Genomic DNA, 71,674 nt, shown 5'->3' with positions numbered 1-71,674 from the left:
GGCAGGGGGTCCTGCCTGTGGCTGGCTACAACGGGGAGGCCCAACTGGGGGTGAAAGGCGACCCGAGCCCTTCTCCCTGAAATGAAGTCAGGCGGGGCCTCTCATGGCCTTAGAGGAAAATCTTTTGGACAAATCGATGGCGGGATCCAGGAGCCACAAGAGCCAGAGAGTGGAGGCACTGGCTGATCAGGAGGAGGCCACTATCACCTCTCACATCCCTCCACACCAAGGCAGCCCTGAGACATTCTTGGGATTCGGACCCTCTTGGGAAAAACCCAAGCCAGCCAAACTGAAGCCAGCCTGCTTCAGAGGCCAAGGCTGAGGGAGCCAGCTATGAAATTAGAGCCGATCGTGGCCTCAACCATGGAACAAGTGGATCCGAGAAGCAATCAAAAGATGGTCTGCTAAGGGGAGAGCCTAGCTCCAACCACACCATGGGCTGCTGCCACCCTGATGGCGCCTAGAAACCTGAGGAGCGCTTAGCCAAGCCCAGGAACCGTAAGTGGGCTCCCAAGCAGCAGAGGGCAGGAGGGTAGAAGGGACGGAGGGAAGGAGGAAGGGGGAGCCAAAATTGAGGGTCGCTGAACAGAGACCAAGAGCCCCGGCCTCTGGTCCTGCAGCTCCGGGCAGGCAAGCCGGCTGCTTCTTCCATGCCACATGTGCCTTGTGCCGAGCTGGAAGGGCTGCTGGCCTGAGTCCCCAGCCCCTTCTCCTGACCCTGGGCTTTATTGAGGAGGCCAACCTCAGTCACCTACCCCCAGCACCCAATTCAAAGAAGCCCAGCCCTGATCTGGCCCCAACCATTGGGAATTCTGGGCCTAGAGGACCACACTGCACCACAAAGCACAAGTCTTAGGCAAGGTTTTGTTCCAGCTTGGGTGCAGTCATTTCCCCTCTCTACATCTCCATTTTCTTACCCACACTGTCTAAGGAGGGAAGGGCTGGACCTGCTGCACTTTAAGTCCAAGTCAGTGTTCACTTTGGGTGGAAGAGTGGTGGACAGGCAGGAGCAGGGAAGGGAGCGTTAGTGTGGAGGAAAACCGTGGAGGGAGCCACAAAGAGGCCACTAGGCTTGCCACTGATTACTCCATGCGGATCTAGGGTGGGGCGCAGTTATTAGGTCCTTGAGGGAGCCCAGCCCTGAGACCTGGCCTTGTGAGGCAACCCTCATGGGCTGACTCAGTTGGGATGGTCAGCACCAGGGTGTAAACTCCGCAGTAGCCCATTAAATGGCACCAAACTGGTGCAGGAGATCACCTCATCTACCCTCACCCTATAATTCCCTGAGGAGTCTTCCAGCCTCCCCTCCCCACTACATACACACACTTGGAAGTGGAGTAACAAGGGGTGCCATCCTCAAATGGGGACCCCCAACCAGCATCTTTGGGGTTTTTAGCATCTTCCAGGGTCCTGGGAGACCCGGATGGGATCCTGGATGGGACTCAGGAATGGGGGACTATATCAGAAAACCTACTTGCAAATTCAAGAAAGCAATTTGAGTTGCTTACAACTCCCCACTCCCCCATCTCCACCTTGTTTTTTCTCTCAGGGAATGTGGATGTAGGTGACAATTATCAAGATAAATGCTAGATACTCTCAAGGCTGCTTGTCTACAGACCCTGCTAGAGACAAAAACTGGGTTTTCATTCCTGAAATCAAGAGAAATGTCAGCGCCAAGGCCCTGGCCCCTCAGTCCCAAACCTACCTATTTGGCCTGAAGCGGTGCTGTAGGTTTGAGGCTTAGGGGAGAGTACAGTTTGAGAAATTTGATTTCTTACACCAATTCCCCCAATTTCCCTTGCTAAGAGGCTTGAGACCCTTCCAATGGCCCAGAACTGGACCATCTTGTGGCCCATCTCCCTCTTCTCTGTCTCTCCCCCACCCCCATAGCAAAAGCTTTTTCCCTCTCTTCCCACTAAGTTATCTGTTCCAAGAAACAAAGTCAGGAGAGGAGAAAGGCAGGCATTTCACGCACACACACAGACACACACACACGATGGAACAAAGGAAAATGGCCCATAATCCATGCCTACTAAGGCCTGTCCTGGCCATGGTGCTCATGGGTTCCTGTCTTTGAAGGAGCATATCCAAGACAGGAGGGAAAGGTGCCATACCTCCTTAGGACTCAATAAAGGCTTAAAAATAACCCTCCTGCCTACGAGAGTGTCTGGCTGTGCACACATACACACCTTCTACCTTTCTGAATCTCAGCCCCAGCCTGAGATGAAAATTGGGTAGTTCCTGGTTACTGCCTGTGGACTCTGACATGGAGTAAAGTCCATTTTAGCCAGGCCCCCAAGCTTCTAGGCCAGCCATTTACCCCAGAACCCGATACCTTATGAGGTTGGAGGAGTCTGGCTGATGGTCTGCGGCCTGTCTACACTGACCCTAAATGTTCAGAGCTGATAATGGGCTATACACATGGATCCCTTCATCAAAGTGAGATTTGGGCTTGAAGCAGAGCTCTGGGCTTATAATTTGTCTTGGCCTCTGGCCAGAGGTTTTCTAAGAGTTCTGAGAGGGCAGATGAAATGCCCTTCACTTTAAATAGGAAAATCACCCACCAAAAAAAAAAAAAAACTTTAATATTTGGTCTTGGTAGGGTCTATAGCTTTGTCCATAATTGGAGGGGATTGTAGCTGCTATTGGCCCTGGATGCCAGAAATCTTTCCCCAGAGACAGGAAGATCTTTGCTTTCCCCTTACTTTGCTATATGGCCAGGGTAGGGCTTGGGAGGAGATTCCCCTCTTGGTGGTTCTGTGTAGAAACTAACACCAGGGCTAAGGATCTAGAAGCTTAGAAAGATAGAAAAGCTTTCTCCTATGAAATCACTAATTAGGGCTGTCTCTGATTGGGGGAATATGTGGGGCTCTCCCTTTCTCCTTTCTGCTTTTGGAGGATAGGAGGCCCCAACTTCCCTAGTTACCCAAACTAGTCAATTGGTGTTTGGGGTTGGAAGGATCCTTAGAGATCACTCAGTTCCAGCCAGCTCTGTGCTCAAGTAGCTGGATGGCAGGTGCCTAAGGAAAGAAGCTGTCTTGCTCAAATCAGAGTGAATTGACCTCAGGAAATCACTGGCCAGTTCTGTGGTTCGGGGAAGCTCTGAGATGCCATAGTGGAAGCAGGAGGAGGGATGAAGAACAGAAGGTAAACAGCTATGGCAGCTAGATGCAATGTTGGAACTTCCAGTGGTGCCCTGACTGTGCCTCTCTGTGCCTGCCCCAGGGGGGTCCGCAAGGTCAGGCAGACTGAGATGTGAGTGTGTGGAAGCTCCAGGAGTTCAGCTCCATATTTACCAGGTCTTACGGGGACAAAGCTTGGTCACAAGGGCACGCCATCCCAGGCTGAGGGACTGCTGGTCTGGCTGTTCCAGCTCCACTAGGCTAGGCCAGGGCTCCCAGTTTCTTATTCCTAAAGTCAGCCTGGAAACTTTCCCTAGGAACGAGGCTCAGTCCCAGAGGCCCAGATGGAGGCCTGAGGAACAGCCATGTGAAGCAGACCGCATCTCTCCATCCATCCCCTCCAAGCCCCCTATAGCCCCTGGGATCTGGAACAGGCCCAGCTCAGATCTCCAGCCGCCTGTGTTTGTGTTGGGGATGACGCAGACGGAGATTGGGGGTTGCTCTCTGGCCTTGGATTGCAGGGTTCTGCCTCATTTGTCCTCTGCATGGTTTTTTTAAGCCTCGGGAATCACCTGTCCTGGGGGGCAGGCCAAGCCTTGGACTAGAGGAGGCACAGATGGACTGCTGACCAGCCCCTCACCCCAGGGCCTTTTGCGGCCCGAGATCCGTGCGTGTTAGGCGGACGAGGCGGCTGCCTCCAGGTAGGAGAATTCATAGGAACCAAAGGGAACCCAACAACTCTCCATCAGGACGAGGGGCGGCCTAAAGACTTCTCCCTTTTGCCCAAGAGCCTTACTTCCCTTCCGTCCGCGTGTGTAAACACCTGGTCAGGAAGATTTTTCAGTAATGCTTCGGAATACACCGCGCCTGGCGAAGCTGATCCGCCCGCTCTTGGATGGCAAAGCGGCCCCGCCGGCGGGTGAGGTCTCTAACCTCAGACTGCGCAGCTGGAGAGTGCGGGAACCTCCTCCCAGACCTTCCTTCCACCCACCCAGAGACTTCCTCTACGCCAGTAGGTGCACCCTGCCCTCCAGGGATCCCTCACCCTAAGGCGGAAGTTCCCGCTGGACCAAAACCCGCTTAGTGCGTCGGCGGGCGGCGCGCTGCAGCCTGCCCGACACGGTTTACCACGCGGCGCTTCTTGGACGCCACTTTGCCCAGCACCCGGAGCGCGCAGATCCCTACATCCCTTTCCTATTGCCCCTTTGGCTTTTTGGAGTGGCCCTTCAGAATCCTCATCATTGTAACCGATGTGCCCGGGACTGTAAGTACCATGTATGTGTGTGTGTGCCTTTCATTTAATCCTTACGACAATAGAACTGGGTAGAGGGCAATTGTTACCCCCGTTTTGTAGATAAGAAAACTGAGGTTTAGGAGATTAATTTGTCCAACTTCTAGAGGCTAATGAATGATGAAGCCTGGACTACCACACGGGTCTTTATGGCATCAAATCCAGGCTCTGGCCATCTCACTTTCTCTTCCCTATTCAAACACCAAGTCGTTTCCAATTTTTTAAATGGAAATAAATCTCACTAAAAAGTACAAACTGACACTAAAACTAGACCTAAGATATTTGGGAAGTTATTAAAGGGAAAAAGGAAATATAAAGAGATTTGGTAAAAATAAAATATTGACTCCAAAATAAAGGAACCCTTTAACACAGTAATTTTTGACTGGTGACCTCCATGACTTATGAAACTACAAAGGTGGGGACTAAACTCAGCTCCTTACCCCCGCCCCACCCCTGCCACCCTGTTTCACTTCAGAGCTGAGTCCATATGAGCAACAAGGGAGCTGTGCCTGGAAATTTTCACCTATAGCTGGGTCGATTCAGGCCGACACGTCTCAGTGCCTGACAGCCCTGCTGCCCACACTCACAGCACTGCAGAGAAGAAAAACATGGTGGGGTCAATCCGCTGCTGAAACAGTTTCCAATGCTGTCCTCTCTCTGTGGAAAAACAAGTGTTTGGTGAGCCTGAAGATTCTGAACTTGATTCCAGGAGGCTTCTCAAAGTCTCACTCCTTGATTTTGAGGGTGAAAGTTGGTGTGTGTGTGTGTGGTTTTATGGGATGTGGAGCCACAGCTTTATTGATTTGTTTTCTAGTGGCAAATTTCACATATCCAGAAAAGTAAACAGTAAAAAAAAAAGTAAATTTCACATATACAGAAGAGTATAATAGCCTCTTATATCCATCATTCAGCCTCAACAATTATCAACTCATAGGCAATCTTATTTCAGTTTTTTTTCCTGGAGTATTTTAATGCAAATCCCAGACATTATTTCATCCAAAAATTCTTCGGTTTCAGTCTTTAAGAAATAAGGAATTCTTTCTTTCTTTTTCTCTTCTTTCTTTCTTTTTACAGAATCTCCATGTGATTATCACACATAACAAAATTAGCAATAATCCCTTGACACTAGACGTATTTCAATTTCCTCAGTTGTTTCAAAATTGTCTTTTTACAATTACTTTGTTCAAATCATGATCTAAACAAGGTCCACACATTACATTTGGTTGCTATGTCTCTTAACTTTCTTATAACCTATAACAGTTTCTTCTTCTCCTTTTTTTCATGCCATTCATTTATTTAAAAACCTGGGTCAGCCCAATTCTCAAAGGTATTGGTCATCCTCACAAAAGATTACTGCCCTATGTTGGACCAAACAACTTATTCTTACAGGTTCCTGCCCCACTGTCCACTGCAGCCGGCTATGGACAGGAGAGCTGCACACTTCCCTCTGCTCCCTCCCAGAGAAAGTGGAACTAGGCCAGGCAGTGGTCGTCGTCGTCCCCTCCCCCGCCCCCCACAACTTCCTGACTCCCTTGGTTTCCCTGCTGCTCTTGTCTTGGAATGGGGGACATCCCTCCTTCTCCCAGGCAGCCAAGAATGGGATCCTTTGAGTAGTCTTTGGGCTATCCAGGTTTCAGAGAGTGTCAAAGACCGAATACATACCTGCAGCACTAGAGGCAAGATTGCTGCCATTGGGGCAGGACTGTCCAATTCCTTTCTTGGGGATGCCCCCAGAGGCCTGCCTCCATGCTTCCCAAGGGAGCCAAAGAGCGTGGTCTCTTTCTGAGGTGGAGTAGCCATCTCTTATTCCTTCCTGCCCCAAGGGCATCATTGACACGGGGAGCTTGAACTTTTGTCCTTGCTCTGGTACAGGTTGCCAGCTGCATATCCTTGGGCTGGCCATCTCCTCTCTCTGACCCTTGGTCTCCTCATCTGTAAAATGGAAGTGAGTATCTCTGCCCAACCTTCCACACAGGGCTGCTTGGAGACAGACAAAGAAGAGGGAAGTAAAGATTCTGTAAAGACTGTGACGCTATATAACTAATTGGTTGTTTCTCTCATAGTTGGTGGTGTCTGAGGAGGAGGTGAGGATTTCTGCTGGGGGAAGAGGAACTAGCCTACAAGCTTGTTCTGGCCTTGTGTCTTTGGAGAAGCCTCCCGTGCTTGGTGGTGCCCAGACAGAGAAGCTGTGATGTCCTAGCATAGAGAAGAGTACCAGGACGCCCACTCCTCTTTTCTAGGAACTGCCAAGGATCCTGGAGCCAGGGTCTTGTCTCATCCCTGAACCCCCTCCTCACTGCCGACCCCCCTTCCCTCTTTCCAGGGCTCCCAGCTTTGGTTCATCAACCATCCCAAAGCCCCACCTTGTCTCCAAGAAGAACTCTAGGAAACACTGGTTGGGCCCTGGGTACAGAAGCTGACGGAGGTCCAACCTGGCTGCAATAAATCGGCTCTGCCTTCCAAACCAAAGTTCCCCCCTCAACTTTGCTGTCTGCGACCTGGTGAAAGAGCGTCTCCGTGAGCCAGTGCAGAATGCAGCGCAGACCTCACTGAAGAGTCCTCACGTTTTTCATTTCCAAACTACACCTAGCTCATAAAAAGCCAGTGAATGTAATAAATTCTCCCCTGCAGAACATGGTTTTAATTAATTATTGGATTATTCAAGGTGACTCATATGTGAAACACAATTTGCCCTCGTAAACTGAATCTCAGTTAATCCATCCTGGGTAACAAGCTGCTTGTGACTCTCTCCAGAGACTGATACGAAACATATTTATCTTTCAAAGGTCTTAGGGTGAAATATAAGTGTGACTTTAGCTTAAAGAGAGCTCACTCAGCCAGCCAGGGGTCCTAAGAGACTGCATCTTGTTTTCTCAACTGCTGATTTGATAGGGTTTTTTTCTTAGAAAATCTGGTGTTTTATACACACACACACAGGAATTTACATATTTTAGTCACTTGTTTGGGATTTATAAATATATATTTACATATATATATTTAACATCTGCAAAGGACGTGTGGAACCATCTCACTGCAGAATAGACATTTAGAATTTCACTTCAGCTGACCTGGCAGCTGCGGCCCCTTCTGCTGGCGCCTCTGAAATTCGGTCTTTATCATCCACGATTCGTGTTTGCCTCACACTACGAGGTCTCTGCTGTGCAACGTGCAATTGCTCTTGTCTGGGATTTATACTCCTTTCTGTCTAACTTTAAAAGCCCTTTACTCCAGGCCCCACGTCTACAAAACAGGCTCCTTCCCAGAATGAGTGTAGGTTCCCTGTAGAGCCGTTAGCACTGCAGAGCTGGTCCACAGCATCAGGGAGGCTACATTCTGTAAAACTTTTTGAGATGGTGGGGTTGGGAGTTGAACACGTTCATTTAAAGAAAATCCGGAGGTACAGCCGAGGGCAGTCTGGGTACTCTGGGTGGTGATACCCATCTGCCAGGCTCCTTCCCCAGACCAAGGCAGTGCAGAGTGGGGGATGAGTTGGGACAGCGAGAGAGGAGCTGGGATCCAAGACCAATTTTGAGCCCCCCACCCAGAGATCCACCAGAGAAGGGGCGGGAGACTCTGGCACTTTGTCTGGGTTCCTGTCCCAGAGAAGAGTGTGGGTCTTTGGGGGAAAGAAAAGAAGGAGAAACTTAAGAAAGAACAGCCGCATGGCTTGTTTTCTCTTAGTCTTTGCCTGGCCCCTGAGTTGGGTAGGGAAGGCTCTGCCAGGGGCCCTGCATCGAGCCAGTTCTGAGCTAAGAAAGGCCTCCTCCAGCTTTTTTCTTCCTCGTTTTCTTTTCCATTGTGCCGTCTTTAATTTCCTTCCTTCATTTGGAGCCAGACTTATTATTATTATTATTATTATTATTATTATTATTTTAGTAAAAGGGAGGCTGGGTTCCAAACACTCCTCAGCTCCCTCTGGAGCCCAGAACTCTGTCCTACTGGTCCCTGAAGTCCCCCAGGTCCTTCCAAATGGTGCGTAAAGTCCGTGTCTCAGCTGGAGTCTCGTCCGGAATTTTTTTTTCACTCATGGGCAGGCCACAGAGACTCCAAACTGAAACAAAACAAAATCTTCTTCCCTTTCTGACCCACTCGAATTTTCAGTTTCAGAAGGAAACAAATTTGATGTCGTTTCAAAGTGTGTGGGAATGTAATAAACAGGCAGTGGCGGGTCACTCTCCCCATGAAGACAAACTTGTGTACTCCAAAAGCCATCCAAAACCGTGCCCACAAGCACTGCCAGCAAAAAGACGAACAGACAGAACCACAGATAGCGGCCGTGTCCTCATACACAGACGCTCTGACCCAGCACCTGAAAGTCAATTAACCAGTGACCGATTAATTCCTTGACCAGACCTGAGGGACAATCCAGAGAAACCCCCCCTAGAGAAACAGATGCAGTCTGTGAGAGACAGGGAGAGATGGGAGCATATGCAGAGAAAGAAGGAGGACTGAAGATCAAAGTTAAAGATAGGGGATTTCAGTGCACGCAGAGCAGAGGGGAAGTCCTAGCGAGCTGGGAGGAGGGCAGCAGGGGTTGGGATCATCCAAAATCCGTGTTGACACAGATACAGATCGCCCAGCTCAGCACCCGTGCTAGATTGGCTTTCTAAGATACCGAAATAATCAGCCAGCCCAGCCAATTCCGGGAAAAATCAGCCAGAGCGTTGTTTGACTTTTCTTCACCCAAACAATAGTTGATTGGCTAGAATTTTCACTTTCCCTGAGTCGTTAACTCCTGTGGAGTTGGTCAAGCCCCTTTTTCCCTTATTTAGGAGTAGGAACCCCCCCACCCACTAATCCACACCCCCCTCCCCGTGGGTGGGGAATCGCTGTCCTCTACTGACTGAATATTGGAAACAAAGTGTTTTGGTTTGTTGCTTATAAACAAAACACCCTAAAATGATCCTGAAATTTTATCAACTCTAATCTTATCTCCTTGACCACCTGATAGGCTAGAAGCAGGACCAGAGACCCACCCACAATTTTAAAATCCCCAAAAGCCAAAGAGTTTATATTTTTATTTTATTATCAGTCTTAGTCTTGGTCATCTCCTCTTGCTTGGTGTGACAGAGCCACAGCCACATTTTCATAATGAAACCTCGAGCATTTGAGAGAAAACTCAATTCCAAGCCCTCCTCCGCCCATTTCAGCCACAACAGTCAAATGGAGGAGGGGTGACAGAGGAACAGGATTCCAAGGGCCCTGCTGGGCTGACTCTGATCTTTCCTTCATTTAGCAATTTCTTTGGAGGGGACTGACCATGGGTAGCAGAATCCCCAGGAAGGGAGAGAAAGGAGGAAAGGCAGAAAATTGCTGGTTTGGGGGCAAATCCATTCCGTTTATAATTCCTGTGATGTTTGGATCATTTCAGCCTCAGAGAGGCTGCTCTTTGAGGAGACACCAGGAGCCTGGGAGGTTGGCTTGCTGGGTTCTCAAGTTAGAGTCCTTCTGTCCAGGGCTCCTAGAGGGATCCAGAAGGGTGGGATCTCCCTCTCCTCCAGCATCCTCTCCCCTAGCCCAGACGTTCCCCAACGCCAACTTGGGCCACCCTTGCCTGTCTGTTCCCTCTCACACAATTCATCCTCCAGGTTTGCCAAGGATCCTGCTGACCAAGAAACCATCCTTGAGGTCTCCTTCTTGACCCCATTCCAGCAAATCTCTTTCATCTTTCCGTGCCTCTGTTTCCCTATATTTTTAGGGAGAGAGACTCGGAAGATAGCTGAGGCACTGGTCTAGGCAGGAAAGGGCAGGCTTTGGGTAAAGCTGTGGGGAAGGGGTTTGAACCCAGACCCATGTTTCTCTTGCACGGGTTGGGTTGGAGTCGGTTGCTGGTCGGTCCAGGGACGGCGAGAGCGAATGCCGAGAGTCGCCCCAACCGAAACGAGTGGAAGGCCACCCTGCTCTCGCCCCGGCGTGAGAACCTCAGGCCCGCTGGCTTCCTCACCACCTCCTCGGGTAACTGGCACAGGGGGCGACTTACTTCTGAATAATGCATGGGAGCCAGTCCAACCCGGTGGGATTGCCGGAAGCCGGCCCCCGTGGTCGAGATGGGTCTGGGGAGCGAGGGGCTCCTTGGTCCCGGCCCTCATCTCTCACCTGGGGGTGGGTGGAGGCCGCAGAGGGGCGCAGAGGGAGGCATTTCCCTCCAGGAGCATTATTCCCATCAGGGGTACGTGCGTGCTTTCTCTGCCCGGCCTCCATGCCCAGATGCCCCTCGTGTCCTCCAGAGGCGCCCAGCCCCGGGCAGCCCAGACTGCGTCCGCCGACTGCCGGCCGGGTCGCCGCCGAAGCACCATCTCCCAGAGCGGGCTCTGCCGGTCTCGGGCGAAACGGTCCGGAGATCAGCAGAGCCAAGCGGACCTGGAAAAGTCGGGAAGCTCCGCGGCAGTACATACGTTTCAACTTGAAAATGAAAGGTTTGAGTTCGGCTTAATTTTTGGTCTGAATAGTGCAAACAATTTCCCCTCTTCGCGCTTCAGTCGAAGATCTCAGCTGTATAGACTTCATCTGGAAGCTAAAAGAGTTAGTTCCTATCCCCCTCTCCCTCAATAAATCTTTTTACTCGGACTACCAGCTAAGCATCGTTCTCGTCCAGTTCAACTTGCTCCCCACACTTGCTTCATAAAAAAAAAATACTTTGTTTTTATTTTTTAAAACGAATTGCAAGTCAACGGTCTGATTTTTATTAGTTCTAATTATCCAGGAAATGTCTACATTTTAGTTGTTATAAAGATTGTGTAGATCAGACCGGAATAAGCAGAAATGTAATTAGTTTTTAGTTTTTTTATGTTTTCAATTTTTTCATAAGCTTTTACTACCTAAATAATTAAAAATAAACACTTAAAATATAATTTCCAGATTTTAACCTATCTTTTAAAAAATAGGTAATGTGTATGCTAAAGGAAGAATTCAAAAGTTACAAAAGGACATACATTGAAAAGAAAAGTAGTTCTTCCTCCCGCCTCTTATCTCAGTTCTCCTTCAACGGGGTCCAGTCTTCCGTATCCTTACAAACAGAGCCTTCAACACAAATGGCAACTTCCCATACAAAGGTCTGTATTTTGCCTTTTATTTTTAAAAAAGCATGTTAATGATGGTTCTGTATCTTTACTAATACCTTTCTTTTTAATGGCTCCATTTTATTGCATGGATGTGCCATAATTTATTTAACCCGGCAACTATTGATATTTAGATTGTTTCCAATTTTCTCTTCCTTTTTTTCTGCAATTGCACACAATATACACTATTCTGTGTGTATATGCAAGTATATCTGTGTGATATATTGTTAGAAATAGGCCATCTCAACATCCTTGTGCATTTTTAATGTTGACAGAGGTTGAATCTATTTTCATAGTGCTAAGAGCAATTTGTATGTCCTTTTCCACAAAACTGTCTGTTCATGTCGTCTCATTTTTCTGTTGTTTTGTTGATCTAGTTTCTTACTAATTTGTTTTTATATTTTACTAAAACGTGAGATTGTGGTTTTGTTTTGTCAGTGGAGTTATACCTGTGACATAGGATTTTAAGTCTATCTATCTATACTTCATTGGAGTTTTCCGGACAATTTTTTCCTGGAGGTGGACAGTTCAGAAGGAATGGGGTGTAGCTTTCGGATTATTCTCACTTGGATTTTTCTCCTGCGGAATTCCATCTTTACTGGAAAATGGGGAGAGATTTGTTTTTTCTTAATCATTTCCTCATCTTCTCTGACTCCCCTTAAGATTAGAAGACACGAAAAAGTCTCACGTTGAACTGTGATGGGAATGGCTTGAGCAGGGCAGAACTGAGACCTCAGGCTGGTGCACCACGCCCCCCACAGCCCCCTTCCCTCCAAGTCTCAGCCCAGAGCAAACCCCTCCGAAGGTCACCAGACTCTCACCCAAGAGCATACAAAACACTAGAAAATTGGGGTGGGGTCTAAGATGTGGCCCCTCCAGGCACCTGGCAGATGGGCTTTTGGAGATTCCGTCCTTCCACCCGTGCAGAGGGTGAAGGTCTGTGTCTCGGCCTCCAGTTCCTGGTGAACCGAGAGAAAGCAGCCAGTGCCCTTAGCCATCCCGGGATCTAGTGATCGGCATGCACTTACTTCTGTCCTCAGAGAACGAGGGTACATAGGACTGGGACAACAAGGACTGGCTGGGGGCGGGAGGGTCAGCGGGGCTGGAGTTGGGGGTGAGTGAGAGTCAGAGTGATCCGAGGGGCCACAGAGGCCGGGTCCTGCTCTCCCCAGAGGCGCCCATCAGCCTCGGGATCCCTGTGCTCAGCCAACTGGCCCCCCATCCCGCCTCCCAAAACTGCAGGCAAGCTGTGCGGTCCCAGGCTTGGTTGCAAATGCAGCCCTTTTCAGCCACACCAGATTTTCCCCTCGCGTGCCAATGAGCCATCGCCAGCACTTTGCTGGGGGATTATTCTTCAGTTATGAATTTTTTCCACCACTTTCAGGAATTCTCTGGAAGACAGAATGGTTTGCATCCATTTCTTTTACCTGAAATACCAGTCAGGAAACTGGGCAAAAACTTAGGCAGATCTTAGATGAAAGGTCAAGAGAGAATTTTGGCCCTGCAGAGTTCCACCGTTAGGAGCCACATCTCCCCAAGCGAGGCGAGGACACTGCTAAGGTTTATTGAGTTCATACCTCGTGCCAGAGAATGTGCGGGGACTTCGATCTGGTCAAATGCCTCAGGGCAGTGTTTGAGGTTTGAAAACGAGATATGCTTTCCCTAAGGTTTGTAATTCAGTTTTATCCCTTCAGAATTGTTGGAAGTAAGGTATGGATTTGGTAAATCAAATTTTAAAGTTTTTTTTTAAGTTATTCAGATAATGACTTATCTATTTCTTTTTTGTCAAAAAACCTCTCCCATGAGAAGCTTAAGGGGCTTTCTTACCTAATTTCTGACCAAACAACATTTAACTTTTTGGTCCTATTATTGCATTATTTCAGGTGAGAAAGTGTTCCAATTTATCCAAATAATTGCTTGAATTAGTGTGAACGGAACACTTGGGCTTAAGAGCTCAGCTCCTGTCTAGAAAGGGAGGTGGCCCCTGGGGGAAGGAAAAGATCCCCGTCCCCACCCTGGGGACCCTTCTGCCCTCCCCTGTGGGTGCCACTTCCTCCTGCCACCATCCTACCTCCTTGGTCAGAGCCGTCTTCCAAGTGTCTTTTCGGGGAGTCTTCTCCTCTTGGGAGAAGGAGTGAGGAGAAGAGAGCTAGGGAAGGATTCGAAGGCAGGACCAGTGTCGCTGGTGGCAGTGGGTGCACATGTAGCAAGCAGCTGCAGCGAGAACGACTAGCTTTTTAACAATGACTCCTTCCACCCTGGACAGATGGTCTGCGAACCTGGGGCCATGACCCACACAGCCTTTGTCCACATTTCAGGATACCAGGGGAAAACCACCATCATCCTGATGTTTCCCAGCAACCAGTTGTTTTGGTGTAGAAACTGTCTCCTATCAATCTGTTCCCCATTTTATTTATTTTATTAATTTTTTTTGTGAGCAAAGTCTACGAAAGCAAAGGGAAATAGGAAACTGAGAACATTCTTCGGTTATGCAGTCCCAGCGGACCATCCAGCCCTTCTCCCTCCCCCCATATTCAGGGTTGAGCTGAGAGGGATTTTAAGATTGATTTTCTGAAATTGTTGACATTCCCTGACATCAACTTCCCCTTTCTCTCTCTTAATTTTCACTCTTTCCTGGAGCTCTTCTGAGGCAGAGTCTACACGGGCAAGGCGAGTTGTGGCGGGGTAGTGGGCGAGGGAACATTATTTTAGACCAACCCGGTTTCACACAAAGTTGGCTTCGGTCCAGAAGCATGAGGATGGGGGAGGGGATGTGTGGCAAAAGGCCTAATGTGTGGTGCTCCGGAGTCCAGCCCCTGGAGGAAGGACAGACACACACCCTGGCGACCCCTCAGCCTGGGGTCGGGGAAAGGACAGGCAGAGAAGTCTAGAAAAGCAAAGAAGTTAACGATGTTTGGCCGTCTGGGGGCTTATCAGCCCGTCGGGGTCAGGCGGGGGCCGAGGCGACGCGCTCAGGCAGACGCGCGGCCCGGGTTGGGACGGCGCAGGTGAGGAGGGGCCGCCTGGGGGCCAGCCCGCCCCCCTGACCCAACCTGGGACCACGTGGCGGCTGGGCTGGGGACGCGCCTTTCCGGAGCCACCAGGTGGAAGGAAGCGGGTAGCTGGTGAAATATTAACCCCTTCTGGGTTCTAAAGGGGGAGAATCGGTCCTTGGAGGACCAGGAGAAGAAGAGGGAGGAGTTCTTCCCCGCAAACTGGGATTCACTTCCAAACCCTTTGAACCCCCAACCCCTGGAGGGTGGGACGGTGCAAGTTCTCGGGTTTCCTCTGCCTCCTGGCTAAGAGCGGAGAGGAGGAGCTAGCCCGGTTTGGGGGTGGGGGAAGGTGATCAGAAATTTCCAGCCCTTTAGCAGGGGATGCCTTAGGCAGGGCACAAGTCTTAAAGTCAATTGGGGGTGAGGTGGAGCGGATTATGGGAACCCCCTCTTCACAGCCCTGAACCTCACTCCTGACAGCGGTTGGGGGTGGGGGGCGCGCAGAGCCCCCTCAGAGTTCTCCCACTGTTTAGCGCGCATCCGGGCCTGGCCCGCGCTTCGAGAGGAAGGGCCGGGTCTCGGCTCTGGGGAGGGATGACTGGCAGGCTGGGGAGTCGCGGAGGCATTTATTGGCCGGGGCGGGTGGGGTTTCCTAGCCTCGATCTCCGCACCCTCGGCCACGCTCGGAGCCACTGGGTGGGGGCCGGGCTAGGGTGTCTCCCTGCGGTGAATCAGGTTTCTGACCTCAGCGCCATCCCGGCCTTGCTCCGGAGGGTAAACATCCTCTGCACGTTGGAAACTGGTGGGACGGGAAAGGCGAGGGGGGTGGCGGGGGAGAGAGAGGGAGGGAGGGAAGGAGGGAGGCCGAGAGGAGGGGAGGTTCTGAAATCCTCTTGCTCTTTCCTGCTAGGAATCTAGTGGTGGCCTTCCTTGGGGCAGCCGCTCTGCTACTGGAGGCCAAGGAAGGCGCATCCCGTGGGGCCTTGTTTCTCTCCCACTAGATAAAGACTCCGTTCACTGGGGCCTCGGATTTGACTTTGGAAATGGTTCCAAGCTTGGGGGAGGAGGGGAGCAGATAAGGTCTTGGAGGTACCAGCCTGATTCCCATTCCCTCAGAATCACCTGAAGGACATCCCTCTGAAGGGAAACTGGGAATCTGTGAAGGGTTAAGCCTGCACGCAGGACAAGAGTGGAAATCCTCACTCCTTAGGAAGGGGCTTGGTCGCTCAACTTTATGAACATGATTACTATGGCTATATTTTTAACGTTGAAGATGGTGTGGAGGGAGCCTATTTTGACTCCCACTTGGAAGCCATTCTTGGGCCATAAGCCCTGTAGAGAGAAGCTGTGAGGTCAAACAGATCCAGCATAGACCCGGATCCCACTCCCCACCAGCTTCAGGCCCTGGGAAGTGTCTTCATCTCCCTGAGCATAATCTCCTCACCTGTAAAAGGGAGATAATACTAACAGCTACAGAGGTGATGCTGGAATCAAATCAACGCAGGGACACATAGTCCAGCACTCAATGACTGCAGTAACGTCCCCCCAGCCTCAGCTTCCTTTCCAACCCTGCCTAGGCTTCAATTGCACGTGTCCCAGAGAAACCTTCTGACCCTTGCCCTCTGCCCAGTCCCAGCCAAGTGACTAGAGCCACTGAGAAGTGAATCAAAGGAAGAGTAACACCCACCTCCACTCTTCTCCACAGCCCCCTAAGCAGAAGGAAGGGAGGGAGGAAGGGAGCTCAGTCTCTTTCCTCTAACGTGGAGGCCATAGCCCTCCACACCAAGAGATCTAATGACTCTGAGAAGAGGCAGGTGTAGTAAATCGTAGTAGCTATTGTGGGCAGAGACACTTAACAGCCTGTGTCTTCAGCACCCTATTTGCTTTGAAGATGAAAATAATTCACGAGAGCGGCCTGACTGACAGCTCTGCCTGGATTTAGGACATCAGAAGACCTTCCTTGGAGCTGGTCTCCAGACTGGCTATGACCTGGCCTCGCTCAGCTTGTTTCCTACTCTGTAAAACTGGGGTAACCGCCATTCCCACCCTGTCTTCCTCCAGAGTCCCTATGGGAGCAGCGACAGAAGGGAGGTGACCACACTGGAATGCTCTGTTCCCCTGCGTGGCATTAAACTGATCTCCATACTAGAAACTAATTCCGAGCGAGCAGTTCAAGTTCAAGCAACCGCAGTCCGGGAAGGGCTGCCCCAAGGTCCCTCGTGGCCTTGGAGTCACGGCCGTGTTCAGTCTTGTCTCAGACATACACTGGTTTACTCCACCTCTCGGGGCCCAGTTTTCTCATCTGTAAATGGGGATAGTAGCCCCTCATCAGGTGGTTCAGGGGATAGTAAAGGTCATAAAGTGCTTTGCCCCAGTTCTTGGCACCTAATAAGCGCTAAATAAACCGCAGTGACGCATATTCTTAAGCTGATACCAGCAGAAGCCGATTTCATCCCTCCTGGGGAGCCGACTTGACCCCTGCGGCTTTGGGAGCTGCTGGGGCGCAGCGGGGAAAAGAGCGAGAGGGAAGAGGGTGGTGGGCCGTCGTGACCGGCCCTGAGCATTTCCCCTGGGCGCTCAGGCGCAGCTCCCCCACCTCTGTCCTACTTCTTCCGGCCGGGCGGATCCTCCGCAGACCCCTCTGGGGCGAAGGCCCGGCTTCTCTTGCGGGGGGCCCCGCGCAGCCGGCGGCCACGGTGCCGAGTCCCCAGTCCTGGCGCCGGTGCCAGGAGGCGCTCGGGCGGGACTGCGCGCGTGAGGCGCAGCGTCGGGGAAGCACGCAGGGAGCAACGGCCGACCCGGGATTTTCCTCCGCCAAGGAGCGCGGGGCTCAGCGGCCGGAGTCAGCCTTACTCCTCGGATCGCTTGCATCAGCAACACGGGCCCGCGTCGTGTAGAGCGAGGTTTTCTTCTCCCCGCCTCCTAATCTCCAATTCCCAGCAAATTCGCCGGGCTGCGCATTTCCGGCGCGCATCTTCTCCAGCAGAACCTCCAAACCCGTCCCGCACAGGCCTCGCTCTCTCCTGGGGACCCCCAGCCCCACACTGTCCTCTCACTAGAGATGCTCCAGTCACGCCCTCCACCTCCACTCTCCCGGGCCCCGTCTGACGAATGGCATTTCCCTGCAAAGTCCCCAAAAACAGAGCAAATGAAAGTGTTAGGAGAAGATGGACTGGTTGTAGGATACGAGTCCAGTGAACGACTCCTCTTTCCTTCTCCTATCCTTCCCTCCCCTCAAACAGGCACGTTGGAAAATAACCAGGAAATTTCAAATAATCAGGAAATCTGTTGAGGACTGGGGACCCAGAGGGGACCAGCCAATCCAACAGCTGGCTTTTCTTCTCTCAGTAGGAGCCCAGTCCCTCTATCAGATATGAATATAGCTACTCTCCATCTCTCCATGAAATATAAATTTCCCCACCAGGAGGCAAGGGATATGAATTTGCACAGGTACATTGGGCCCTACAGACATCAAGAGACTGCAGGTCATAAGAGGGTCTAATAAGGCTATGTCCAAATACAACCAAATTATAAGATGAAAACCAGAGAGATTTATTCAGATCTTTCACGTTTAAATAGAGGAAAAATCCGTTGAAATATCCAAATAATTGAAACTATTTGTAAACATATTAATCTCCCTGGGCCTCCATTTGTGCTGGTGGGTGTGGCAGACAGAATCAGGGATGTTAACTGCTGTTTCTTGGTCTAAAAACAAAAGTAATCCCTCCTCCTTGGAGCCTCAGCTTCTCAGCTACCAAATGGAAAGCACTCAAGTCCCGTTTAGACTGTGGGAGCTCTGGCCAGGAAGGGACTGTGGAAACTGACATGGGAAAGTCTGGGGTGGAGAGGTGGAAGGGTGGAGGGAATGAAAAGTGCAGCAGACACTGAGTCTAAGGCCCAGAGACTAAGTCCTGGCTCTGTGTCTTTGATGTCCCCTGGCCTCAGTGTTCTCACCTGTAAGATGGGGATAATACTGATCTCACAGGACAGCTGAAGAATAAAGTAATACATGTGACAATGTTTTATCATTATCAGACTCTCCTCGGCCTGTGCCAAATTGAAAGACCATGGCAAGGAGAGTAGGGGTCCAGCTCGGGCCCCAGCCCAGGGATGGGTATAAGCACCCCCATGGCTACTTGATTCCCTGATACATGGGCTCAGCTGGCTCAGTCTCGCCCTCTGCCAGATCCAAGGGGAATTGAGAGTCCATTGCAGCGGGCCTGCTTCAGCCCCTGTTTGCTTTGGCCATGTGGTGATGGCCCTGCTAGCTTTGCCAACAGGATTTCAGTGTTTGCTCTCCCGCCTGGCATGACTGCTGAGGCAGCTGGCATTCTGCTCCCAATTATCATGCCAACCAATGTTGCTCCCCGCAAAAGGGATCTGTCTCAGCACTGCCTGCTCCAACTTCCTGCTGCTTCCCCCCCTTTCCCAGATGAATGGGGTCCCTTTTTTTTTTTTTTTGGTGAGGAAGATTAGCCCTGAGCTAACATCTGTTGCCAATCCTCCTCGGTTTTCTGAGGAATATTGGCCCTGGGCTAACATCCCTGTCCATGTTCTTCTACTTTATATGTGGGACGCCTGCCACAGCATGGCTTGATAGGCGGTGCGTAGGTCCACGCCTGGGTTCTGAACCTGCAAACCCCGGGCCACCAAAGCAGAGCTCGCAACTCAACCGCTATGCCAGGCCAGCCCCTGGGGTCCCTTTTTATTATCATTCCTGAGACTCATAGGCTTGAGAAAGCAGGGAGGTGGAGAGACACAACAGTCAGTCTTTTCCTTTAAAATGGCTGCCCAAGAAGTACATTCTCAAAGATTAAGAGGAACCAGGAAATAAGCCAGGAAAAGAATTGAGAGAGCCAGAGAAAGCAGGCACCAGTCCTGGATATTTAAAGGACTTGTTTTGCTTTTCCACATTTCTTTCCTCATGCCTTTTTGGAACAGTAGATGTTCCGGAGTAAAGAGGAAGGGGACACTTGCTGAAGGTCACCCCAGAGCAGTCAGAGCCCTTGGTTGCGGAGAGTTATGGCGGAAGCATGATTAGCAGGTGCCTGATGGGAAGAACACATGCTAGGAACAAAGACAACCCCTCCCACCCCAAGGCAGCTCCTGGAGCCCCCAGCCACCTCCCAGCGCACAGTGTGCACCAGGAGACATGTAATATCCTCCACATGACACACTGCCTGCTTGGCTGTCCGAGGCTGCTGGTTAATAACTTAGAGTCATGGCTGGAGAATGCAAAATAATTGAAAGCAATGCTTAGTAAATTGCCGTTCCAAGGTCTTCATTGCCTTCCTACCAATTTGCAAAACCCATTTTATTGCTTTTTTAGATTCCTCCAGTTGAAATGCCACTGTGTGCTGTAATTAAGCTAAGTGACATGCCAGCTGTAAAGACAAGGGTTGTGAATGATTATATTCGGTTCATGTAATCACCCAGTATGGGTGGGAGAGCACGCTTGGAACAGCTGCCAATCTGCCTGCCTTATACTCCCTGCCAGAGTGGAAGGAAAACTGGAATCTGAAATCACCCATTTAAGGCTGGGGAGAGTTCCCCGGCCTGTTTGAGGTGGGTTAGAGGCTATCCAGTGTGGGGTGAGCCGGAAGTGGCTCCCGAACAAAGCTATGCATCAGAACTCTCTGAGCGAGCTTTCTAAATACAGGTCAACACCCACCCCGCCCCCAGACTGCCTAATTTGGTCAGGGGACAGGGGCACATTTGAGCTGCCCAGATAGTTCTGAGCCTGGGGATCAAGAGAACCTGCCCAATCCAAGATGGCTATTTTTAACAACTTGGTCTTCAGGAAAATCATTTTTGTATTTGGAAACCTTTCCTTCAGTATTGCTCTTTTAAATCCATCTGGGGACAGGAACTCATATACCTGCTTATGAAACAGAACCCTGATCTCCAACCCCTGAAAGCTTCTCCTCCCAATGTTCCTATTTTCTCTCAGGGGATTCAGTTCCTTTGAAGCCATCTTTGTGGTTCACTTTTCCTTCTCCCCTCCATTCATTCAGCTGCTATGTCCCAGCTCTCTAGTGTTTTTCTCACCTGCCCGCCTCTTTTCTTCCCCACAGCCATCTTGATAGGGGCTGCAGGGGCTTGAAACCTGGGCCATCATACGAGCCCTAACCGCTCTCCCACCTTCAGTCTCTCCCCTTGCCAATCATCCACCCTACCATGTACTACCAGATTCATCTTTCTAACACTAAAATCTCTCTCCCATTCAAAAACCTTCAGTGGTTTCCCACTGCTCACTTGAATAAGGCAAACACTTCCCAGGATAACATTTTAGACCCTCCACCATATTAATTCATTCAGTAAATATTTGCTAAATTCCTATTATGTCCTAAGCAGTAAGCTAAAATCGGGGAATGTAAAAATGTAAAGACATGATACAGTCCAGGGGGAGACAGCCATGCAAACAAGTTCACGATCAATAGGAGTGCAGTAATGACAATTTAAACAAAGGGCCCCAGGGTCTCCAATATGGTCTCTTAAGCTATCTTTCCACCGTCATCTCCCAATTTTCCTTTCTGATCCAGGCAAATTGGACTAGACCTTACTTCCTGATCATGTTCAGGGTTGTTATTTTCTCCCAGGAGGACTTCATCCTCCCAGCTGGGTGTGCAAGGGCACTTCCTTCTCATCTACTGACACTTTTTTAGGGGCACTTAACTCAGGCTAGTTATCTGTGGACCTGTCTTACTCTGCTGCACGCTTCACAGGGGCAAGGACTGCCACAAGCATTTTTTGTCCCCCACAAGCATTCAGCAGACAGTTGCTCTGCAGAGCCCTGTGGGTGCACAGGCAGGAGGTGGGTGGGGCTAGGAAGGCAGCCTGCCATTTTGCCTTCTCATTGGATAATCCAGAGCTGTTCAAGTCTCTAGGCAGGACCGGCTACATCATTTGGCGGGCCCAGTGCAAAATGAAAACACAGGGCTCTTTGTTCAAAAATTATTCAGAATTTCAAGATGGTGACAACAGAGCATTAAACCAAGCGCAAGGCCCATCTAAGTGCAAAGCCCTGGTGACTACATAGATTGCATGCACATGAAGCTGACCCCGATCAAGGATCCTTTTGCTGGCACCAAATTGTCCCTTAGAAAGACAAATAATTCTGACTTGACCTTGTTAAGAGACTTCCTTTTTATCAGCTCAGGAACCCTGACTGGCTGGAGCTGGTGACTAGGGAGAAAAAAGGAGAGATGTAGAGCTTCCGGGAAGCCCCATTTCAACAAGTCTTACATCTCTTGCCTCGGCCAGGCTATGACATACGACAACCTGATAATGACAATGGGAGAACTTGCCTTGGATCAGTCTCTTTTTGAGCCTTCTAAATGGAATTGGGAAAGGGTTGGTGAGGGGGAGGGGTGAGGTGACAGTTAAGCTTTTACTAGTCTGCCCAGTGATAACCAGGGCGTCCTTCTTCTGCCATCCAGGTGGGCCTTGACTTAATTACTAAAAAGAACCCTACACCAGGAGTCCTTGAAAACCAGGCCTAGGTGGGGATGAAGGTGTTGTGTACATGTGTGTGTTTTACAGTTGGACACAAATGGCTTGAGTCTAACTTCTCCATTCAATATCTTAGATACTTCAGGTCTCTTGCCTGAGGGGTACTGTAGGCTTCAAGTATCCCAGAATCCCCTAACATCCTTGAGGCCAGAAATTCATTCCACCGGGAATCCAGAAGGCCAAGCTGAGTCACCATTGTGAAGCAGGTTCTTGACTTCAGACCTCAACCTTCTTCCAGCCCTGCCCCATACTCCTCCCCCAAAGCTCTCTCCAGGGATCTAATTCAGGAAGTGCAAGTGAGGCAAAAATCTTGGATTACATTCCTGGAGGGGGTAGAGATTGAACTGGAAGACAAAATGAGATGTTATACCTGGAGTCTAGCCAGGACCCCTGCTGGCAGAGACATGGCAGCCATAGGGCCCCCCAAAGGGCACCTCAGGGTCTGGGCTCCCAGCAAGAGGGCAGGGCTCACTGTAGACCATTCATCCAAAGAAATCCCTGACACATTTTCAGTGGATTTGGAGCTTTCTTAATGAGGGGAGCTCAAGAGAACTATCTCTTCACCTCCCCTTCCCATTCTCACTCTGGATCAGGCTTCTTGTCCTGGCATTGAGCATGGCAATTTATTTGATTAATACACTTGAGGGGAAAATGCATCATTTCTGCAGGTCAATGGAAGAATCACCTGCAGGCTAGGTATTCTCACCTCATCTCCATCTTCGCCAGCGAGATTGAGTTAGGCTGGTAAGGACGGGAGCGGGAAGATTGGGCACTGAGGTGGCTGGGCTGGGAGGAGGTCTGTTCTTTACCTGGTGAAGTTACAACTGCCCCAACTCCCTTACTCAGGGCTCAGAGTTCTCCATCATGCCTAGCCCTTTCTCCCTTTTCTCTCTGGAGTTGAAGACCAACTGACACAGGCCTATTGGTGGATGGAGGGCTTTGGACTCCTGAAAATTGTGAGTCCTTCTCTGAAACACTCCTCCCCTCACATTGCTCTATCTGGGGGAGAGTTCTGGATGATGGTGCCATGTGAGTAACCCAGAGGAATGCCACTGGTGGGGCAACTGGGGTGTGTCCTAGGGCAGCACCAATAACTCCCAGAAGTCATGGTCCTACAGCACTGTAAGCTAACTGGGAGGGCACAAAAGGCAAGGCTGTTGGCCTCAGTGGTGCTAATGGGAGGTCGTTATAAGACCAGGATATCTAGATGAGGAAATAAAACTTTCAGTTAATTCTATGGACATCATACTGCAGGAAAAGATAAATCATTTTCTGGCAGTAAGAAGTGGAAAGGGGAAAAATGGCAGCGATCCAGTCTGGTTCTAGGGAAAAAAAAAAAAAAAGATTTGTCTTAGATTTTCTTTTAAAATGGCCACTAGAATACTCATGTCCATTAACTCATCATTACCCTTCCTATCTAGTGGGTCAGGAGGCGCTCAGGTGATCCACATCCACGTCACCAGAAACCCATTTTACCTACTCAACATCATCTTCCTGGATCCTTACAGCCCCAAACATTTGATAGGGATCATTTAAGAGCAGCCAAGATGGCTGGCCAGAGATAGTAAGTGGTAGTGGTTAAGAGCACAGGCTTAGGAGCTCTCACTATCTGTGTGCCCTTGGGCAAGTTACTTAACCTCTCTAAACCTTGGTTTCCTCATTTGAAAAAAGAGAATAACAATGGTACTCACCACAAAGCGTTGCTTTGAGCATTGACATAATGTATGCAAAGCTTTTAGTACACCAAGAGCAAGTGTGTCTTGGTCCAATCCATGCTGGGCTCATCACCATCAGCACAGTATCATCATCATCATCACCATCATCATCACCACAGCTATCATTTATTCAGTAGGGTGCCAGGCACCCCACTTTAGCAAGCTTTTAATTATCCCTAAATTCCTACAAAATGGGCCATTTGTCCCTTAAAACCCAACTTTTCACAATCTGAAACCCTGGGCTCAGTGACCGACCCACTGTGAAAGTAGACCCAGAGGAAGGATGATGAGAATATAGTGATTTAAGCAGAAAGATGGAGGAATTTGTCAGAGCTCCATTCCTCACATGGGTCAGGACAGGCTCTAAGTTCATGGCAGAGTGGTACAGAGGAAGAAACACGGAGCTATTTGTCCAGAGCCCATTACTTGTGTGAGGTTGGACCAGTCATTTAATGTCCCCAAACCTTGATTCTCTTCACCTGCAAACTAAGGATAAGGTAATAATATCTGCCCTGCCAACCTCACGGCATTGACCTGAGGATTAGAAGAGATATGGTATGTAAACTTGATGTGTGGAAGGTATTATTATTACACATCCCAAGAAAGCCTCTGATCCATAATTTGGACCTCTGCTCTGCTCTCTCCTTGTTTCATTCAACCACTATGTATTATGCAGAAGCCCTATCCCCACACCATACCCCACTCCATTTGTAAATCAGTGCGTTAACAGACAGGCATTCTGCTGTATATAATTAGACTTTTGCTAGTTTGCCTTGTATGTGTCAGTCCCTTATGGTCTGATTAGTTGGGAATTTTCAGAAGCCATTATTTGACCTAAAAGCAGAGGGCCAGCTCTGGGATCTGGTGACTTCACACGGTATTCTAGGAGGCCCTGCTTGGTCTTGGCCATCTCTGCTACCTGCAGAAATGCCTTCAGTGAAGAGCCATTTATTATGCCCTCAGCTCTAACTGAAGACTAGTATTAAAAATGCCATTTTAAAGAAAGATAGCGTGGCTCTAAGAGCTTGGGGCTTGTGAATCAGAAACATCCTACTCAAATCTTTGCTCTCCCACTTAAAAGCCATGAGACCTCCTGAGTGTTAAGCCTTATGCTCTTTGGTCCCCAGTTTTTTTCTTTTCTAAAGTGCACAATTGTCATTGGAATGACATTAGATAAAATACATATCTAGAAGAGTGCTGGCACCTATATAGTAGGCTACCAAAAAACAGCTACCAAAAACTATTACCATCATTAATATTCATAAAAAAAATGTCAGTGCCTTCAGTCATTGTCCACTATGGTACAAAGTCTATAATGACCACATGACCACTGTTCTTAGAAAATTAGAGCCAGGGAAAGAAGTATGTCCTAAAGAACTATCTATTTGCTAGATGAGTAAACTTCTCCTTACTCATTTAGGAGAAAATATCAAAACCTCTGCCAATGAAATCCCAGAGCTTCCTAGGGAGTCTGAACCCAAGCTGGACTTTGCTAAAGAATGACATGAAGGGCCGGCCCCGTGGCTTAGCGGTTAAGTGTGCGCACTCCGCTGCTGGCGGCCCGGGTTCGGATCCCGGGCGCGCACTGATGCACCACTTCTCCGGCCATGCTGCGGCCGCGTCCCACATACAGCAACTAGATGGATGTGCAGCTATGACATACAACTATCTACTGGGGCTTTGGGGGAAAAATAAATTAATTAATTAAATAAAATTTAAAAATATATTAAAAAAAAGAATGACATGAAGAAGCAGCATCTCAGGTCAGACCAAGATTCAGCCGAGGAGAAGCTCTCCTTGTCCCCAGCTCACTACAACCAAAGCCGGTGCTGAGTAGCCAGTCAAGAGTGCCAGCATGTACAGCGATGTGTTAAGAGCTTAAGGTACAGAGCAACCAACAGAACCAGTCCTAATCTTTGAGGAGTGCCCAGTCTGGGTTAGCAGGACAATGAAGCCTCTGATTTCAAGGAGACCCTAGTCTGATGGTGAAGACATAGTCCATGTCCCCACGGTGTTTCTGTTCTGATTGGGGAGACAAAAAAGATCAAAACAGAATGCTGTGTTTGGCCTTTTCTGCTAAGAGGTTCAGAGCCAAATTCAATGGTCAGTGCGGGAAGCACTTTGTCACACCCTCTCGATATGACTATCTCCTCCCTTTCTCTGTGTGGCTTCTGATCATTATAACTTCATTTTAAGAGTCACACTGAATCAAAGGTTTCACTGTAATCTCCTACACCGCCCCTTTTAATAGTAGGAGCATAAATAGCAATAAATAAGTAACTATATCTTTACTTAAAATTCCAGTATTGGAAAATAATCAACCAAAGATAGTGGGGGTGGGTTTGAACTCTGTAAAGATTGGGGAGTTTTGTTCCAATAACAGGCCCACAGGTCAGGTCTGGCTGGCACAGACTCCTCTGCCCAGGCCTGAGACTAGACTTAGGGCAGTCCTCTCTGAGACTCTACACCTGAGATCCTTACTCAAAAGACAAATTCCCAGGGCCCCATCCCAAACCTCTTGTGTCAGAATTTCCAGGGGTGTGGCCTAGGAAACTATAGGCTTAACAAGGGTCCCCACATGATTCATAACATTAGGGATGTTTGGGAAACACCAGGCCCAGTTTTTCTCTAGGGTGGTGAGAGGACAATCAGAATCACCGAGAGGAGCTTCTTAAAATGCAGATACCTGGGACCCCCACTAGGACCTACTGAATCAGAATTTCTGGGAGCAAGCCCTGGAATATACATTTTTATGAGCATCCAAAGTGATGCCTATGGGCTGATGTTTACTCACTGGCCCTTCTGCAGTGTGAGCTACTGATCATGAGGGGGCCAAGTCAGTCGCTCTGGTCACAGTCTGCTTTAGGTGGCAGGAGTGAGGGAGATAATTAAAATGTATAGCCTTCTTCTTTAGGCAGCCAAACACCACAAATCCCTCTACTATAGGCAATGCTACGTTGTAGAGTTCCCCTAAGTTTTACGTACCACCTTCCTTCAGAAGCACTCAAGTTCCGACAGGGGGCTCCTTGCTATCTCTTTGGTCCTTTCACATAGTGGAATCAAAGCTTAAAGGTCTTTGTTTCCAAATCTTCTCAGGCTCCACTGTCCTGTTGTTCTGTCCCCTCAGTACACTCCATTACAGGGCCAGCTTTTGGGACAAGTGACCTGGACCTAGGCCAGGCTGACACAGCATGAAAAGTGCGGAAATCAATCCCTCAAGGTTGACATGGTTCTACTTCTGGGATCACCATTTCTGACTGTCCTAATTTTAGCCATAAGTGGAAGACGAGGGAAAGTGCACTTAAAGCAGTGGGGACAGATCAGTCATAGCAGAAATATACATTGCAAGGGGGTCACATTTTGACTAAGGTTAGTCTTAATTGTCTACTTACCTTTATGTTTTCATCAATCCATCCATCCACCTACCCTCCCGACGTTCCAGAAATATATACACATAGTGCCTGCCAATGCACCCGACACGTTAAGGGAATGTGGGTGGGCTTACCTAGGTCTTCTCACATCCTTTTTGGCCAGAGATCAGGCAGTGACTGTATGCTTGCTTATCCTGTATACACGGGTCCCTCATAGCACCTGGATGGCTTCTGCCAGGCCTTGGATCCAGGCGGGCTGGAGTGGCCACCACCAGCAGATCATGCAGAGAAACATCCTGGCTGTGAGAACTCTGCAAGAGGAGGAGGGAGGGCACATCCGGCTGCCTCTTGTTGTCAGAGGTTTGGCCATGGAAGTAGGCTTCCTGGGTCAGGGAGGGGTTTTCTGGAAAGGCAAAGTCATTGACATCATCAATTTTTGCTGCTGGACTCAGACGAATTCCTGGCAAAGGCCACCTGCCACTGGGGTTCCCTGGCCTAAAACTGGTTGAAGCTCTCGAATCAGAATCAGCCATTGCTCCTTTCTTCCAAATAGTCTCTCTCCCTGTTTTTTTCATACTGAATGCTCCCAACTGGTACAGACTCAGCTGATTGGGCCTCATCTGAATGAGAACCAGGAAATGTTGAAGAGGGTACTTAGACACAGCATTCTATTTTTATCTTTCTTGTCTTCTCAATAAGACTAGAGACTCCCTAAGGACATGGACTATGTCTCCACCATCGGACTGCAGCACCACCCTCAGATTGGGTGCTCACCTAAGATTAGGATTGGTTCTATTGGTTACTCCATCCCCTAAGCTTTTGGTATATCCCTGTACACACTGGCACTCACTTGACTGGTTACTCAGCACCAGCTTTGGGTTGTAGCGAGCTGGGAACAAGGAGAGCTTCTCCCTCAGTTGAATCTTGGTGAATAGCTCTGACATCAGATGCTGCTTCTTCGTGTCATTCTTTAGCAAAGTCCACCTTGGGTTCAGACTCTCCAACAAACTCTGAGATTTTGTAGGCAGAGAAATGTTTGATATTTTCTCCTGGATGAGGTGCTGGGGGATCTGATGCTGCTTGCATTTAAAGGAGACCACCCTGTCCATCTCTGGGCTACTGCATTCAGAGCTTGTGGTCATGGTCACGCTTGGCAGAGACTCAGGAGAGTCTGAGACCTGGGTAGTGGATTCAGGGGAGGTTTCTACTGAGGTGAGAGGCTGGAAGAGAAAACAGTCCAAAATGAGATTGTGGAAAGCAAAGGCCTCCTTCCTATGCCATTCTTGATTAAAACAAACAGATTGAGAGCTGAGTTCATCAGCAGCAAGAAAGATTTAGGTTAGAATAGTTTCCTAATCATGAGTTGGTTAAACACTAGGGCAGAAGATGGTGGGAATGTCCACAGAGCTTCCTCTGGAGGTCCTTAAACATGAGAGAGATTTTAAACAGTATCTGGTAATCAGAGAATAGGTATTATTTCACAGCTCTAGACTGGCAAAAATTAGAAAGCTGTCAGTGTTGGTGGGATGTGGGGTACAGGTGCTGATGAAAATGTAGACTGGTACAGGAGCCAGCCGGGTGGTGTAGTGGTTAAGTTCGTGCGCTGCACTTCGGTGGCCTGGGGTTCACAGGTTTGGATCCTGGGCACAGACCTAGGCACCGCTTATCAAGCCATGCTGTGGCAGGCATCCCACATAAAATAGAGGAAGACGGGCACAGCTGTTAGCTCAGGGCCAATCTTCCTTAGCAAAAAGAGGAGGATTGACAACAGGTGTCAGCTCAGGGCTAATCTTCCTCACACACACACAAAAAGAATGTAGATGTAGACTGGTACAGCCATTCTGGGGAACCATCTAGAAATATTTGGCAAAATAGGATTACAAATACCCTGTGACACAGCAATTCTGCTTCTAGGTACACACACTAAATAAGTTACTACATAGCTCCTTAAAAAAAGTATATACGTTAATCTTCCCAGCAACATGATGCACAATAGCTGAAAGGTGAATACAACCAAAATGTCCACCAACAGATGAATGGATAAACAAAATGTGATATATACATACAATGGAATATTATTTGGCCTTAAAAAGGAAGGACACGCTGATATATGCTACAACATGAATGAACTTTGAAAACATTATGTTAAGTGAAATAAACCAGACACAAAAGTACAATATTGTATAATTCTACTTATATAAGTTACCTAGAGTAGTCATAGAAATAGAAAATAAAAGAGAGAGGAACAAAATAAGGCAGAAAAAATATCTGAAGAAATAATGGCCATAAAATTTCCAAATCTGGTGAAAGACATTAATTTACAAAGCCAATAAGCTCAAGAATCCTAAATAGAACAAATACAAATAAAACTACATCCAGAAATATCATATTGCATTTCAAATTGCTGAAACCCAGAGATTAAAGAGAGCAGCCAGAGAAAAATGACACAGCAAATACAGCAGAAAATGTTATGAATACAGTTGACTTCTCATTTAAAAAGAAAAAGAAGAAAACCAGAAGATAATGAAACAACATTTTTTTAAATGCTGCAAGAAAAAAGATGTCAATCCAGAATTCTAGGTCCAACAAATATATCCTTCAAAATGAAGACTAAATAAAGACATTTTCAGATAAACAAAAACAGAAAATTCATTGCCAGCAGATAGACATGGACTACAATAAGTACTAGTAATAGGGTCCAGCCCAGCGGCATAGCAATCAAGTGTGTGTGCTCCACTTTGGCAGCCCGAGGGCTTGCAGGTTCGGATCCCAGGCGTGCACCGAGGTACCGCTTGTCAAGCCATGCTGTGGCGGCGTCCCATATAAAGTAGAGGAAGATGGGCATGGATTAGCCCAGGGCCAACCTTCCTTGGCAAAAAGAGGAGGATTGGTGTCAAATGTTAGCTCAGGGCTGATCTTCCTCACCAAAAAAATAATTAAATAAATATTAATAATGTATGTTAGTACGAAGAGGGAATAAGTTTCCTATATTTAAAATTAAGTACAACATTACCTCTAAGTAGATTCTGACAAGCTGAAGATGCATATTGCAATCCCTAGAGCAAATACTTTATAAAAGGCAAAAAGTTATAACCAAAAGACAGCAGAGGAATTAAAATGAACAAATATTCAATTTTCAGTTAACCCAAAAGAAGGCAGACAAGGAGGAACACAGGAAAAAAAGCAAAAACAGAAGAGATGAGTAGAAAAACAAATAACAAAATTTCAGCCCTAAATTCAATTGTATTAATAATTATATTAAATGAAAATGGAGTAAACACTCCAATTAAAAGGCAGAGGCTGTCACACTGGATAAGAAAGGAAGACCCATTCATGTCTGTCTATAAGACATGTTCTTTAAATATAATGAGAAAAATGAATTGAAAGTAAAAGGATTTAAAATATATATATACCATGCAAACACTAATCACAACCAGCAGGAATGGTTACATTAATATCAGAGAAAATAGATTCTAAGACAAGGAGTATTATCTAGGATAAAGAAGATTTTATCTCATCATGATAAAAGGTCACTAAGTCAAAAAGACAAAAAGCTGTGGTGGCGCAGCTGTTAAGTGCGTGCGCTCTGCTTTGGCAGCCCAGGGTTCACAGGTTCGGATCCCAGGCACGCACTGACGCACTGCTTATCAGGCCATGCTGTGGCAGCGTCCCATATAAAGTAGAGGAAGATGGGCACGGATGTTAGCCCAGGGCCAATCTTCCTCAGCTAAAAAAAAAAAAAAAGGAGGAGATTGGCATTGGATGTTAGCTCAGGACTGATCTTCCTCACCAAAAAAACAAGAAAAGACAAACTAATTATAAATGTGTACCTAATAAAAGAGCTTCAAAATACATGAAACAAAAGCAGACAGGACAAAAGGTAGAAATAAACAAATCCACAATTGTGGTTGAGATTTTAACTTCCCTCTCTCAGTAACTGATATAAAAAGGAGACACCAAATTAGTCTGAATATGGAAAATCTGAACAACACTATCAACCGCAGTGATCTAATTGACACATAAAACACATACTCAACAACTGTAGAATACACATTCTTTTCAAGTGCACATGGAACATCCATCAAGATAACTCATTTGCAGGACCACAAAACAAGTCTTGATAAATTTTAAAACACTGAAATTTTACAAAGCATGTACTCTAACTGCAAAGGAATTAAATTAGAGACTAATAACAATAATATATGTAGAAAATTCCTAAATATTTAAAACTTAAACAATACACTTCTAGATAACCCATGGAACAAAAAGGAAATTACAAGGAAATTAGAAAATATTTTAAACTGAATGATAATTAAAATGTAATATATAAAAATTTATGGCATGCAGATAAACCAGTGTTTACAGAGAAATTTATAGTGCTAAACACTTATATTAGAAAGGAAGAAGGGCTTAAAATAAATAATCTAACTTTCCACTTTAAGAAGCTATAAATAGGTGATCGAATTAAACTAAAAGCTAGTAGAGAGAAGGAAATAATAAAGATAATACTGGAAATCAGTGAAATATAAAATAAACCATAGAGAAAATTAACAAAGCCTAGCATTGGTTTTTAATTAATAAAATTTATAAATCCACAGTAAGATCAAGATAAAGAAAGAGGAACAAATTACTTTTATCAGCCATGAAAGAGCATATCACTATGGATCCTAAAGATATCAAAAGGATAATAGGAAAATTTTAAATGACAGAAGGAATAGCAGTTTGGTTCCGGTTCTAGGTAAGATGGATTAAGTATATTACATCCTGTCTCTCCCACTGATTATACCTATAAAGCCTGCACAGAATGCATGCACAGAGTAGCTATTTGAAAATACTGAAAAGTAAACAGTAGCAGGCAGATTGAGGAAGAGGAGAATTCAAAGTGCCAGCAAGTCAGCAGTGAATTTACTGTTTTTCTTCCAGTATCCCCCGACCTGAACTCAAGGCAACTCAAAACTCAGAAATGGGGGCTGGAGAGTAAACAGAGAGATCTCTAGGAGAAGCCCTATAGTTTTAGTTCAAAGACCTTTTTTCTTCTTTTCTTTTCTCCACTCTCTTGAGGCCCCATCTCCATGAAATCCTGAGGTAGTCGCTGCAGTAGCAGCAACAGTATCGACAGCAGAGCCTGAAAGAAACTAAAGCTCTGAGGGAGATGAACCTTCCTCTTCAAGTGGAGGAGCTGTGGTCCCAAGAGGGTGGAGTGACCCCCCTGATACTTTTTTCTCTCCGTGACCTGCCATTTGGCCCTGGAAGTGGGTATAGTTGCAGGAAGTGTGCCACAAAGCAGGGTAACTAAAGCTCCAGCTTTCAGGCCAGAAGCCTCAAAAAAGGGGGGGAGGGGGCAGGCCAGGAACCAGAAGAGAAAATACAAGAGAGATTGTGGAGAGGAAGGAACTTGGGAAAGTGACTCAACAAAGTGGATTATGGATTCCTGGGCTCACTCCTGAGCTATCCATGTGCAACTCTGACCCTGAACAGCTTACCAAAGACTTTGAGAACTGGATTAAGAGATCGATCACCAATGGAAAAGATCTACCATGCAGACACTAATCAAAAGAAAGCTGTAGTGGCTCTGTGAATATCAGACAAGGTAAACCTCAGAACAAAAAAATTCGAGTAAGAGAGATAAGGAGACATCACATAACGATAAAAGGGTCAATTTGCCAAGACATAACAATCTTAAGTGTACATGTACCTAATGACAAAGCTTCAAAATACATGAAGTAAAAGCTACCAGAAATGAAAGGAGAAATAGACAAATTCATAATTATAGTTTGAGATTTCAACATTTCTGTCTCAGTCATTGATAGAACTAGTACACAGAAAATTTACAAAGAGAAGAACTGAACAACATCAACCAAATAGATCTAATTGACCCACTACCCAAGAATAGAAAAATACACATTCTTTTGAAGTGCACATGGGACATTCTCCAAAAGACACCACATCCTGGGTCATAACATAAACTTTAACAAATTTAAAAGAACTGAAATCATATAAAGTATGTTCTCTGACCATATGGAATTAAAGTAAAAAATCAGTAACAGAAAAATACCAGGAAAATCTCCAAACAATTGAAAATTAAACAACACACTTCTAAATAATCCATGAGTAATAAAGGAAATCTCAAGTGAAATTAGAAAATATTTTGGACTAAATGAAAATGAAAATATAATACAATCATGCACTGCATAATGACACTTTGATCAACGATGGACTGCATATATGACAGTCCTCCCATAAGATTAGTACCAGATAGCCTAGATGTGTAGTAGGCTATACCATCTAGGTTTATGTAAGCACACTCTGTGATGTTTACACAATGACAAAATTGTCTAACGATGCATTTCTCAGAACATATCCCTGTTGTTAAGCAACACATGACTATATATCAAAATTTGTGGTATACAGCTAAAGCTGTTCATAGAGAGAAATTTATAGCATTAAATATTTATATTAGAAAAGAAGGTCTTAATCAATAATCTAAGCTCTCTCCTTAAGAAACTAGAGGGGCTGGCCTGGTGGCGCAAGCAGTTAAGTGCACACGCTTCTCTGTGGAGGCCTGGGGTTCGCAGGTTCGGATGCCAGGTGCGCAGCGATGCACTGCTTGTCAACCCATGCTGTGGCAGCATCCCATATAAAGTAGAGGAAGATGGGCACGGATGTTAGCTCAGGGCCAATCTTCCTCAGCAAAAAAAAAAAAAAAGAGAGAGAGAAGAGGATTGGCATCGGATGTTAGCTCAGGTCTGATCTTCCTCACAAAATAAATAAATAAATGAATAAATAGAAGAAAAATATATAACCTTTAAAAAAAAAAAAGAAACTAGAAAAAGAAAAGTAAAATAATCCAAAGCAAGCAGAAAGAAAGTATTAATGAGAGAAGAAATCAATGAAATCAAAAATAGAAAAATAATAGAGAAAACAAAATGAAACCAAAACCTAGTTCTTTGAAAAGATCAATAAATTGATAAACTCCTAGCAACACTTACAAAGAAAAAAAAAAAGGAGGGAAAGAATGAACAAATTGCTAATATCAAGAATGAAAGAGAGGCTATACTACAGACTCTGCAGACATTAAAAGGATAATAGGGGATTACCAGAAACAACTCTTTACATATAAATCCAACAACTTAAATAAAATGGACCAATTCCTCAAAAACCATAAACTACCAAAACTCACTCAAAATAAAATACACAACTGTTAAGGAAATTACATTTGTACTTTAAAAATTCCAAAAAAAGAAATCTCCAGGCCCAAATACTTATCACTGGAGAACTCAAACCAAATATTTAAATAAGAAATAATGAAAATTCTACACAATATCTTCCAGAAAACAGAACCCAAGGGAACGCTTCTCAATTTATTTTATGGAGCCAACATTATCCTGATATCAAAGACAGACAAAGAAAGTAGAAGGAAAAAAAAACCTATAGACCAATAACTCTTATGAACACAGTCTTAAAAATCCTCAACAAAACATTAGCCAGCAATGTGTAAAAAGAATAATACACTATGGCTAAGTGGGTTTATTCCAGGAATGCAAGGATGGCTCAATATTCAAAAAGTAATCAATGTAATCCAACACATTAACAGGCTAAAGTAGAAAAACCATACAATCCTATCAATTGATACCAAAAAAGCACTTGACGAAATTCAATATTCATTCACGATTTAAAACAATCCTCAGCAAACTAGGAATAGAAGTGACCTTCTTCAACCTGATAAAGGACATCTAGAAAAACCCTACAGCTAACATCATACTTAATGGTAAAAGAGTGAATGTTTCCCCTCTAAGATTGGAAACAGGGCAAGGATGTCTACTTTCTTCACTCCTATTCAACATTGTCCTAGAAACCCTAGACATTGCAATAAGGTGAGAAGAAGAAATGAGGCATAAAAATTTGAAAGAAAGAAGTAAAACTGTCTTTATTTGAAGACGACATAATTGTTTATGATGAAAATCGTAAAGAGTCAACGACAACAACAAAAACTTACTGGAATTTAAAAGGCATCAAAGCAATTCAATGAGAAAAGAAAGTCTTTTCAATAAATAGTGCTGCGACCAGATATACATATGGAAAAAACAACCCTGGTTCCCATCACCCAGCATACTCAAAAATTAATGTGAAATGAATCATGGACCTATACACAAAGCTAAAGCTATAAATATTTTAGGAAAAACCTAGGTATCTTTGTGACCTGGGGGGTGCATGAAAATTTCTTAGATAGAACACAGAAAGCAATAACCATAAAAAAATTAATAAAATTCATCAAGATTAAAAATTTTCACTAATCAAAAGACACTATTAAGCAAAAGAATAGGCAAGTTTCAGGATACATAAAGAATTCCTACAACTCAATCGTAAAAAGATAAATAATCCTATTTTTTAAAAGGGAGGGAGACAAAAACTTGAACAGACTCTCCACAAAGAAAGATATATGAATGACCAATAAGCACTTGACAAAGTACTCAACACCGTTAATCACCAGGGAAACGCAAATTAAACCCACAGTGTGAAATCACAACATAGCCATTAGAGTGGCTAAAATTTAAAGGACAGGTAACACCAAATATTGACAAAGATGAAGCAACTGGAATTCTCATTCACTGTTGGCTCAAATGTACAATGATACAATCACTTTAAATAAAGATTTTGGAGTTTCTTATAAAGTTATACATAGATCTACCCTTTGACCTAGCAATCCTTCTCCTAGGTAGTTATAAGAGAAATGAAAACATATATCTATAAAAAAACATTGTACAGGAATGTTCATAGGAGCTTTGATCACAATAGCAATAAAAAAACAATAACTAGGAAAAACCCAAATGTCCATACTATACAGTAGATCATCTATACATTATATATATATAGATGATCTACTATAATACAGAAGAATGATAAACAAACTAGTACACTTGTACAGTGGAATAATGATAAACAAACTAGTACACTTGTACAGTGGAATACAATTCAGCAATAAAGAACAAATTATTGATATACCCCAACAACATAAATGAATCTCACAGATATAATACTGAGCTAAAGAAGCCAGACACAAAAGAATATATACTATATTATTTCATTTACATAAAATTCCAGAACAGGCAAAACTAATCTAAGATGAAAAAAGTCAGAGTCAGGATAATGGATCCCTCGGGGAGGGATGCAGAGGGCAGGGGGCACGGGGGCAATTGCTTGGGAAAGAACAGGAGGGAATTTTTTGAAGACATTGGAAAGTTCGATACTGTGATGGGGTATGGGTTACATGGGTGTATTTATTTGTCAGAATTGTACAGTTTAGATTTGAGCATTTTATTCATTTACTTTGTTTCTTATCACTAAGTGTTTCTGAATTTGTAGATGCCCTGTAATGCCAAAGATGCCCATTTAGTCATCTTTGACCAAGAATCATTTAGAGACAGAAGTCACTTCAGGTGGCAAAACCTTTTCAACCATCTTTCAGTATAACTTTGTAAATATTCATTTTGTCACTACATACCAAATTGTACTATCTTTTTCTATAAAAACAAAACAAAACTTAAACCAAAACCAAACAATGAAATAAAAGTAATTATGAGTTTCAAAAAAAAAAAGATTTCAGCTTTTAATGCATGTAAATTTAATCTTAAAATAGAAAAGAAAAATGAGGCTCAATAAGGAAAAAAATAGGACACAGAATGAGATAAATAATTCAATCACATTTAAACAAATTTTAAATGCATGCATTCAAAAAATCCCTACTTTGCAAAGAAACATACTAACAAAAGATGGTGGATAAGAGAATGGGAGGTGAGGATGGGGATAAAAGAGGAAGTAAATAAATAAAACAGGCGAAGGCCTTGAGAGAACCAGGTATGATACAGCATCCTGAACCAAGGATTTTGATTAAATCAATCCTCTGCACATGAAATCCAAAATAATAATAACAATAATAATAAGATGTTGCTACCTTATTTTTTTTTTTTTTTGTGAGGAGACCAGCCCTGAGCTAACATCCGCCAATTCTCCTCTTTTTTTGCCGAGGAAGACGGCCCTGGGCTAACATCCGTGCCCATCTTCCTCCACCCTACATGGGACGCCGCCACAGCATGGCCCACCAAGCAGCGCGTCGGTGCGCGCCCGGGATCCGAACCAGCGAACCCCGGGCCGCCGCAGCGGAGCGCGCGCACCCAACCGCCTGCGCCACCGGGCCGGCCCCTACCTTATTTTTAAAAATCTCTTTAGGGTTAAGTAGTACTGCTTTAAGTCTTAGGTTAATGAGAATTTCTCATAAGAATAAAAGCAGTCTTAAGAAGTAGCAATAGTGAGGCCGGCCCCGTGGCTTAGCAGTTAGGTTCGTGTGCTCCAATACTGGCGGATGGGGTTCAAATCTGGGCGCGCACCGACGCACCACTTGTCCAGCCATGTTGAGGCGGCGTCCCACATACAGCAACTAGAGGGATGTACAACTATGATGTACAACTATCTACTGGGGCTTTGGGGAGAAAAGAGGGAAAAAAAAAAAAAGGAGGATTGGCAATAGATGTTAGCTCAGGGCTGGTCTTCCTCAGCAAAAAGAGGAGGATTGGCATGGATGTTAGCTCAGGGCTGATCTTCCTCACAAAATAAAATAATAATAATAATAATACAAGAAGTAGCAGTAGTATTAAAATAATAGCTAATGCTTACTGAGTCTTGTGTGTCAAACACCACTGAGCATTCATGGATCCTTTCACTTACTCCTCACAGTAATCCACTGGTAGGTACTATTATTAAAACTCCATTTTTTCAGATGGAGAAACTGAGACTGAAGGAAATTAGGGTGACTTGACGGTAGTCATATATATAATAAAAGGAGACTCCAGAATCTAAACAGAGGCAACCAGATCCCCAAACATACTCTTTACTCTTTTGTGTGTGTGCGTGGTAAAAAATAATGATAATAACATAGAATTTACCATTGTAACCATTTTTAAGTTTTTAAGTACAGCAGTGTTAACTATACGCACCTTGTTGTGCAACAGATCTCTAGAACCTTCTTAACTTGCAAAATTGAAACTCTATACCCATTAAACAGCTCCCTTTTTTGCCTCCCCAGAGCCCCTGGCAACCACCATTCTACATTCTATTTCTAAGAGTTTGACTACTCTAGTTATCTCGTATAAGTGGAATCATGCAGTATTTGTCTTTTTGTGACTGGCTTATTTCACTTTGAAAAAACATCTATTTAAGTCCTTTGCCAATTTTTTAATTGGGTTATTTGTTTTGTTATTAAGTTGTAAAAGTTCTTCATATATTCTGGATATTAACCCCTTATCAGATATATGGTTTGCAAATACTTCTTCCTATTCCACAGGTTGCCTTTTCGCTCTGTTGATTAAGTTTGATATAGTCCCACTTATCTATTTTTGCTTTTGTTGCCTGTGCTTTTGGAGTCATATCCAAGAAATCATTGCCCAATCCAATGTCATGAAGCTCCAAAGCATCCTCTCTTAAAGGTATTTATCAGACAACAGGTTGTAAACCTATTAGTAGGTCATGAAATTAATTTAGTGGGTTGTAACTGGTATTTCCAAAACAACAGAACAGAAGAGAATAGCACAGAATCGAAAATATCAAATGAGTCACCACATGTAGTATGGCTAAGCATTGCTTTAGAAACTTTTTTCCAGTTACATGTGTATGTGATGGACTGTGAAATAAAATGGATTTCTACTGTGGGCTATGGTTAGAAATTTGAAAAACACTGCACTACTCTCTACTGCACTTGGACCAAGTGAAGGCCCAAGAATGCTGAAGACTTCCCAGTAGCTACAGTAGAGTCACCACATAGCCCTTGGTGGGCCTAACTGTACGAACACAAAAGAACCTGTGCTAGGACTATCAGTACCACATTCATGTGGTGACTTAGTTTCTGCAAAAATAGAAAATCAATTGTCACATTAAATTAATATTTTTGATGTGAATTTTATTGGCACTGTTTGTTTTGCTTTGGTTTGGTTTTGTAGTTGTATAAGACCTACAAGTATAAAGATTTTATATCTGGTTCTATGCTTGTATATATTTATAAAAATAATTTAAGTCTACAATGGGGATCTGAAAGAGTTTTCTTTCCTTCAAAAGGTGTCCATACATCAGCGCAGTTTGAGAAACACTGTTTAGGTGGTGGACTGGGTTCAATAGTGCCCCCCACTCCCAAATTCATGTACACCCACAACCTCAGAATGTGACCTTATTTGGAAATAGGGTCTTTGCAGACATAATTAGTCAAGTTAAAATGAAGTCATACTGGATTGAAATGAGCCCTAAATCCAATGACTAATGTCCTTATGAGAAGGCCATGAGAAGACACACAGAGGAGAAACACAAGGAAGAAGTCCATTGACGACAGAAGCAGAGATTGGAGTTCGGCTGCCACAAGCCGAAGAATGTCAAGGATTGCCAGCAACCACCAGCAAGAAGCAAGGAAGGATCCTCCCTCGAGAGCCTTCAGATGGAGCATGGGCCTGCTGACACCTTGTTTTCAGACTTCTAGCCTCCAGAACTGTGAGAGAATAAATTTGTGTTTTAAGCCTCAAGTTTGTGGTAATTTGTTATGGCAGCCCTAGAAAACTGGTGGTAATCTGCCTAAAAAGAGGGGATGCATGATATAGCCTTTCTAAAAGCCCTAAAAGTCTAAGTCTATACTCCTAGCAGGTATGCCATTCCACAACTTGGGCTTCACAAGTGGGGAAATTGAGGCCCAGGGAGGTTAAGTGGCTTACTCAAAGGGCCAGAACAAGTCAGGGGCAGGGAAGGGACCATAAAGCAAGGCTCCTACCACTGCCTCCTGAGCTCAGCTCTCTGGGGAGGTAGATGTCTCTACTTACCACGGTGCCAGGGAATATGTTCATTGTAGAAGCAAACTTGGCTTCCTTGATTCCGGAGATGGGTTTACTGAGCTCCCGCCTGGGGCAGCTGACAAGGCTTGAATCCCTCAGGACGGGTACAAAGATGTGATGCCTCGCAGACGTAGGCTTGGGGGGAGTAGGGCCAGCCTCCTTCTTGGGAGCCTCCTGGTCAAGGCTGCTGTCTGTCTCATTTTTCTTTGCATCCCTGACACTCAAGAGCAAGTCAGGCATGAAGGACACTAACGTCAATGGCTGGAGATATCAAGAAGGAAGAAAGGAAACCAAACACAAAGCCTGTAGGAACCCAGCTCTGTCCACCTCCAGAGTCATCTGCACCCAAGGGTAGGCACAAAGGAGATGAGGAGGAGAGGGAAAGCAATTGGTATCAAAGTCTCTCTAATCCGGGGCTCTTAACTTGCAGTTCAGGGACCACTAGAAGGCTCATGGATGGTTTCATGGGGTCTTTGAGCCATTTGAAACTGCAGTTTTAAAAGCATATCTTTGTGTACTATATGGCAAGAGATTCCATAGCTTTTATCAGATTCTCAAAAGGTCTATGGTCCTAACAAAGTCATTGGAAAAAAAAAAAAAAACTAATCTGCTCTAATCCTCTCCTTTCAGGTGAGTCTTTGAGAAAGAGGAGATGGACTGAAAAGTCAACTGAATCTTTCCACTCAGCTGGAAGAGAGAGCTACGCAGAGAGGAGAGTGCAAAGATTCAGATCATCAGACAATTGGACAGCTGGCCCACAGCCTGCGGGCTGGTCCACACTGGAGCAGAGAGCAGGCTGGAAGGACCCAGCTGTGTTCAGTCACCCCATGTAACGTCCTAAAGGTCCTGCCTCCCAGAAGCTCTTCCCTGTGGCCTCCTCTCTCAGCTATGTCCCTGGCCTGCTCGAGGGGGGCATTCCAACTCAAACTGGAGTTGGGGACCATGAGTTCATGTGGTCCTAGAGTCTGCTCCCTACATGGGGATCGCGCTTGGCCTCCCAGCTGCTTTTACTCCTACTAGAGGAGGCAAGAAGGACAGACCAGTGAGAGTCCTCTCTGCCCAGGTGGAGGAATCATCTGAAGGACACCGGACTCCTTGAGACTTCCAGGCTCCCCCTCCTGTGGCACGGCCCTCCATGCAGCCCCGTTTCAGTGTGTCTGGCCTCTGAATAGTGGTCTCCTCAACACCCCCCCCACGGATTGGCCCCAGCCGGGGAAGGATGCTGGGCATGCGTGCTCCCCTCCCTTCTGGGTTTACTTGTTTGGAGGCGTAGGTGGTGGCAGCCTTGCATTTCTGCTGTTGTTTCTGTCGCCAGCTCCTCCCTCTCTTGCCTCTCGCTGGCTCGCCTGATGTTTCCCCCTGCATCTCTACCTTCTTCTCTTTCGTTTGGAAGGATTTTTTCTCCTGTTTTAGTCTCAGCTCCTGGATCAGTTGCCTGCTCATTGAGGAACAGTGAGTGTCATGTAGGTTAGAGACGGGCTGCGAATGCAGATATTCCCCTTGAGGGGAGGACAAGACTGGGCAAAGAGGTGGAGTGCTCCACATTCCCTCCCCCAGGGTGTCCAGTCTGCACAAATGACTGAAGGTGGCAGAGCAGGATGTGGAGAAGAAAGTCATTCCTCCAACTACGCCATTCCTAGTCTGGGGAATAGCATCCAAGGAGAGATGCACAGTAAGGGGGCTACACCCCACTGCACCATATCCCTCTCTCTCTCCACTTCCAGGTAGGCCAGATCCCATACATGGCAGGTGCTAGGAAGAGGGTCTTCGTAGGAGACTAAAGTCAGGGGCTCCCATGTTGGACTACTTCATATGCTAGGCCTTTCTGGCCAATGACGTAGTTGTAATAACGCAGTGGCATGAGCCGGGAGACAGGGGTTCTAGTCCCTCTTCTGTCACTATTGCTGTATAGTCCCTTCTCTGCTTTGACTTTCCCTCCCATAAAATGAGGTGGTGGGTGGGGATCAGACTGGATGGGATGAGTCCCTTCCAGCTCTTAGATTTCACAGCTGCAGGAATCCAGGAGGCAACTCTGAGGGGCTGGGCATTCTGGAGCGGAATGGGAGCGCCTGTCTCAGGGCTGAGTTTCTAGAAACGGCCACACATCTCCTTAATGACACCCACACCAGGGAATCTTATGATTCCTGGTCCTTGTGAGACTAAAGCAAATGTTCCCCTGGCAACTTCAAAGTTGGGGACTGAAGCTCAGTCACCCTCCCCGCTACCCCAGGCCAGTCACCCAGAAGGTCAAGCACAATCCCCCCCAACCTCCCAACACCCCACCCACCTCACCCTGGGAGCTTTCCTACCGGGCACACACCTCCCGAGCCCTAGAGGCAACAGTGTTCTGGAAGAGGGAGCTGTTGTCCTGGAAAAACTTCTCATACTTCTCCGAATTCGGACTGGGATAAATGAGGCGGAACCCTCCACAGTTTTGCTTCTCATATTTCTCAGTTTTCTTTAGACGCATGGCCTGAAAACCCTTGACTTCCTCGATCCTATTGGAAAGCAGAACACAGGGCTGCAGTTAGGTTTTCTTGGGACAGAGCTTGGAAGGAATATGGCCAAGCTGGATGTCATCTAGGGCCAAACGGAGGCCTTGCACACAACATGGGTCAGTCAGTATTTCCTAAATAAATGCGTGAGTGTTTCCCTGAAAGGAGATTCTAGTCCTTCCAGGACAGCCAATGTCATAATGGACTAGGAGCTCATTAGAACAGTCTTTCTGACAGCTCCAAATTCTCTCCTGTTACAAGGAACACCCATTTCCCTCTTGGCTTAGCTCCGACAAGGTGGACTGTCACCACTTTCCCAATCACAGCCCTTCTTACCCTTCTCTTGGGAACAGCAGCTTGTGTTTTGCTAAATTTGAGGGCTTCTTGGATGGGCTTGATGAGATTTTATGAGCTGTGATGATCTCATGCTTCCTCACAGCCCCCTGGGGAGCTGGAGGTCAGGAAGGGAGGAATGATAGGCCCCTCTTACAGCAGGGAAACCAAGAGCCACCGAGCCATCGAGGGCCAGGTCATGACGAGGAGACTGGGTCAGAGGCGGGCCCTGACTGCTCCTAAACTGCCTCCTTCTTGAGGAGTTTAGAGAAAGCTGGCACAATGGAAAGCACGCACCCTGGAATCCCAGGCAGCACGCCCACCGGACTCTGGGTCCAGACCTGCCACTTACCAGAGAGATGACCTTGTACAAGTCAGTTTCCCTTCCAGAGCCTTGGTCTCCTTAGCTCCAAGAATGGGACCATACAACACCCCATGCTACCTGCCTACCACCCTCCTTACAGGGAAGACGTTACACGTGAAAGTGCTCTGAGAAACACAGAGCGAACCAAACACAGATGCTACTGCCCCAGTTCCAGCTCAATCCTGAAGGATCAGGCTGGCTGGGCTCACGAGGAGGGCAGGGGGACACAATGGGATCTGAAAAGCAACAAAGGCATCTCCTTGACCAGAATGATTGTGTCTCCTCTGACACTAGACCCTACAGAACCAAAGGCCCTGTTAAAAGGCAAATGCTGCCCAGCGGGGAGCAGGAGATGGTAGCTCCTGCCAACACAGTAACATGGGGCAGGACAGACAAATCTTTCTTTTTGTAAAAATAAAGGAATGGTTTTGCATTTTGTATTGGTAATCCCTGAATCTTCATATGATATTAATAAACTCATATCCATTATATGTAGTTATGTCTATAACTTAATCTCCTACTTTTAGGAACAAAGGAATATTCGCAGTAAAACTGTTCAAACCGCCACATTCTGCAAATGTAAACTAATTTTCCAAATAGGATTATCATTTGTTAGAACTGACTCCCATCCCCACCGACTCCAGGCAAGATTCTTTTTTTTTTTCCTTCTAGAGAAAGTGGTAAAAATATCCAACAGAAGAACAATTTACATGGTTTTGACTTGTCTTCGTTTAAACTTTTGGTTGACCTTCACCTATAAGATGAATGTAACAGTTGGAAACATTACTTAGCAAGATTTTATTTAGATTACATTAAAGGCATACAAAGGACACTAGAGTTTTGTTTCTATAAGATAGACTTCTAAGTATATATTTTACCAATATTTTTTAAACACACGACTCCTTCTATGGGTACAAGGAAACAAAAAGACTGTTCAAGTTCAGAACATACTAAATGAACTGAACCTATTAAAAGGTAGTTTTAAATGGAAAGCAATAATTGTGTATACTTTTACTAAGAATCCAAACACTCCCCCAAAACGCTTAAGAAACAAAAGAAATTTACAAAAAAGTATCATTTAAATGCTTCAACTTGAAATGATATTCTGAATATAAGATAGCTTAGACAGTAATGTCACATTTGTTACTGCTTAAGTGAAGTAAATAGAAGGGCTAGTAGTACATTTGTTTTTTCTCTATGGTGCAGAAGTGCAAAAGTGTTTCTTTGGGCTAGTTTAGCTTTTATGTGATGGTTTAAGCAGGGTAGCCATTTGTCCCCATTCTCACCTGTAGTCCTGGTATAATTACGAATAACACCTTTTTTCACACTAGGCAAGATTCTTAATAGTCTCTGACACAAGTTATAGCACCAGGCACTATGCTGAGCCTTTTATACACATTATCTCATTTAATCCCCCAACAACCTTATGTCTCATTAGCTCCATTTCACAGAAAGAACACTGAGGCTCAGAGAAGTGACATAAAGGCCACATAACTAGTAGGCTGTGAGTCATAACTTGAACTGTCTTACTGGGAGCAGGGAAGTCATAGAGAATGGGCTCCCCAGGGTGTGGGGGGCACTACTGTACCTGGTCTCCCGAGAACGACATTGCTGCAGGAATCGCCCCCGTTGTCTTTCCCTCTCCAACACTTTCTTTTTGTCACAGCTTCCCAAGTTGATCAGAACCAAGGTGTCATACAGCAGACTGTCCTTCACCTCTTTATCCAACCGGGAGTCAGTGGAGAAGCTCGGGGAGTGGTTGACCTGTGGGGGCAAGATGGCAGTTGGGACTGGGCTGTCCAGAGCAAAGGCCGGGAGTGAGGCAAAATGCCACCTCCAGGGAGCCACCTCAGCCCACGTCCTCACCACCAAGATGAGTGGAAGGGAGAGGGAGAGAGGGTCTGGACCGGAGCCACAGTGAGGAAAGGAGGAAGCAGAAACCCCTCTACTTTAACTAGCTTTTATTTCAGTCCCTTCCTCTTGAGAAGCATCAGGGGGTGCCCTGTCTTTGGCTTCCCCTCCATCTGGTGTGCATACTCTCTTACGTGCACTGTGCATTCCATAGAGCAGACAGAGGGGGGCCGTCCAAAGGGCCAGGTTGGGACGGAGGGAGTAGAAAGGAGTGACGCATTCGGAATACTGACGGGGGTTGAGGGGAAGACAGGTGGGAGGAGAGAAGGGACTCATTCCTGCTCACAGAAAAGTCCATATTGTTCAGAGGCACTATGTGACATTTGAAGATTTCTAGCAGTTTCTGAAGGCTTGCTCCTGGTGGCTTATTCTGTTCTTTGGGTAAGAGCTCCAAACAGCCATATTCTCCTTCCTACCTACTCCTGGGAACAAGGGCTAGGAATGGAGAAAAGGCAGGGCCCCAGGAATCTGATCTATAATTCTGGTTTCTCTGCTCTGAAGGCTGACTCTGTGTCAGGGCAGCTGTCACTGGCACCTCTGACTTGCATCTCACGCCCACACCCTGTACCTCCACTCTCTGTGTGCATACTGAATGGCCACTTGAGAGGGCTGCTGAGCACAAAACCAATTGGGAAGAGAAGCAACCACCCAGAAGTTTCTCTTCCTCCTCCTCCCACCACCCCATGGGTCTGGGGGAGGCAGGAAACTCCCTGAGTAGTTCCCCACCCATTCCTGGGCCACAGACACCAGGCCATTCTCTGTTGGTGCTTGGAACTGAGTACTCCAGGCTCCTGAAAGCCAGGCCTGGCAGCTCCCATCTGATCTTGAACATCGTCCACCCAGCTTTGATGAAGAACACTCCCTTTCTGGGAGATGACTCTGTTACAAAAGGTACAGCAGTCTTTAGAATCACTCTGTTCCTGAGATCAGAGTTTCCAAGTCTGGGTGGACATCCAGAAGGCATAAGGAATTCTCTAATTCCCGGCCATCTACCCCCCTCTGGTGGCCACTTTTCAGCTAAGGGAGAGGCCCCAGGCAGCAAGCAGGGCGGGAGGAACTGGTGCAGGAGATTGATTAAAATGCTCCTGCTGAGCTGAGAGGGCAGAGGGATGAAATTGAAGCTGACTGACCCCAGTAACAGTGCCCAGTGTTCACCCCACGCCCCAACCTCCCTACCTCCAGCAGCCAGGGCTTGAGTTTGCAGTCCAACAAAATGTCGAAGCCCAGGATTTCAAAGCAGGCACTGTTGAGTGTGTGGTTGGGGAAGCAGGTTTGGTAGTTATGCTTGATGGTGGGGTGGGCCGAGATGATGGTCTTGATGATGACGTCCTCAATATCTCTCCACATCCCCTCCACGTTGTAGCCGTGGCTCTCCATGTACATGTTGAAGGTGGAGAGCTTCCTGGAAGGGAACCACAGACCATGAAGCAGGGCAGCTCACCTCTGGTCATCTAAGGCCATGCATGCTGGAAACCAGAAAGTTCTGGAGAAGATAAGGCCCCAGAGCCAGTGGTGATGGACACCCAGGAGCCAAGGTGACACCAGGGCTGTATCATCTCAGGAAGGGCCTGCAGGAGCCACAGGGCTGCACTCCTCAAGCCTCCATAGCCCTGGAGTGGGCACAGATATAATGACACACAAGACCTGGCCTGGGCCCTTTCACCGTGACCCAGAAAACGTCCCTGAGCTGGTATTGGTGGGCAGGTATTGGGCATCCCAGGTGGAAAGCTTAATGGATGAATGGATGAATAAAAAAATAAAAAACCAACACCTTACATCATGGTTTTGCTTTGGTGGCAATGATTTCTCAGCCTTTGGTGTTCATTAGAAGCACTTAGCGGAGCCTTTTAAGAACACCGATACCTGGGTCCCACCTCAGCCATCTGAGGAGATTCTGGGGACAGTAAAGACATAGAAATTTTTTTTTAGGGCTGCCCACAGGGAAAAGGCAGTCCCAGGGCATTTCCACAGATAGGGTTACCAACTGTTCCAGGCAAACTGGGACAGTCCTGATTTTAGAACTAAAAGTCCCACATCCCAGGACACCCCTCAGTCACAGGCAAACCAAGATGGCTGGTCCCCCGATCACAGAGATCAGAGGATGTCTACCCCATATGGAGAGGCTGGTGAGGAAACATCTGAGGGGTTGCTCCAGTCAGCTCTGAGCTGGGCAGAACAGAGAGAGAGCGAATCTAACAGGCCCAAGAGGCCATGGTGGGACAGACACCTACCCTCTCATATGCAAACACGTGTGAACAGAAAGCCAAGGTGGGAAGTGGAAATATGGGAGGAGGAGATGCAGGGGAGCGAAGAGCAAAGAGGAGAAGGGGAAGACAGGCGACATGGCTTGCCCACACAGTTCAAAGAGCTCACTGGACCCCAGCCAATGGAACCAAAAAGGAGGAAGCAGGGTTGGCCAGCCAATGCACATTTGCTAAGGGGCTGCTATGCATGCAAAGCTTGTGCAATGATGGGATCCCAAGAAATCTCCACCTCTGTCATGAGAAGACTACGGACCATTTGGGGAGTCAGCACACATATGAAACAACCAAGGATGCATTTATATAAAGACAGATAAGCAAAGGCCACTCAATGAAGAGGCCCACCTCCTCTATCCGCCACTGTCGGGAAATGGAGTGTTGCACATAAATGAATTTTCCATGATCGCTTGAAACCAGTCTTTTCAAGTGCAAAAAAAAAAGGTATTTAATTGGGAAATAAATTTTCCCAAAATAGATTAAACACTTCCCTGCCTTCTTATAACAGATGTTACGAATTATAACATAACCTCTTCTTGATGACTCAGGCACATCACAATAAGTATACATTATTGTGTAATTTTGTAATACCCAGCAGTTAGTCAATTCAATTTAGCACACCAGCTATGTGCCAGGCACCCTGAAAGATGAAGAGGACCCGGTCTCTGTCCCAGAGGCAGGCCAGGTTTCCCATTTTTCTGTCATTTCCTCGACTGCTCCTACTAAGTTTGCAACCTGGTAAGGGATTTACGAGGGGGCGCGGGAGTTGGCCTCAAGCTGGGGAAAGGGTGCTGCGGGCAGGTGGGGCAGTCAGTATGAGAAGCAGATTGTCTCAAAAGATAGGGAAGAGGAAGAAGAGGAAAGGTGAAAGGAAAAGGGAGGAGAGAAGGAAAGAAGGACTCTGCCCAGCAACATGCAAAGTACCCGGAAGGGCAGGGCACCATTCTAACTCTCAGTGAGCTTAAGTACAATCGGGGACACAGGATAAAAATGTACATGGAGCAAAGAATAGTTGTGGGCTATGGCTGATGTTGACCGTAACGTGGGGGGGGGGGCAGAGATGGAAAGGTTACTGTGGGTGGTTAGACTCGGATTCCACAGGCTTGTCCTTAGAGATGGAGGCCAATCCTCTTATCTGATAGGCGAGGAAACAGAGGCCCTCAGAGAAGATAGGTCTCACCCACACTGCAGTGGTTATGTGGCTGGACCAGAACCTAGAACCAGATCAGAGAAGGCAACATGGAAGCTTAGTAGAAAGAAGGGCCTTCAAAAATGTTCTCCCATGTTTTCAATGGGAGCTGAGCAAAGGCAGAGAGGTGGGAATGAGCAAGGCTGTATATCAAATGCGAGCAAGAGCATCCTGGTAGAACACCATGGAGCGAATAGCACAGGCAGTATGGCCTAGTGGTTGAGGGCATAGAATTTTAATTCCAGCTCTACGACTACGACTCCCTAGCTGTGTGACCTTGGGCAAGTCACTTAATCTTTTACCTTTTACCTGTTTCCTAACATGCAAAATTGGGATGATAACGCCTACTTTACAGTGTTGTTGTGAGGATTAAATGGGTTGAGGTATGTAAATTTCTTAGAGCAGAGCCTGGTACACAACATGCGCTCAACAAACAAAGTGTTGACTACTAGTGTAGCAGTAATAATAGTGGAAACTGGGGTCCAGTCAAATTACCATAGATTGAGCAGAGGAATTTAAACCTGATGCTCTAGGCACCTGGGAGGCACACTGGTTACCTGACAGTGGAAGTAATGAGAATACAGAATATGTAATAATAACAGCATCCACTTGCATGGGGGTTATTGCTTTTGAAGTCCATTCATACGCATCATCTCAATAGGTCCTTATGGCCTATCTGTGAGGCTCCCAGCCAGTATTCATATTTTACCATGTCATTTCAGAGATGAGAAAACGGGGATACAGAGAGGTTAAGCAGAGGTGCCTGGAGCTAGAGAGAAGAGAGAGGAGGCCGATGCAACCATCACGTCTGAGGCTGAAGCAAGGTCTGGGCCTGGTGGAAAAGTGGGGAAGCAGGTACATTTGAAGAAGGAATCTTCAGGATTCAATGATTCACTGGAAAAGGAAACATCCAAGATGACACCAAGCTCTAATCCTGCAGATTAGAAGGTGGAGATGGGGAAGGTGGGCAGGGGAACCAGTATGGAATGCTGCGGTGGAAGCGAGGAACAGGAAAATTGGGAAATGCTGAGTTGGAGGAAACAGGGAGACATCCAGGAGCAGCTGAGGAGAGATGGGCCTGGAGATCAGGAGAGAGATGCTGAGCCAAGCGAGGGCAGGATGGAGGGCAGAGGAGCAGATGACCACTCCAGCAGAGAGGTAGATGGAGAAGAGCAGAAGGTGACGCCAGACCTGGGGTGAGAGAGAGGTGAGGACAAGGAAGAGGAAGAAGCGGGGATGGAGGGTGGCAGAACAATACTGCACACCCTCACCTTAGTCCTAGCGCCCCATAACATCCCTCCATCATGGCCTGAGGGGCCAAAGCCTATTGTTGGGGTGTCAGTTCTCATAAGAGGAGAGAAATGAGGGCCCTTTGATTACATGCCCTTAGACCTTAGACCTTAGTCCTTAAAAAATAACAGTAACCACAAGCACTGTCCATGCTGCTATCATAGGTCATTTGAGTCTCACTATGACCTTATGAGGTGGGGGCATGGCATGAAGCCATGGCAGGACAGGGCAGGAGAGGGTGTCTCCTTGCCCTCATTTTATAGACCAAGAAATGGAGGCTCAGAGAGATGAAGGGACTCACTCAAGTTTACTCAGCTGGCAAGAGTCAGAGCTAGGACTGGAAGCCAGGCCTCACTGAGCACTGATGCTCAACAGGCAACCAGGCAGGAGGCTCAGCTGGTGCCTGCTGTCCAGGTGGGGAGAAGAGGAGGTGGGAGAGCTTCACGCAAGAAGTGAAGCTTCATGGGTGGCTGGCGCCCTCTGAGAAAGGGGAGATGGCCTCCTCCCAGCCCAACATGTTCCCTTCAAGCAGGCTTAATCTAGTGATTTTCCATTTGCTTTTTGGAACTCTGCCACCAAGGAAGTCGTGAAATTTCACGTGCCTCTCGGATGCTCTGAAGCCAAACAGATTGCCTATTTATCAGTCCTTTGAAGCCTGGTGCAGGAGAAAGAGCATGCACCTTAGAATCAGGCAGACCTACCTTCTCATCCTGCTCTAGCATTTATAGCTGTGTGCCCTTGGGCAACTTACTTAACCTCACTCGGTTTCCTCATCTGTAAAACGGAGATGGGACTTAACTCATAGTTCGCCACCTACAAAGAGTAGATTATAACACCTCTGCCACAGTGTCGTGAAAATTTCGATGAAAAAAAATGCACACAAAGCAGCCGGCACAGGCCCCAACACCCAGGAGGCCTCCGCAAATACTTCCTATCCCTTTCCCCTTTGGCCTGGTCACGTTCACATTCTTCAGTCCCCCTTTTCCTTAAAACTCAGATGAGACAGGATTAGACGATAACACATTTGTAAAAGCCCCTTGGGAAGATACTCATGTGTTGCTCTCATTTCCCGCCTTCTTCTGGGGAACCTTAAAGCCAGCTAGCCACATGCCATGTCACAACAGGGCATCGTGACGCATCATTTCAGAGTCTCTTTTGAAGCAACACCCCAGGGACCCACAGGCAAAGGAACAACTGCCTGGCATGTCCTTCTCCCGTGGCAGACCAGCAATCGATAACTATCTGCTGGTTTGGAAATGTCAGAAGGGCCAACTGTAATAGGAGTACGTTTTGGTGTGTGTGTGTGTATCCTGCTGGGGAAACAGAGCATGTTTATCTCGCCTCCTCCCAACCTCCTAGGGTTTACGATGTGGCCTTCTTTTAATGATTAACAGCCAGAGGGCAGAGACTAAGGCGTCTGTTCTGGGTTTAGAGGCAAAGAAATGTTTTCTGAGACCATGTGACCCAAGATGGAAACACTGATGGGGACAGACAGGGTCTGGGTAGAACCCCAGAGGGCAGCTCTGAGACCAGCAAGGAAAGAAAAGAAAAGAAGAGTCGCTTCCTTACCTCTTGCTGCCAGAGTGAGCATCTCGAACGAAATTGGAGCTGTGCTTATTGATGGAATAATTAGTCAGGTGCATGCAGATATCCTCCTGGGAAAGAGACACAAGTCTGTGGGTCAGGAGGAAGGCCACCTCCTCTCTGCACCCTCCCACGGCCCCTGGGGCTTAAAGAGCTGGAAAAGAAAGGGGAAGTCTGAGGGCTTACTTAAACTGGCCAAACAGAGGAAGTAAGAAGGGGTATCTTACAGCCTGGATCAGAAGAAACTCCAGTTCCACCTGAGATTGGGTGGTGTCCTGCCTGCGGGACACTTCAGGAGTCCTGGGATCCAGGGGTGTGGGGAGAGGGACGAGGGCTCGCCCATGGCCTTCTCTCCTACCACGGAATTGTGGCACTAGCTTTGCAGTCAGGCAGACCTGGCCACGAGTTCCAGCCTCATCTCTTCCTAGTTCTGTGACCTTGGACAAGTCCCTTAAACTCTCTGGGTTTTAACTTCCTCATCTGTAAAATGGAGATGACAGTCCCTATTACTGTGGGCTCCAGGGAGGGCTGAAGGAAAGAACGCATGTAACCTGGCACACAGTAAGTGTGCAGCCAATGACAGCCACAGCCAATGTTTTGAGCATGCAGATTTAACTAGGATATTTTATCACACTAAGGGAGGGGGCGGAGGTGTCCTCTGAGCTCACCAGGTTGTCTGTGCAAGGGTGGGAGTAAGAGGTTGTGGCAAAGCGGGCCAGTCCTTCATTGTACGCAAAAATCCTGAGAGGGTCACAGGATGTCATCAGCACATAAATCCGTAGGTCAAACTTGAACCCGTCAATGATAAAGGGCTGGGAGGAGAGAAAAGAAGTCACACAAGCATCGAGATCATTAGCACCCCATCTTGTTTTCATGGAGTCAGCCCAACATTGCCTGGTGTTACAGAGTACAGGCTTGGCAAGGGGTGGGGAGGGGGACAACGGGATTTGGGCTCTGTGACCCGCCATGTGACGTTCTGGAAGTCACTAAGCCACACTGTGCCTCAGTTTCCTGTCAAATGGCACAAGTAACCACCCCCAAGAGATCTCCTGGCAACGAAACAAAATAACATTAAAAAGTCCTGTGATGAAGGACATGTTGTCACCATCCAGGGCTATGTTACTGTTGCAGTTCTGCAAGAGTTCTCCCTGCGATGCTGACCTGCGATGCTGGCCAGTCTTTCCCCCTCCATGCACACTTCTAGACGGTTCCCTCCCTGCAGTGGGCTATACCACTGTGACCTCTGACTTCCAGTCATGGAGTAAAGCTGGTTACCATTATCTCTCCAGGACCACTCCCCTCTCCCAAATGAGGTGGGGCCTCCACAATCCAAAGGTGCTCTCCCAGCTGTCATCTGTTAGAGGCAAGGGGCCAGCCTGGTAGGGCCAGACCAACTGACAAGGGTGCAAGGGCAAGAGATGCTCTGGCCCAGGCACGTGTCACATCCCTAGTCAGAAGCCTTGGTCTGACAAAGTCAAGGCAGAAGACAGGATCCGGCTTCACCCCACCCTGCCTCCCTTCCCTCATTTCACATTTGGTCCAGTGGAGCTCCAGCCTGAGGTTGCTGTGGGCGATAAATAATCACAGTGAGAAAGTACCTTTGAAATATAGAGCTGACAGATCATATCCTCCTCTGGTTTGATTTCTTTCACTGTCCGGGTGATGAATATACCTCTCCCTTGGCAGCCCGAATCCGGCTTACAAATGTACGTCTTATTTTTTCTTGACCTGCTGTAGTTCTGTAAATCTCCCCAGCTACCAGGGCAGGGAGAGAATGAGATTCACCTTTAGCTGGGGAGCAGTGAAAAGGAAGGCTAGCTCTTTATAGATATATATTTTTTAAAAAGCTGTCTAACGTGACAAAAGCCTTGGAGTTGACAGACAGATGCCCACACCTGAGAGACAGAGGTGTGGTAATAGGAGAGACAGGAGAGCACACACAGTGGAGAGAGGGTAGGCTTTGGAAGGAATTCAGGCCTGGATTTAAACCCAGGCAACACCACTTACCAGCTGTGTAACTCTTTGCAAGGACTTGACCTCTCTAAGCCTCAATTCCATCACCTACATAATGAGGATAATGACACCTATCTCATACAGGACATAATGCAGGCAAGGTGTGGATACATGCTGCACACCCCATAACGGTGGCCGTGAGCCTAGTCGTTTGGCTTTCTGGGTTTGCAGATAGGAGACCTGGAGTTCTGGATCTGGCTCAAGCCCTGACAGATGATATGACCTTGGATCAATCAGTCTCTTCCCCCACTCTGGGCTTCAGCTTTTCCTCTCTAACACCTCCACTCCAGCCAGAGTGTGAGGGCAAATACTATCTTGGAACGTACTTTGAAGAAAGCACATTCAGAAGAAAGAAAAAAAACAACTTAATGGATTATAAATCTCAGTCTTGCTATACTTCTTGTTTTGCATTTTAACTCAAAGGAGACTTGTGACCACTGGAAAAGTCACTTATCTGCACTGTTTCTCAGTGGCCATGAAATCTGGAGGTGCCTGTTGACCTGATGGCAAACACATTTCCTTCTAAGTTGCTGCTATGCCCTGAAAGTTATTCCAGACAAATAGGAAAGGCTGGGAACCCCAGGGCTCTTGGTTTGGGAAAGCACTGGAGGGAGAGGGGAGAGTGGAATTCCTCTGGGGCCCTTGTCATGTGAGTATAATTCTGGTGGCGACGCTTCTCTGCCCCCCTCCACCTCATCTCAAACATTGGATCGTACCCAGGTCACATTCATGTCATCTCACATTTCTCCTGTTTCTTGGTGGTGTGGTCCAGAGTATTTCATGTACCAGGAATGGATGTCCAGTGAGATGGATAAAGTGAGACCAGAGATGAGGAAAGGCTGACCGCCGTCCATGGCAGTGCCATGGGACAAAGGTCAGATGTCCCTCCCTGCTCCTAACCTGGGTGCTAACCATTAGCTCACTCCCTCCAGAAGTGCTCACAGTCCTTAAAAAACCAGAAACTGCACAGTTAAAAGGTTGGAACAAGTTCAAGATCAACAGCTTTCAGGGTCAGAATAAATTCTCATCCCAGCTGCAGGCACAGGCTCCAAGGCACCCAGCCCCTAAATGTCATCTAATTTTATAGGTAGAGCCTGGTGTTTTCCAACCTTGGACACACCCTTTATCCTTTCTCTTCCTGAATAGGAGCGAGAGATGGCAGATCCTATGGAAAGGGAAAGTAGCAAGGGGGGAATCAGGGGCAAGATGTAAACCCCAGGGAGTAGTGAAGAAGGGGGCACAGGTGGGCACTCACTCAGCAGGAAGACACCAGGTCCTAGGGAAAAAGTGGAAATCTTTGGGGAACATCTTTAACATGCGGCTCATATTCCGGGCCAGCAAGTCCTTGCGACAGATTTCACTCATCCCTGGGAAGTGATTGATTTTCTGCAAAGGAAGTTGGAGTTCAGGAACAATGGAGGACATGGGAGTACTCACAAGATCCCCTCGGGGGACAGTTATAAAAGTGAGGGCTCCATAGGGTAGATGCCACACTCATCCTGAGGAGCAGCTCGGACCCAGATACCTGGTAACTTTTCATTTCCATCACTCGCTCTAGCGACACGGAGTAGTCAGTCCAGTAGAGAGTCCAGTCCTCATTTTCCCCTCCTTCTCGAAGGCCATATTGTTGGGCGGCCCTGCGCACTGCCATGGAATTGGAAAAAGAAAGGCCTGTTAGCCCGGGAAGTGGAGGAAGGGCATGGGGTGAGGAGGTTCCGTTTCTAGGTGCTCCCAGACCAAGCACTGAAGTGAGACAACTTTGCTTCTTGGGACTGGAAGCCATCTTGCCCTGTGTGGATATACCATTGCCGAGAAAGGAACACAGAGAGTTGAAAGCTATTGAAGAATGCAGCCTTTGCCCAGTGATCCCCATGGAAGGTATCTGAGGTGAATATTCCACCTGCCCTGGCTTCCCCCTGCCAGGAAGTAGGCCTCTGACTTTCCTCCAAACACTAAGCAACGAATGTTCAGGGAATACAAAATTATCCCCAACGTCAGCCAGAACCAAGCTTAATAAGTAAGGTAAACTGACAGAAAAACATTGTACAATGTATTTCAAAACCACATATACGCTATCACATCCTTCTTCTCCTGTCCCTGTTAGTATTAATAACCAGGAGCTGACTCCAACACAAACTCAAATGCCTTCAAGGGCCTGAAAAGGAAGAAGTGCCTGCAGTGATCAGGAGAGTCAGCACCAGCCTAAAGCATTCAAATTCAAAATTAAAATAACAATAACACAGCTCTGTAGTACAAAGTAGCTCTGTAGGTCATCTTCAGCCCATAGACTGCCACTTTGTAACTTGTGCTCTAAAAAAGAGCCATTGATTGCAGCAACAGCTGCCTTCTCTACCGTCAGATCCCCCAAATAGCCATACACAAGAACTATAGATAGCTGAAGTACAACTGTTGTGCTCAAAACCCATATTTTCTTGGAATGAGATTCCCAACTTCCTCAAATAGTTAATTGAGCTGGAAGAAGCAAAGAACAGGATTTGGAGACACCCCTTTTCATCCTCAAGAATATATAAGAGTGACTCTTCCCAACCCCTTGGGGGAATTTGGTGGGTCCCCATGGCAGATTCCTTGACTGCAGGTGCTCACCGCTCTTATATCGGCAGCTGGATAGATTGATCACCAATCATCTGGAAAAGAGAAAAAAGAAAGCAGAAAGACAGAGACACACACACTTGCAAGAACAAGTGACTGCACACGAGAACACCCTGTCCCAGGTAGAGCTGCGTGAAACCTAACCGGCCACACTTAAGCCTCATTTGAGTGTCCCTGATACTGAAGACACGGATCCAAAGGGTTACCGAGTGGCACAAAACATGGGCTCAGAGTACTATTACTTTCTTAAAACAAGGAAATCATCTCTCCCCACACAATTAAAAAAAAACGGCATTCTAAACACACAAAGAATGAAGATGAGGACAAGGTGTAGTTTTAGCTTATACACACCATTCTTTGATTCTATAAAACAGATCATTAAAAGTGGGTTCTTGTTATATGAACCGAAAGGGGTGTGATTTTGACAGTCTCAGTGCACGGTTTCTCCTTCACCCTCTTATTAGCAGCCAAGGCTTCCTTCCTTCCAGATCCCTCCTGCTCTCGCCAACACAGATTCCCATTCCCCATCTTTCAATCCTAACCTCTTTTTCTTCCTTTTCTTGCCTTGCTGCTGGGCATTCTGAAGCCCCTTTTGCGTCCCAGTGTTCTCTCTCACGAAAGCCAGGGTGACGACTTCTTTCGGATCTTCCATGGAATGGTCCTCCCTCTTTTCTGACTCTGGTCCTTCCTTGCCTTCCAAAGGCAGGCACTGGAGCATCTCTCCAGCCTGGCAGGAGACTCTGGGGAAATACTGGGCCCCCCTAGAGAGAGGGCAGAGGGAGCAGCAGTTACTTGCAGCCACCTGCAGGGGGACCCCCTCCCTTGCTCTTGTGGGTGGTGGACCAGCGCTCTGAGACCAAGCAACAGGTTGCAGCTTATAAAACGCCACCCCACCTCTACAGGTGGTGCAAACTCGGGAGGGAGCCGATTTCACCTTTTACCACTGACTATGACCTTGGGGACTCAGTTAGCCAACACTGGCCTTGGTTTTTCCCTCTTGGGGTTTTCAGGAGCGGGCTGAGATGCTATGCATGGCACCACCTGGTAAACAATCTTATTATTCGAGTGAGTGAGTGTCTGGAGACAGCCTCAGAACCAAGCCCTAAGCCTTCCCAGCTGAGGGAGGTAGTCCCCGTGGGTGCGGATGAGGTGCTTTGAGGAGGCCTGTTACCTGTTTCTGCACTGCCCGGGAACTCCCACATGTAATCTGCTGGCCTGAGAGTGAATGCAACCGGCATTCATGGAGTATAGGACTGACTTGTAGCTGATTGAAGAAGATTCAAGCCCAGAGCCAGATGCAGACCTTCAGAGACCCCAACCACAGAAAAAGCTGTAACGTCTCCCAGACCAACCGATTCAAAATAAAAACAAGACCAAATCGTAAAACACCGATAAGGAAGTCCAGCAAAGTTTTCATCCCCCTAAGTCTCATGATGACTTCTCTGATGTTTGCTTGAAATTTCAAATATCAAATTTTTTTTTGAATGGTTTTTAATGCCCTTGCTTCACTAACCCTTAGGAATGTGCTTAGTTTGCCTTTAGGTAACCCAGAACTACTCAGTTCCAATTAACTAATTCATATCTCCTTCACATCCAAGGCTTCTATGACCATAAAGCCAATTTTCTGGTGCTCTCCTCTCCTCTCTCACGTCCAAATACCCTGCCAACCTGCTCACCATTTCAACCCCTCTTCTTTGATGGCCGTAGTCCTCATGTGACTTACTACCTGTTCTTCCCTCACAAACTCTTTGTTTTTTTAAAAAATATACTAATAATATCTTTATTACAGGGGCCAGCCCTGTGGCCTAGTGGTTAAGTTCAGCGTGCTCCACTTTGGCGGCCCGAGTTCGGTTCCCAGGTGTGGACCTACAGCACTTGTTGGCGCCCATGCTGTGGCAGTGACCCACATTAAAAATAGGGGAAGATTGGTACAGATGTTAGCTCAGGGCAAACCTTCTTCAGCAAAAAAAATATATATATATCTTTATTACAATTTATTCTAATTTATTATTATTATTATTATTGGAATACTGTAACATTAAAGGAAGCTTAGAAAAAGGGTAGGGTGGGAAATCATTGTAGCTTTTCTACCCTAACATAGCAACTTCGGCCCCTTTGTGTAGTCTCTATTATTCTTAATTTCTAAGCATAATTATTCTTATATAATTGTAAGCATAATATATAAACAATTTTGTATCTGCTTTTTGCCCACTTAATATCATATCATAAACATCCTTTTGGTTGTGGCAGAGTTTACATACTTCTGGTTTTTAATGGTTGTGCAATAATATCCCACTGAAGGAATGTGTTTGAATTTAACCAACTGTTGCCCTATTGTTGGCAATGTAAGTTGCTTCCAATTTTGCTGTTACATAAATAGCTCTAAAATGCACACTTTCTTATATAAAAGGCCTTTTCTTCCTTAGGATTAGTTTCTTAAGATATATAACCAGAACCAAGATTACTAGGCTAATAAATATGAAAATTATGTAGCTTCTGGTTTTATTTATTTATTTATACTTATTTATTTATGTCACCATGTCGTTTCCCAGAAGGATTCCAACAATTTGGACTAGCACCACCAATATGCAATTATAGCAGGCTCACCAGAGTCACACAGTTTCTTGAGAATCACCTCCCCTCTGTACCCAAAGTTGCTAAGTCCAGACAACTTTTATAGGTTACAGCCATGTTTTTAACATTACTACTACACCCTTCCACCTCTCTCTGCCCCTTTCCCAAACCAAAATTGGCGGGGGAGGGGGGATCTAACTTGGAGGTTACCTACGAATAATTAATAATAAGCTCTTATGTGTGTATAGTTCTTTAGGCTTGTTGAAGAATTGTCACCCCATCCCATGGAATGCTCACAACCACCCCCTAGAGAGGGAAGACAGAATTATTAAGTTGCCAAAGGTTGCCACTTGTTTCTCTCTCTTGCTGAAGAGGGCTGCCACTCACACCCAAGCCCCTTTATGGTGACATCTGAGCAGGAGGAGAAAGAGTTGTGCTCAGCGCCACTGACCGACGAGACCCAGACCTTGTGAGTCAGTTTTTCCCAGCGAACAGGCACATTCTTGGCGAAGTTCAAGAGGACTAAGCTACATGAAATCTTGACCTTGGGCTGTTCCCTTCCTTCCAGGTAAACGGCCAGGTCCACTCCCCTAGCCCTCCGCAACGGCTCCTGTTTACCAAGCCCTCGAGGAGGAGTGGCTCCGTTTACCTAAAGGTTAATGTTAACTGGAGGAGAGAAAACTAACCCTGAATTTGGCCTCTGGAGTTGCAGGCTGTCTTTGCGCTTTTTCGAGTCCTTGCCCAAGTGGTGAGAACATGTCATGGCTGCTTATATTTGTCTGCCTCAAAAAGGAGAACAAAAAAACAGTCAAATTCAGTATACTCTTGCACAAGACGGCTCAGGCACATAGAGCAAGAAATTGAGCCGGTGTACTTTTAAAGGAACTGGTTCATCATGGCATTCCTGCCTTCCTTCCCCTGTATTCTAGGCTACCTATGACACGAGAGCCACTTGGATGTCACCTGAGACAGGTGCAAGATGGCAGACAACAGTCATTGCCACATGTGACTATTTTTGCTTTGTCTTTGGTCCCCTGGCTTTCTCTTCCCCCTGCCCTCTCTTTCCTGTTTCATCCCCAAGGCTAAATCCTGCTGGCTTCTCTCCAAAAGCTCCTGAAAGAGAACATCTTGCTCCAAGGTTGCCTACTAGGGGCTTGCATCCTGAATCTGGCCTGCAGAAACGTTTACTCGGCCCACAGTAGTGTGTTGCTGTTGTTACAGTTGTTAAATAGAAGTAGTTGCCAATAACTAGAAAATGTAGATTTCTCATAAAAAAACAGATTTCCACTCCTTTTGGAAAAGTAGGTCCCATTGCTTCATGCCAGCAATCAACCAGTGCCGAGTAATGGCTCCCTCTTTAGACATTTCCCAGTCTGCCCCAGTCCCTAACATTCCCTATTGTCTCCCTGATACAGGAGTCAAGTGACAGTTGTCCTTGTGCTATTATTTTCCTTATAGTAGTATTAAGAGAGAGGGAAAATTTTTATACGCCCAGATCACTTCTCTTGTGTAGGCTACGTGCCTGGCCCCTTAGACATCTGAATTTACCCGCCCTCCTCTAGCGAATCTCTGGCCTCCAAGCAGCAACCGGTTAGACCAAAGCTGCTTTCCCCAGCACTGGACCAAAAGCATTTTAATGCCCTCGTTTTCAGAACAAGAATTAGATCTGACCTAGCTGAAGCCAGAACCCTCTCAGGCTTTTCAGCTACGGGCCTTATTTGGCTCCACCAGACTTCTCTTTCCCTGTCTCAGCAACGACTCCCTGCTAACCTGGAGGTTCCCACCTGCTCTCCTGCCTGACAATTTGGTGAAAAGCAGTCTTGCAGCCTTGAGGAATCAAAGGAGGCTAGGCAATCAATTCAAAAGACAAGGTTCAAGGAGAATACAGAAGCGTGAGGGGGCTGCTGCTGGCATCCTGGGATATACACACATGCTGGCGTAAGGGACTCTGCAGTCAGAGATGAGACTCTAAACCACTTGCTAAGAGGGAGCTGTAGTGAAGTGGTTAGGAACTCAGATTCTGGAGCCTGTCTGCCTGGATTTAAATCCCAACTCTGCCCCTTCCTAGTTGTGTGACCTCAGGCAATTTACTTAACCTCCCTCTGCCTTAGTTTTCTCATCTGTCAAATGGTTCGCCCCAGTTATGGGAATCAAATGAGTTACTTCATTTTAGTTAATACAACGTGCTTAGAACAGTGCCCGGCACATAGGAGGTACTCACCAAAGGCTATCATTCTCGGCTGTTTGGCCCTGGACTGTGAACTTCCTGATGGAAGAGGCTGTGTCTGTGAATTCTCAGCCCTTCCCACAGTGTCTGGCACAGAGCAGAGGTTCATAGGCTTCTTGAATGAACAGACCGGAAGAAAGGATAAATGCATGAACTAATTTCGCCTTTCTAAGGTTAATTTTCCTCATCTATATAATAGAAGTGTTGCTGTGAGCATTAAATAAATAACACTTTTTAAAGCATTGACCTTGGTCCTTTCATATAGCAGGCACTTAAAACACTTAGTTTCATTCACTTATAACAGCAGCTACTATTTACAACCTACTTACCAAGTAACAGGCATTATACTAAAGCATTTTATATACATAGTATCTCCATTCTCATAGTATCATATCATAGATATTATCTTCTCTCTACTACAGATGAAAAGACTGAGGCATGGAGAGGCTATGATGAAGGCAGAGCTGGGATTAGAAACCATGTCTATCTAACCCCACAGCCTGTCTTTCCTCCACATCCCACCCACTGCCTTTTCCTCTCTACTGATCACCTATAAATGGTGCCACTGTAAAGTGAAGCAACTGATCTCCTAGCTCCCAGAAGCAGTCTTGGTGACTTTAGTCCCTTAAGAATCAGTTCGTTCCACATCATTTTCCTTAAAGCCACTGCTTCTAAACTCCCACCTCCAACAAGGGGCCTGGATCTCCCCAGATTTGCCACAAGCTGAGAACAGCTCTACTGTTTCTACTCTGTATTTATTTTCACTCTTTCTTTCCCTTCTTTTCACCAATGTCCACGTTGTACCAGGGCTCTTATATGGGGTGTAATTAGAACATTTTCTAAGCTCTTATGGAATTCCTGAATATTAAAGCCAGAAGGGACCTTGGAGAATGTCCAGTTCAACCTGTTTGTTTTTTAAGGTTTTGAAATCCCCCCTCCCGGCTAGGGAAAGAGACTTGCACAAAGTCAGAGAGCAAGTCAGCAGAGCAGGACCGAAGCCCCGGCTTCCTGTCCCACTCCATATCTTACCATTATGCCAGGTTAGGGGGCAGGCAATGTGGACTAAGTGCTTTGGGGAGTTTAAAAAAGAAGACTAAGTTGTACTACCAATGTAGCAAACATAGTAAATACCGTCTTCAGTTTTTCTTAATGACACAAGACACAAGACACCATTCAGTTCAGCTTTCCAAATAGGATAGTTAAGACGGGGGCGGGGTGGGGAGAACACCTTGATCACCTTGATGTTTCCTTCCATTTTAGTATGGGGTTTGACCTTGGGATCTTCCACGCTAGAGGCTACCGATGCTGGCTAGACAGTATGAAAATGACCTTCATTGGCCACCAGGGGGAGGGGATGAGCACTGGGATGGCTCCTGCAAACACATCGCCAGTTACCGAGAAAACTTCAGAGGGACCATGTCTCATTTCCACTTCTGAAGAACTATACATGTTGACTACCCTTTCTTGCCTCTAAAGGTGTTGCAGAAGGGTGGAAAATGTTTAGTGCTTTCTTTGGCAAGATTGAATTAATACGGGTGTCCTGTAAATGGGAGGAAAAAATCATTTGGTAGTTAAGATAAGAACAATAGGGGAACACCTTTCAAGCTGTAACGAAGTTTCTTCATCCTGACCTTCACAGCCTAGACTTTTCTTTCAGTCTGTAGGAATACATATAGCATTGAAGACCTCTCCACTATGTCTGCCTACGACTTCCTTCTCTTCCTCCAAATGATAGGTTTTCCTGCACATCCCCCCCCCCCGCCCCTTTTCACCTTTTGATCCTCATTCCTCTACTAGAAGCATCCCTCTGAAGGCTTCCAGCGGCTAGCTCTTGGAAAAGGTCAAAGTGGATGTGGGTGGGAGCTGTGGAGATAAGACCTCTGGATCTTGCTTTCAGCTGTGCTTCTTTGACATAGAACACCATAAGAAGCCAAGTAATTATCTCCTTCCTTCTTCATTCCCTTTCTTCTCTGTGATGATACGATCACCAGGAAGATAAAAGCTTCATATCTAGAAAAGTGCTTTGAGCTTTGATGCAGGCAGGATAAAATAAAAATGTCTTTTATGGCCTTTTGGCTTTTCATTCTAGCTACCCTTTGAATTTCAGCACAGGGCCTGAAGGGGTCCTCGGCACAACGTGGACTAACAAGGGATGGATGGGGGCACTCAACTGCTCAAGGGCTTTGCCAATAAGAAGTGCTGAGAATGACCCATCATAGTCACTGGGAACAATAAGAATCTTGTTTACTCGGATGCCATCTTTTATTCTGCTAGAAACTGAGGAATTCTGCAGGATTGGAAGATGCAATATTCAGGGCCGCCTCAGCCAGCCATTTTCTCCACAACACTCAGTGCATTACTAGTGAAGACAGACGGATCTGGATGCAAATCCCAGCTCTCCCACTTACTAGAAGGGTGACTGTGGGGGAGTAACTGAGCCTCTTTGTACCTCAGTTTCCTCATAAGTAACCCGAGGATAGTAATATTCATCTCATGGGGTTGTTTTAAAGATTAAATGAGTTATGGGGCTGGCCCGGTGGCATAAGCAGTTAAGTGCGCGAGCTCCGCTGCAGTGGCCCGGGGTTCACCAGTTTGGATCCTGGGTGCGCACTGTCGCACCGTTTGGCAAGCCATGCTGTGGCGGCGTCCCATATAAAGTGGAGGAAGATGGGCACGGATGTTAGCCCAAGGCCAGTCTTCCTCAGCAAAAAAAGAGGAGGATCGGCAGATGTTAGCACAGGGCTGATCTCCTCACACACACACAAAAATAATAAAAAAATAAATGAGTTAATATTTCTATTGCTTTTAAAGCAGCACTTGGTTCAAAATAACGGCTTTATTGTAAAATGAAAATATAATGGTAGGATTGCAGTGCATATTAAATAATTTACTGAAGTGCCTGGCACATACCGGTGCTTAGTAAATGTTAGCTCCCTTCCCACCTCATCCCCAAATGTAAGTTACATTTTTCCTAGGATTCAAATCCCAAAGGAGATCTTTCCTCAAGCCTAGAAGAGTTTTCCTTCCGGAGGGTGAGAAATAACAACTGGCAATGAAAGAAAAAGACTGGAAAAGGGTTAGGGGCATTTGCAGAGGCTGTGCTGGCCATGAAAAACCGAAGTGTCTTTCTGGAAAGTTTCTCTCCAAAGGAAGAAACCTGATCAAGACAAGGATCCAATGATGGGGAAGGAGGCGAAGAGAGTTGTGCGATTCCCAGGGATCTCTGGTATCTGAAGGACAGCTCCCTGGGGACACCGGGGTTGGGAAATTGAGAGAGGGCAGCAAGGGTAGGTGCACCCGAGGGCGACTCAGGTTCGGGAGGGAAGTGAGGACAAGAGGGAGAATGGTGCTGGGAAAAGAAGGGTCGATGTGTGGGCAAGGTCCTGGCCTCGCGGTCTTGAGGATGAGAAAAGGGAGTAAGGCTATTTTAGCGGAGAACTCGAGTATGGGGCGAGGAAGAGGGCCAGCGTTACCAACACCGGTAGAGGAGAGGTGAGCTACGGAGCCGAGGGGGAGCAGTGGCGGTGAGGGTGAGTGGCTTGTAGAACGCCACCAGGGAGGGCAGAAGGGTAGCCCTGGGGAACTGGCACCGTGGGGGACATCGGGGGCGTGTAGAACCAGGTTTTCAGTGGGGAGGCCCTAGGAGGCTGCGATCTGGGGCCAGCCCCTGGCTTTGGGGCGCTCTTACCCGCGATTCCTACTCCCCCGTCTCGCCCCCGCTCTGCTGCCCGTACCGCTCCACCACACTTGTGGGCCCCTCCTCGAAGGATTAAGGAGACATGCTCCCACTGGCCTCCAGACAACCCGTAACCCAACCCGCGCTCCTCCTAACTTGGGGTCCGCCCGGCCCTCAGATTTGCATATAGTGCTTTCTAGGCCTTCGATTGGCCGCTGCGGTAGGCCGCCATGCCCCCCGCCTTCCGAATCCAATTAACCGCCCGGAGATCTGAGAGGGAAGCGCCCGAGGTTGTCCCGGGAGACGCCGAGGACGCTGGGCCGCGCTCCTGGCGCGCGGGGCCGACTACCGCTCGTCCTCCGCCGGTCCCTGCCCTCCCTGGCCCGCCCACCCTGCCCCACCACGCGCCCCCGCCCCGGCCCGCGTCGCCCCGGGCCCGAGCCGTCCGGGCGCCTTGCGCAGGCGCAGCCGCAACTTTGGGGGTGGGCACGGATCCGAGGGGTCGAGCTGCCGAGCTCCCGCTGCGCGGGGTGCGCTGAGCGAGGGTCGCCTTTGCATACTTAGGCCCTCTGGGGAGGGTAAATATCCAAAACCAGGGGCAGGAGGCGCCGTGCAGAGAGCGTTGGATTGAGACCCAAGTCAAGATCTCAGGCATATCACTGCCTGTGTAAGCTCGGGCAATTGACATTACCTCTTGGAAGCTTAGCTTCTTCAAAGTAAAAGGGGTATCAAAAACCTATAATGAATCGCTCAGACTTACTGAATCATCACATCTCCTCAGAATGTGGGGGGTCGTGGCCACTCCACTGAACTGACCAATAAGAAAGGGCTGCCTGGGGCTCGGGGGTCTTGGCTTCTCACAGCAACGTCTTGACTGTCCTCAGACAGGTTGGGAATCAGAGTAGTGACTGGATTCAGATAATTATGATATCCTTCCGTTTGCACCTGTCTGACCGCAGATTCCTGCCTGCAAAGGATTGGCAGCCAGTAGAGCTGTTTCTGCCTGGGTTAATTCAGGATGGGTGAAAGATCAAAGGATCGATTTTAAGTTCCTGAACCATAATGATTTTAGGAAACTCCCTTATGGATTGAGCCAAGGATTCTTGTTGCCTATGTCCGTCCGTCTTTCTTCTTGAGAATTTTCCAGATGCTTGACTTGATGCCACTGAAATGTAACTGCTCCTGTGAAAAAGGATTGTTTAGTCTTAGACTTATGTAAGACTATGCATCATTACTCTCTCCTGAGGGTAGAGCTCTTTCCTGGCAGTTGAGGGAAGACACATGAGGAGAAGCAGGCCTTTGAAAACCTATAGTCAAAAGGACTAATGGAAGAGGCAAGATCCACATCTTTCCTGTGAAGCCTGTTGGAGTTAGTCCAGGAAATTTTCCTAGAGGATGTGAGCTTTTAGCAGATTCATTGGGAACATTGTATCCAGTGAGCGGGCAGGTGAAGGGCCTTAAAAAACCCTCTAGGATGGTTTTCGCTTTGAAATGAAAACGTTTGAGCTACAGCAGATGCCAAAAGAAATCTTATCTGAATTTCTCTTGTCTGAATAAAGCAGAGCTTTAGGAGAGTCAGCTGCCGCACCTGTCCTCCTCGCCCTGGGGAGATCTCCAGTCAGAGAGGGTCTGTCCTTGGACACATGGACATTGCAAAAAATTGTGTTAACGAGTCTCATCAGAGCCCTCCATCCTTTGAAGCCCTAAACCTCCCTTTTTAAGCTGATGTATAAACCTCTACCCTAGCTGTTTGGGGAGTTACTCACTACTGAGTGCTCTCATTTACATATGAGTAAATTTTGTTGCCTTACATACCTAAGTTAGTAGAGGAAAAGTTTACCTCCCAACACAGGACACTACCCCTTCACCTGCTGATCTGCCCAGGCAGGAGGCTAGAGGCAACGGCATGGTTTAGCCCCAAGCAGACACTGAAAGCCTGCGATATGGTGCTTAAATTCACCCTGGAGGGCCCGAGGTGGAACCAGTGGCCTATTGCTGGTTTTGCAGAAACCTCCCTGCCCTCCTGTCCTCTTCCCTCTTCCCTCCAGGTGACCCTGGGCTATCTTGCCCCTCCCCGTCTCCAGGGCCCTGGGGGCCCAGGTGACCATCATCAACTGGCCACCCAGCAGATGCTTTCATAAGACCAACTGCCCCAGCTCTGTTCCCCTCCCCCATCCTGCCTCTTTCTTTCCCCAGTGTCCTACCAATCTGCTCTGCCAAGCTCATGCTTTGGTCTCAGGTCCCTCTGGAGTGATATTGTGATGGAAATGAGGGAGAGGATGCAGGAGGGAGCAGCAAAGATTTACGGCTTCCACGGGGTTTCCATTAAAATCCCTGACAACTGGTTATTTATGAAAGAGCTGGCTGCAGTGGGAGCTAATAGGCCAGAGCCTGGCACTGCTGTCCTTTTAGGGGTGGTGACAGGAACAAACACAGGGTGAACAGTAGAGCTGCCCTACTGCAGAGCAAAGCAGGCTTCGACCCTATTAGGCATCCCTTCCAGGGCCAGAAAGTGACAGCCAGGAAGTCAGAGAACATCCATGATTTGTGCCAGGCAACCAAAAACAGAAAAATCCACATGGCAAACATTGAGGCTTTTTCTGAGCCTGGGTGTGAAAGGCTGAAGCAGTGTGTTGGAGAGTCCTTCCGGTCATCAAAAAATTTGGACCGTCTCCCCTCCTGTGAGCTCCAACTCAGAGGCAAGAGTGTGCGAAAAAAACAGATCTGAAGCTGTTGTTTTCACTGTCTTTTTGTTCCTAAGGCACCCACCTGACTAAATAAATAAGTAGTAAGACAATAACAAATCCCTTAGAAGGTTGTTTGCTCTATAGTTGACACGCAGACTCTGTTTCTCAATTTGGGACTCTTCCTTTAAGCAGTTAATGAAAAAAAGAGAGAGTCTTGCTTCTGCCCCCCTGAACCAAGGTCCCCCCTTGGAAGCCCTTTCTTCCTGTGCCAGGCAAAATATGTACAAGATATATGTACCAGGCATGGGGTAGGGAGTGGAAATGAGGCAAAAATGCTTAGAAGATCTTTTCTTTTTTCTTGTGCATAACTCAGATTTTTTTTTGCTTTAAGTCTGCAATCCACAAGGGAATGTTGTAGAAGTGTGTACAATCACAGAATCAGGATTCTTGTTAAATTGGAAGAGATCTTAGAGACCCCCTGGTATTTCTCTTGTTTTCAGATGAGGAAAATGAAGCTCAGAAAAATGTGGTGGCTTGGCCAAGGCCTTGGAGTGGGTTCCTAGAGCCCACCTCTCCTTCCTTCACACACTCTTATTACTGTTACTGGTGAGACAGAAACAGAAATTTCTGCCCAGTGCCTCTTTTGAGTTCTGCCATTTTGACGTGTATGTGAGGGGGGCTGAGAGAGCCCCTGGGAATGGGGCTGCTTGGCCATGAGCAAAGGAGCTTCCAGGCTTCTGTTTTTGTCTTGTCTTTCTTCTTCATCTTCCCTCTACCTTCTGGGGAAAACAGCTTTCCCTGAAAGGAGATGTTCATGGTTGTTTTTAGGGCATCCTTTTCTTGGTGTGGATGGCTCTTAGAAACAAGTTCCATAGAAAGTGCCCTGGCTACTGGAGAAATAACAGGCACATTACTTGAGCACTTCCTATGTGCAAAGCAGATTGCTGGGTGCATGGGAGACACACAGACACATGTACTAATACACACACTACACGTAGCCAAAGGATCCTCTGCAGTCAAAGTTCCTCTTTTATTTTTCTTCAAAGTACTTGGAGTATCCGTTTCCTACTAACACTTATTTTTGGTAGTTCAAACAATATGTATGTCTGAAATGGGTATATGGTATGGAGTCCTCTTATTACACATTGGTATCATTTTATATGGTAAAAATAGTAATATATAGTCAAATCCAGTCCTACAAAGCAGTTAAATACATGCAGAATCTTTGCTTTTTAAAGATTCTTTAATGAATAACTTAAATATTCAATGGTAAGTAAATTATGGTAGAATCACTTATTGTAACAAAAAGGAAACCAATAATTATGAAGTTTTATAGCAATGTAAAAAAGTCTTTTACCTAATAGTAGTAAGTGAAAAAAAATTTTGTAAATGCTCTGACTATAATTATGTCAAGCGTGTATTTGTATGCACAAAAAACTGAAAGAAATGTTAAAATAATTTCAAAAAAAGGTAAAACCATGACTCTTATGCAGATATAGAACTAAACACGTGTTAAAGATTTTATTTAACTCATTCAATGAGGGAAGCAGTCAGAGAGTCAGATGGTTCCGCTGGTTCAAAAAAGAAGCAACACAATTTGTCTGAGAAAAGGAATGTTGAAAGGAATTGCAAATGGGGGCAAAACTGGTTTTTTCAACAAGGAAAAGAGGGAAAACAATCAAACCTCTGTCAGATCAGACAGAAATTGCTCCTCTACCAGTTACTATTTACAGAGTTGTAAAATAATTCCCATAGAAGCAATTCGAATCTGCCAAGTCAGGGAAGGGTGTCTAACAGACAAATTTTTCTCTATAGACAACAGTCTTGAAAACATGGGGGAGACTATGGAATTTTTTTTTTAGTTTGTTTAATGTAATTTTTTAAAACGAAAACATCCCTCCCCAATTTTTTTTTTTTTTTTTTTTTTGGTGAGGAAGATTCGCCCTGAGCTAACATCTGTGCCAATCCTCCTCCATTTTGTATGTGGGACGCCTCCGCAGCATGCCTGATGAGTGGAATAGGTCCACGTCTGGGATCCGAACCCACGAACCGGGGCTGCCGAAGCAGAGTGTGCAGAACTTTAACCACTCGCCCACCGGGCCAGGCCCACTCCCAAATTTTTTCAGGGAGCATTAAAAAGTACCTTTAAATATTAACAATCTCTGAGGCGTTTAATAGGCGATTTGATTTGCCCACACATTTTGGAATACGTGGTTCACGTGGGGCATACCTGGCTCCTGTTTCTCCTGAAGTTTATAGAACACCATACTTGACCCACATAGAGGTCAAAGCACAGTGGTAACCCAACCTAATTAGTAGCCTCCTTCTTCCATTGGTTATTCAATCCCTCTCTTTCTAAAACCTGGGCATAGAAACCATCTGTACCTTGTAGGTCATCAAATTGCAGAGTCCTAGGTGGTTATGGAGACAGCAAGCTTTAGGGATAAAATTCCTCTCACCCTCTTTTTCCATGGAGTTGAGAGTCCAAAGCCCATAGGTACTGCTGCTGGGTAGGACTGGGCAGGGCTGGAGAAGAGGGCAAAGGTGAAAGGAGTAGTAGCTGCTACGTGGGCACCTTCTCCTAGGCTGCATCCCACATCTCCTTCTTCCCATGGTCCACATCCCTGTCACCTAGATGCTATAGACCTGCACTAGCCAGGACAGTGACCACTAGCCACATATGGCATTTAAATTTAAATAAAAATTCAGTTCCTAGGGCCAGCCCGGTGGCGTAGTGGTTAAGTTTGGCACACTCCGCTTCAGCGACCTGGGGTTCCCGGGTTTGGATCTGGGCACGGACCTACACCACTCATCAAGCCATGCTGTGGCAGTGACCCACATAAAAAATAGGGGCAGATTCGCACAGATGTTAGCTCAGGGCCAATCTTCCTCAAGCAAAAAGAGGAAGATTGGCAACAGGCGTTAGCTCAGTCAGGGCCAATCTTCCTCACCAAAAAAGAAAAAAAATTCAATTCCCCAGTCACAATAGCCACATTTCAACTGTCAATAGCCACATGTCATTAGTGGTTATAGGATCAGATAGTGCAGATATCGAACATTTCCATCATGGAAAAGAATTCTACTGGACAGCACTGCTGTAGATGACCACTCGCTCTCTCCATGTCAAATTTCTCTCCCATCCTTTTTTCTGCTTGCCAAGATTATTATTCACATAAATCAAATGTCACCTCTGACAAAGGTGACAAGTGACACCTCTCTCTTTGACCAAACTTTAATTAGGTTCCTTTGAGCCCTATTCCTGACTAGGCCTTGTCCTTGGGCTTTTGTGTCTGCCCTTGCTGAGTCCAGTTTTAGCAAAAATCCTAAGTCAATTCAGAGATTCCCCCACCCTTGACATCTGATCAATCCCTGGCCTGCCTTCAGCAAGAATCCTTTTAAACTGGTTTAGCAAGAATCCCTCTTACCCTGATGTCTCCTCCTAGTAATTTTCTACCCCCGACCCCTCACTCTGCTCCACAGCTGTAAATCCCCACTTGTCCTTATTGTATTTGGAGTTGAGCCCAATCTCTCTCCCCTATTGTAATGTCCCTATCCCAACAGTCCTGAATAAAGTCTCTCTTACCAGAAAAACAAGTGTCCAAATAATTATTTCTTTAACATTCAGAAGACACTAAACACTGCACATGCTATCTATGGAAGATTAAATTCAGAAGTGCCCCTTTTCCAAGGAGTAGCAACTGTCTAAATCTGGAAAGAAACTTTTCTATGTCATCTAACCAGGGAAATTATGCCCCTGAAGCCACTTTAGGTTTCAGGCAGGAGAATGAGCATTCTTAATTCTGCCTTCTCACAAAAGTGGGCATTCAACTGAGATGAATGGATGGTGGAAAATGATGAGTAAACCAGAGAGTAGGGCTTCTGTTGAAAGTTTCAATCACCTTCTGAGTTACCAAAATACTACTCTTCCATTTTAAACTTTGTCTACAAGGATAAGTGCCCTCAATATCCTGGATACATTTCCCTTAATTTTACTTACTATCTTTTTAAAAAGCACTGAGAACTGAAACCTCCCACACCCACACAGCTTACTGTCTACATTAACATGACAACTAATTCATGCACTCTTTCCTGGAGGTTAAAAATGCAAATAAATCCACTGTTCATTTTAGGAACTTCCTGAAAGAACCATCAACTCTTCAATAAAAGCATCTCGTGACAATTTTGTACACTCCAAGATTCTTAGAACCCCTGGCCTCAAAATCCTCGCCTTACTATGTCTACCAATCCTAAACTATTATATCATGATCCTTACCCAATCCCAATCAACTCTTGCCCACTGCACTGAAAGACCACCTCCCTTAAACCAGACTTCAAAGTCTCAATAAATACCACTACTTTGTCCTGCCCCGCTCTGAGCCGCTACTATAGCTCTGTCAAGGTAGTGTTCTTCCTGACTGCAGCATTAATACACTCAGCTTTGTCCTGTCAACAGGTTGTTTTGTTGATATTCTGGGGGAGATAAATTTGAAAGCACAGAATTTTAAAAAATTAATTAGTCTGATTTACTTCCAACA

General features: G+C 46.5%; 1 protein-coding gene across 1 annotated transcript; it reads right to left on the bottom strand.

Annotated features, from left to right (window-relative positions):
• Positions 1-27,199: 27,199 nt before the first annotated feature.
• TTLL6 (tubulin tyrosine ligase like 6) lies at positions 27,200-54,926 on the bottom strand. The gene is made up of 12 exons (XM_058559360.1): positions 54,891-54,926; positions 54,621-54,751; positions 52,951-53,107; positions 52,021-52,164; positions 51,338-51,423; positions 46,208-46,433; positions 44,709-44,884; positions 42,238-42,426; positions 41,187-41,363; positions 39,917-40,199; positions 27,916-28,285; positions 27,200-27,468 (listed from the first exon to the last, which is right to left on the bottom strand). The coding sequence occupies exons 1-12, from the start codon at positions 54,909-54,911 to the stop codon at positions 27,200-27,202; spliced, it is 2,229 nt and encodes a 742-aa protein (XP_058415343.1). The 5' UTR covers positions 54,912-54,926.
• Positions 54,927-71,674: the final 16,748 nt, after the last annotated feature.

This window comes from Diceros bicornis, chromosome 18 (genome assembly GCF_020826845.1).
Source record: "Diceros bicornis minor isolate mBicDic1 chromosome 18, mDicBic1.mat.cur, whole genome shotgun sequence".
In the NCBI taxonomy this organism is placed as follows: Eukaryota; Metazoa; Chordata; class Mammalia; order Perissodactyla; family Rhinocerotidae; genus Diceros; species Diceros bicornis.
This window is presented reverse-complemented; position numbering and strand designations above follow the sequence as displayed.

Excerpts from the sequence above, each read along its gene's own strand:
- TTLL6 (XM_058559360.1), bottom strand. The coding sequence starts at position 54,911 with ATGGAAATGAAAAGTTACCAG. Across the intron at positions 46,434-51,337 it reads GCTCACTCTGGCAGCAAGAG|GAAGCTCTCCACCTTCAACA; the intron begins GTAAGGAAGCGA and ends GTTCCCTTCCAG. Across the intron at positions 27,469-27,915 it reads GGTGCTGAGTAACCAGTCAA|AAAACCCCTCCCTGACCCAG; the intron begins GTGAGTGCCAGT and ends TTGCCTTTCCAG.